General features: G+C 39.5%; 1 protein-coding gene across 3 annotated transcripts; it reads left to right on the top strand.

The window, feature by feature from the left end:
* The first annotated feature begins 43,335 nt into the window (after positions 1–43,335).
* Positions 43,336–71,341, top strand: LOC309656191 (rho GTPase-activating protein 11A-like). 3 transcript variants are annotated; one of them, XM_082452371.1, is made up of 12 exons: positions 43,336–44,204; positions 47,946–48,016; positions 50,156–50,252; positions 50,784–51,037; positions 52,045–52,202; positions 52,369–52,515; positions 60,636–60,710; positions 61,504–61,668; positions 64,873–65,002; positions 65,491–65,599; positions 68,258–68,396; positions 68,799–71,341. In XM_082452371.1, exons 1-12 carry the CDS (start codon positions 44,076–44,078, stop codon positions 70,382–70,384), a joined length of 3,060 nt encoding a protein of 1,019 aa, XP_082308497.1. In that variant the 5' UTR covers positions 43,336–44,075; the 3' UTR covers positions 70,385–71,341. The 3 variants fall into 3 exon arrangements, with proteins under 3 accessions (XP_082308497.1, XP_082308498.1, XP_082308496.1); XM_082452372.1 differs by having other exon boundaries at positions 43,338–44,204; positions 52,039–52,202; positions 61,504–61,632; XM_082452370.1 differs by having other exon boundaries at positions 43,339–44,204; positions 52,039–52,202.
* The last annotated feature ends 748 nt before the right edge of the window (positions 71,342–72,089 follow it).

The following is a 72,089-nucleotide window of genomic DNA, read 5'->3' as shown; positions in this document are numbered from 1 at the left end:
AAATGTCATAGATGACTTCTTTGGTCATGTGTACCTGGCATCCAGTGTTCACGTTTCAAGAGATCATCCTGAAAGGATATGAAGATCTTCCTAAGCTTGGAGGCTTTTCAGATCCTATAGATCTTATGGCAATAATTACACCCCTCCAGAATCTCCATTTCAAGAATTACAGTCCATCGCCGTCACATCCTGTCCTTTGAGTGAGCGCCCGCACAGTGCCCACACCCTTTACTCTGTTGTCTCTGACACAAAAGCATAACTAGCCTATAGAACTGACTATGAGCCTTCCTGCCACAGTATGGTGGCCTCTCAGGTTCTGCTCCTTACTGGATAAATCGCTTGACCTCAATGAGCTTCCACATGGGTATCATAATAGAACCTACATCATAGGTCCGTTGTGTGGGTTAAAGAAATATTTAGCACAATGCCAACCACTAGAAAACACTCATTAAATGATTCTTATCATGAGAAAACTTCAAAAAAATAGTCCATGAGACATGGGGCAACTGGCTTTGGGGAATTATCTGGCCCAGTGCAGAGCCTGTTGTATGTAGGCTTCTAGGAGTCAGTACCAGCTAGATCTGCAGTGAACAGTACCCACTTAAGTGCTACTATCCTGGGGGGCTGAGTTCACATGCATACCCCAGCCTCACACTCTTTTCTTGAAGCACAGCACGTCGGGCACTTCCAGAGGGAGCCCGATGCTGGAACTGAGCACGAAGACCAAGGGTGCAGCAGCTCTGCAGCTCAGGCAGCTGGGGCTGCCTCAGAGTACACAGAGGCTGACCCCAAGCCTGCACTTCCATCCTGACATCTGCTGAAATGAATGGATTGAAGCCTAAGGGTGAATGGAGGCAGCAGGGAAGCATTTGATTTTTCAGTCAGGTTTAGAGAAACCCCAGAGCAGAAGTGGATTTTTTTTTTTTAATTTATTTTTGGCTGTGTTGGGTCTTCGTTTCTGTGCAAGGGCTTTCTCCAATTGCGGTGAACGGGGGCCAGTCTTCATCGCGGTGCGCGGGCCTCTCACTATCGCGGCCTCTCTTGTTGCAGAACACAGGCTCCAGATGCGCAGGCTCAGTAGTTGTGGCACATGGGCTTAGTTGCTCCGTGGCATGTGGGATCTTCCCAGACAGGGGCTTGAACCCATGTCTCCTGCATTGGCAGGCAGATTCTCAACCACTGCGCCACCAGGGAAACCCAGAAGTGGATTTTTTTAAAACTAATTTTGAAATGTCTTGTTGTATCATGAATGAAGTTAATAGGACCTCCATCCCTGCCTCAAAGGGTGTCAGTTTCTCTGTTGACAGACAAACTGCCCCAGGAGGAGCTTGGCACCTCTACATAAGGCCTGACTCAGCCCTGGGAAGCAATCCCAGTGCTTCCCTAGGACTCATGAGGAGACACTACAAGGCAGGGTGGAGTGGGGTGTGATAGCCGTTCTCTAATGTTTGGAAGGCTGTCACATGAGAGACAGAGTAGACTATGTGGTTCTAACAGGCACAAGGACCATGTGTTAAAGTTACAGGACAGACTTTTTTCACTTAACCTAATAAAGATCTTTGTAAATCTACCACAGTCAGACAATTGACAGGCAGTATTGTGATAGAAAGAACACCTGTATAATGGTTTCCAATTCTAATCTTCCGTAAGTCAATATGGACTTGGCTGTCTTGAAGGGATAAGAAAGATTCTGCACACCAAAGGATCAGAAGTCAAATACATGTTTCATGCTTTTTAATGTCCAAAGTGTTCTGCTGTGAGAACAGGGCACACCTCAGGAAGCCAGGATAGCCATAGATGGAAGACCTAGGAAACACAGCCTCTGCTGGAGCCCCATATGAAGTGTCCCCTGATGTGTAACTGCCTTGGCTCAGGCATACTCACTAGCCCTTCTGGCTGTCACCTGTGTGAGCTGCCTACTTCTGCTACATCTGGAACTTATCTGGTGCCTGCCTAGCTCTGCATTCTACAGTTTCTAACCTGACTCTTCAAATAGCCCCTTCCTAGTTCCCTAAGCTCCCAACCTAGTCCAGAATAGTGGCTGGATCCGGTCTAAAATGAGTGGGGACGGGGACACGAGAGGGGATAGCCCTTGACATTCAGAGGTGGCTGGTACTCGCAGATGAGCCGTGTTGCTCTCCTCTTAGATATAAAAATCTCACAGAACTCCAGCTTCAGACAAGGTCGCTCTGAGATCATGATAAACAAGGCCATGTCATAGCTTTGCCTAAGCACAGACAAAAACAAGGTCACCATGCCAACTACAAAATACCAAATACCCCTCTCTCAGCCAAAATGAGCAACTGTTACCTCTTTACCAATTACAACTTTATACTTATTCGAGTCTCCCTTCTCTGTAGATAAGACTTACTGAGATACCCAATTAAAGAATTGCCCCCACTGACAGCATCCAAGCTAGAGCAAATCTTTTACTGGCTTAGACCATCCCCTGAGTAACCCAACAAAAACCCAAATCTCATAACAGGTTATTTCTATACCCTCTTACTGAGATGCCCTAAGGCTCTCTGTGGTGTGTTGCCTCACTGCAATGAGTAATAAGCCCAACTTGTTCAACTGCAAGTGTGTTCCTGGTGTTCTTTGGCTGCAGTGTATTGACAGCCTACCCTTTGTCTAGAGAATGAGCACCAAACCTCCTAACCACCATTATATTTTGTTTTAAATTTAGAGGTAACTTCATTGGACTGCCTCACCACCCAGTGGATTTAAAACCATCATATTCACACTTATGGGTCTCCTGCTGGTGCTCATTTCGACAGCTAGCCTTTCTCTAGTTATGATGCCCGCCAAGCTACCCTACGTACATTTGATGCACCAGATCCCCTAAAGTCCCTCTGCCATCAGGACTTGCAGTAGTTGATGACACTCTCACAGAGTTATCTTTTAGCCATGGTGAAGAGGATCAGAACCAATATTTCCAAATTCTTGACTACTATCTCATTATCCACCACGTTTATCACTTCACCCCCATTGACTCTCCAAGTACTGGTCTGGGGATTTTTTTCTGTTTCCCACAGCTGGTCGGCATGGCTTCTTAGGGTCCTGGGGTAACATAAGGAAGACAAAAACATGTTAAGCTTCCAAATCTTAATCTTACTGATTGCTGTTGGTATGGGGACAAAGCATAAATGTCTCCCTCCTTGCTCAAAGGTGACTGTTTTGACTCAGGTTTATATAAATCACCAAAGCCCTTCTCTGATTGCAAAAATTCCTAATTCCGTCCCAGTTTCAACTCTTTTTCATTACCCTAACTGCCTATTTACCAAGTAGAGCAGCAGGGGAAATAGCAAATGAAAATGAAAGAGTCAGCCTAGCAGTACAGTCTTTGCCACCAATTTGGAGATGTCTGTCTTCACAAATCCTTCTCCTTGGGAACCCTCAGCATCTTATTTTATGGATTTTTCAGCCTAACTCATCTTCTGGCATCAAGGTTATCTATTCTGTCCTCCCCAATGCCCAGCTCCAGCAGATCAGAGAAATGCAAACTTTACCTAAATGCTGGGTATTAACTAGACAATACCTAGAAAACTATTCTAAGGAAAAAGAGACAAAACCAGACAGTTTGCTTTGTTGAGCAGATACGGAAATGCAGGATGATGTACAGATGTGCTTAATGTTGGAGAACAAAAGAGAAGAAAATTTAGTTCTTTTTTAGGACTTAGATTCTTTCTTAGTTTCTGCCATTTTAGTTCCAGTCTTGTCACCTTAATTGAGTCCAGTGTAGACTCCCCACTTCTATTTGAAACACATTCAACATAGGCTAATGCCCACTGTTTGTTATAGATCAGCAATTTGGCCCCAAGTTCCTGCAAACTCATGAAGGCTCCTTTTGTCTAGAACAGAGGAAACTCAAGTGGCTTGTTCCTTGACTCCTTTCCTCTGAGTCTATAGTAAGTCTGTTCTCTTAATCTCTGTGCTTTATGGGCTTCAGGTATAGAAACTAGAGTCTTCTCCTTAAGAACTGACCACAAAGGCTCCCTTTCCCTCGGACCCCACCCTGGCCCTGCTAGGCCTTCCAGGATGGAGGGCAGGACTCCCCCAAAGGGGTACAGTTGAACCTCTGCAACAGTCGACATGGAGTACTTATCATATGCCAGGCACTATTCTTGAGAGCTTTATTTCCTGAATTAATTTAACTCTCTCATCCATTCTATGGGCTAAATGCTATTATAATCCACATTTTACACATTCGCAAGCTGAAACACAAAATTAAGTAACCTGTGCAAAGTAAACTGACCAGTAGGAAAATCAGAACTTAAACCCTGGAATCTGACTTCAGAGGCCACGTTCAGCTGCCCCTCAAGAAAGGAAAAGGAAAGAAGGAAGTGATCCAAAAATGCTTTGCCTGTTAGCGCCACCGTCCATGTGGGTATGGCTGAGTACACCATGGTGTCCACGTCTTGGAGTAAAACTTCTCTTCCCCAAGGTCAGCAGTGGTCTCCACACCTGGGAATGCGTGCCCCTAGGCCTATGCAGAGGCTTTCCAGGGTAATGTGGGTGCAGTCAGTTTTAAGGGGACTGATTTCCATGTCCCCACCTTCCATGTGTTCTTTCCTAAACTGGATCTTCTTCAGAACTTACCAGCATGGACAGGCAGGCCCTCCCTCCCATCTCCCTTCCACAGTAGCCCTTCTCCCAATTAACAGCAGCAGAGCACACCTCTCAACCTTCCCAAATATTGATACGGTTCGTTGTCCCGGGTTGTAAACACCTAGGGCCGCAATTCTGGAGCTGAGAAAGTGAAGAACTCTAATGATTGGGTAACATATTCTTTAGAAAATCAGTGTTTCAGCAAAACTGAAACACTACCTAATAGAGATGATGGATCATTAAAAATAATTGTTGATGCTAGAGTACTACATGACTTTTAGCATATGATTCAGGAGTCTGAGAACTGAATGACATTGCTATAAAAAAAAACTCTTCAGATGTGTATGTGAACAAGGTTATTTAGTGCTTACATCTGTTAAAATGGAACTAGGAATATAATTGTACCTTCATTTGTAATATTCATCCATGGATATATAATACTGTTTACCCACAGATATATGACTAATTGGGGGGCTGGGGTGATACCCACTAGAGATGTATTTCCAAAATTTTTTATTTTTATGTTTTTTTTATTGAGGTATATTTGATTTACAATATCATGTTAGTTTCAGGTGTACAGCACAGTGATTCAGTTATACACACACACACACACACACACACATATATTCTTTTTCAGATTCTTTCCCCATATAAGTTATTACAGTGTATTGAGTAGAGTTCCCTGTGCTGTACAGTAGGTCCTTGTTGTTTATCTATTTTATACATAGTACTGTGTATATGTTAATCCCAATCTCCTAATTTATTCCCCTCTCCCTTCCCCATTTGGTAACCATAAGTTTGTTTTCTATGTCTGTGAGTCTCTTTCTGTTTTGGAAATAAACTCTCGAATCTTTTTTTTTTTAAGTAAGCCAGACAGAGAAAGACAAATATTCATATGATATCGCTTATATGTGGAATCTACTTTTATCTTTAATAATCATCAAAGATTATAATATAGTTATATCATTTTGATATATTACATACCAATAGTCATTTTGATAACATCTCAACCCAGAAGACTGTTTTTAACACATAGGCCAAAGGTTCTCAAACTTTCTTATTTCACAGCACCCTTAATGAGCCAGCAATATTTCCAGTGTCCCCAGACTAAAAGAATTACCTATCGGTTCCATTTATTAACTGCTTAGATCCCAACAATGTAATAAGTATTTATATCCCAACAACGTAGTAGCCATTGGCAACAATAAAACACATAAACTGAAAGAAAAATTAATATTTTTAAATTTCATTTAAATGTGATTCTTAAACAATCACAATTACTTAATGAGATGTGTGCACCTGTTGTACTTTGCACAGCTTCTCAAACCTGGGGATCGGATTGGTTCCCACACCCTCATTTCCTGTCCCACGCCGGCTTTCGCGCTGACATGCTTTTGAATCACAGCAACTGCCGAAAAACCAGCTTTGCAAAAATATAACCTCATCAAAGGAATGTAGTTCAATCTAACGGAGAAGCTATAAACTACTTCTAAACTGGTAATTGACACTGTGTTTCCCTTGCAAATTTAAAATACCCCACAGTTCCCCTGCGGATTCACTGAAGAGCCCCTGGCACACCTGGGTAAATAGTTGGGGAGTAGCAGACTTAGAGTCTCAGGTTCACAGGAAATGATTTTTTAAATTTCAATTTACTTCTTTTGTTGCAGAGAAAATGGTTGTGTCATAAGTCTTATAAGCATAAACTATATTATGTTGCAATAATATTCCACGGAGGAAGTGGAATGGAAATACCCTTTTTTATGTATCTTTTAAAATAGATGATGTTAGATATCAATTTGATATGGTGCTTAAATATCATTAGATACCTTTAAAAGAATGATATAACTTGTAAAATATTTATTTTTAAATATCAGACTTAATGATATACCTGCCATTACAATCCTTTGCCACTGTTTAAACTTATGATGAAATATTTACATGTCAACCTATGTGTAAAAGGGTCATATTTTTCAAAATTCTTTTAGGGCAGAGCTTCTCAACTTTAGCACCATTGGCATTTGTGGCTGTATAGGTCTTTGCTGTGAAGAGCTACCCTATATGGTAAGATGCTTATTAGCAGCAGCCCTGGCCTCTTTCCACTAATGCCAGTACTATTTTCCCCACATTGTGACAACCAGAAGTGTTTCTACATATTGCCAAATGTCTTGAGGGGGCGGTTGGCAAAACACCCCCAGTTGAGAACCATTGTTTACAGGGTATTTAAGCAAAAATTTATAAAAACCACAAGCTAGACTTATATGAGACGCAAGAAAGCATGATCCTTAGGAACTCAGGTTTTAGAACTTCTGGTCCTACTGTTACTCACCTTGGGCAAGTTAGCTAATTTCTCTAAACCCATCTCTTCAACTGTAACTGAGAATAAACTTTATTACCACTCCAGAGAGTTGTTGTGAGCCTTAGATAAGAATATTCATGTGAGAGCCTTAGCAGAACCTGACACACAGTAACCTGTTAATAAGTCTTAGACATTATTAAATAGTTATTCCCAACACCTCTTCAGTATGTACTTCCCTACGGAGGCTCCTTGTCTATAGCATCATCTGCCTGAACTCCTCTGGCTGATATTCATACCTTTTATAATCTGTCCCCACACTATCTAGTTAGCCTTATGCCCTAGTGAGGAAAGCATTGCATATCAGACTCAAAATGATGCCATCTAATTTCTTGTCTGAGTCTAGTTCCCGGTTCTGTCACTAAAGACCTGTGTGAGCCTGTGCGTGTGTGTATGTGTGTGTGTGAGTGTGTGTTGGGAGGTGTGTAGCAAGACTTGGTAATCTCAAATTGTCTCTTTAAACTTCAGAAAGAGGAGGGGGAAAGGAAAAGAAGAGGAAGAAGAAGAAGGAAGGACAATGCTGTAGACTGTGGCATGAAATTCTTATCTTAAGGCAGGACTCTATTCTCTTAACAGGCCAGACTCCCTGCCTTTATTCGTGTTGTCCCTGCTCCTCTCTGCTATTCTGATTCCCTCAGGGCAGCTTACATTCCACCTCTTCTAACCCTGCTCTGCTCACCCAGCTCACACAGCTGTCTCTCACTTCTCTAAACTCCTTTAACACTTATGGTCTGTAGCACTTACGACTGTAAACTAATTAAGTGTAGCACTTAATTATATTCTCAATGGTCTCCCTTTATTTCTTGTGTCTGTCATATGACCCCATTGAGATGACTTCTTTAGGGCAGAGAGTGCCTCACATCCTTTTTAATCTTTTCTTTTTTTAACATCTTTATTGGAGTATAATTGCTTTACATTGTTGTGTTAGTTTCTGCTGTATAAAAAAGTGAATCAGCTATACGTATATACGTATATACTTACATCCCCATATCCCCTCCCTCTTGCGTCTCCCTCCCACCCTCCCTATCCCACCCCTCTAGGTGGTCACAAAGCACCGAGCTGATCTCCCTGTGCTATGCGGCTGCTTCCCACTAGCTATCTATTTTACATTTGGTAGTATATATAAGTCCGTGCCACTCTTGCTTCATCCCAGCTTACCCTTCCCCCTCCCCGTGTACTCAAGTCCATTCTCTACGTCTGCGTCTTTATTCCTGTCCTGCCCCTACGTTCTTCAGAAACTTTCTTTTTTTTTTAGATCCCATATATATGTGTTAGCATACGGTATTTGTTTTCTCTTTCTGACTTACTTCATTCTGTATGACAGACTCTAGGTCCGTCCACCTCACTACAAATAACTCAATTTCGTTTCTATTTATGGCTGAGTAATATTCCATTGTATATATGTGCCACATCTTTATCCATTAGTCTGTTGATGGACACTTCACGTTGCTTCCATGTCCTGGTTATTGTAAATAGTGCTGCAATGAACATTGTGTACATGACTGTTTTTGAATTATGGTTTTCTCAGGCTATATGCCCAGTAGTGGGATTGCTGGGTCGTATGGTAGTTCTATTTTTAGTTTTATAAGGAACCTCCATACTGTTCTCCATAGTGGCTGTATCAATTTACATTCGCACCAACAGTGCAAGAGGGTTCCCTTTTCTCCACACCCTCTCCAGCATTTATTGTTTGTAGATTTTTTGATGATGGCCATTCTGACTGGTGTGAGGTGATACCTCATTGTAGTTCTGATTTGCATTTCTCTAATGATTAGTGATGTTGAGCATCCTTTCATGTGTTTGCTGGCAATCTGTATATCTTCTTTGGAGAAATGTCTATTTAGGTCTTCTGCCCATTTTTGGATTGGGTTGTTTGTTTTTTGGATATTGAGGTGCATGAGATGCTTGTATATTTTGGAGATTAATCCTTTGTCAGTTGCTTCCTTTGAGAATATTTTCTCCCATTCTGAGTGTTGTCTTTTCGTCTTGTTTATGGTTTCCTTTGCTGTGCAAAAGCTTTTAAGTTTCATTAGGTCCCATTTGTTCATTTTTGTTTTTCTTCCCATTTCTCTAGGAGGTGGGTCAAAAAGGATCTTGCTGTGATTTATGTCATAGAGTGTTCTGCCTATGTCTTACTCAAAGAATTGTATACTGTGTGGCCTTACATTTAGGTCTTTAATCCATTTTGAGTTTATTTTAGTGTATGCTTTAGAGAATGTTCTAATTTCATTCTTTTACATGTAGCTGTCCAGTTTCCCCAGCACCACTTATTGAAGTGGCTGTATTTTCTCCATTGTATATTCTCCCCTCCTTTATCAAAGATAAGGTGACCATATGTGTGTGGGTTTATCTCTGTGCTTTCTATCCTGTTCCATTGATCTGTATGTTTTTCTGCCAGTACCATACTGTCTTGATTACTGTAGCTTTGTAGTATAGTCTGAAGTCAGGTAGCCTGATTCCTCCAGCTCCGTTTTTCTTTCTCAAGATTGCTTTGGCTATTCGGGGTCTTTTGTGTTTCCATACAAATTGTGAAATATTTTGTTCTAGTTCTGTGAAAAATGACATTGGTAGTTTGATAGGGATTGCACTGAACTGTAGATTGCTTTGGGTAGTATAGTCATTTGCACAATGTTGATTCTTCCAATCCAAGAACATGATGTATCTCTCCATCTGTTTGTATCATCTTTAATTTCTTTCATCAGTGTCTTAGAGTTTTCTGCATACAGGTCTTTTGTCTCCTTAGGTAGGTTTATTCCTAGGTATTTTATTCTTTTTGTTGCAATGGTAAATGGGAGTGTTTCCTTAATTTTTTGTCATTAGTGTATAGGAATGCAAGAGATTTCTGTGCATTAAGTTTGTATCCTGCTACTTTACCAAATTCATTGATTAGCTCTAGTAGTTTTCTGGTAGCATCTTTAGGATCCCCTATGTATAGTATCATGTCATCTGCAAACAGTGACAGCTTTACTTCTTCTTTTCTGATTTGGATTCCTTTTATTTCTTTTTCTTCTCTGATTGCTGTGGCTAACACTTCCAAAACTATGTTGAATAATAGTGGTGAGAGTGGGCAACCTTGTCTTCTTCCTGATCTTAGTGGAAATGGTTTCAGTTTTTCACCATTGAGGACAATGTTGGCTGTGGGTTTGTCATATATGGCCTTTATTATGTTGAGGAAAGTTCCCTCTACGCCTACTTTCTGCAGGGCTTTTATCATAAATGGGTGTTGAATTTTGTCAAAAGCTTTCTCTGCATCTATTGAGATGATCATATGGTTTTTCTCCTTCAATTTGTTAATATGATGTATCACGTTGATTGATTTGCGTATATTGAAGAATCCTTGCATTCCTGGAATAAACCCCACTTGATCATGGTGTATGATCCTTTTAATGTGCTGTTGGATTCTGTTTGCTAGTATTTTGTTGAGGATTTTTGCATCTATGTTCATCAGTGATATTGGCCTGTAGTTTTCTTTCTTTGTGACATCTTTGTCTGGTTTTGGTATCAGGGTGATGGTGGCCTCGTAGAATGAGTTTGGGAGTGTTCCTCCCTCTGCAATATTTTGGAAGAGTTTGAGAAGGATAGGTGTTAGCTCTTCTCTAAATGTTTGATAGAATTCGCCTGTGAAGCCATTTGGTCCTGGGCTTTTGTTTGTTGGAAGATTTTTAATCACAGTTTCAATTTCAGTGCTTGTGATTGGTCTGTTCATATTTTCTATTTCTTCCTGGTTCAGTCTCGGCAGGTTGTGCATTTCTAAGAATCTGTCCATTTCTTCCAGGTTGTCCATTTTATTGGCATAGAGTTGCTTGTAGTAATCTCTCATGATCGTTTGTATTTCCCCGCTTGGAAGATTTTTAATCACAGTTTCAATTTCAGTGCTTGTGATTGGTCTGTTTATATTTTCTATTTCTTCCTGGTTCAGACTCAGAAGGTTTTGCTTTTCTAAGAATTTGTCCATTTCTTCCAGGTTGTCCATTTTATTGGCATATAGTTGCTTGTAGTAATCTCTTATGATCCTTTGTATTTCTACAGTGTGAGTTGTTACTTCTCCTTTTTCATTTCTAATTCTGTTAATTTGAGTCTTCTCCCTTTTTTTTCTTGATGAATCTGGCTAATGGTTTATCAATTTTGTTTATCTTCTCAAAGAACCAGCTTTTGGTTTTATTGATCTTTGCTATCATTTCCTTCATTTCTTTTTCATTTATTTCTGATCTGATCTTTATGATTTCTTTCCTTCTGCTAACTTTGGGTTTTTTTTTTTTTCTTCTTTCTCTAATTGCTTTAGGTGTAAGGTTAGCTTGTTTATTTGAGTTTTTTCTTGTATCTTGAGGTAGGATTGTATTGCTATAAACTTCCCTCTTAGAACTGCATTTGGGGTATCCCATAGGTTTTGGGTCATTGTGTTTTAATTGTCATTTGGTTCTAGATATTTTTTAATTTCCTCCTTGAGTTCTTCAGTGATCTCTTGGTTATTTATCAGTTTGTTATTTATTATTTAGCCTCCATGTGTTTGTATTTTTTAGTTTTTTTCCTGTAACTGATATCTAGCCTCATAGCGTTGTGTTCAGAAAAGATACTTGATACGATTTCAATGTTCTTAAATGTACCAAGGCTTGCTTTGTGACCCAAGGTGTGATCTATCCTAGAGAATGTTCCATGAGCACTTGAGAAGAAAGTGTATTCCGTTGTTTTTAGATGGAATGTCCTATAAATATCAATTAAGTCCGTCTTGTTTAATGTGTCATTTAAAGCTTGTGTTTCCAGCACTAAAATTGAGACTGTGATTAAAAATCTTCCAACAAACAAAAGCCCAGGACCAGTTGGCTTCCCAGGTGAATTCTATCAAACATTTAGAGAAGAGCTAACACCTATCCTTCTCAAACTCTTCCAAAATATAGCAGAAGGAGGAACACTCCCAAACTCATTCTACGAGGCCACCATCACCCTGATACCAAAACCAGACAAAGATGTCACAAAGAAAGAAAACTACAAGCCAATATCACTGATGAACATAGATGCAAAAATCCTCAACAAAATACTAGCAAACAGAATCCAGCAACACAGTAAAAGGATCATACACCATGATCAAGTGGGGTTTATCCCAGGAATGCAAGAATTCTTCAATATATGCAAATCAATCAATGTGATAAACCATATTAACAAATTGAAGGATAAAAACCATATGATCAGCGGCTTCCCTGGTGGCGCAGTGGTTGAGAATCTGCCTGCCAATGCAGGGGACACGGGTTCGAGCCCTGGTCTGGGAGGATCCCACATACCGCGGAGCAGCTGGGCCCGTGAGCCACAATTACTGAGCCTGCACGTCTGGAGCCTGTGCTCCGCAACAAGAGAGGCCGCGATAGTGAGAGGCCCGCGCACCGCGATGAAGAGTGGCCCCTGCTTGCCACAACTGGAGAAAGCCCTCGTACAGAAATGAAGACCCAACACAGCCATAAATAAATAAATACATTAAAAACAAAAAACAAAAAACCATATGATCATCTCAATAGATGCAGAAAAAGCTTTTGACAAAATTCAACACCCATTTATGTTAAAAACCCTCCAGAAAGTAGGCATAGAGGGAACTTACCTCAACGTAATAAAGTCCATATATGACAAACCCACAGCCAACATCGTTCTCAATGGTGAAAAACTGAAACCATTTCCTCTAAGATCAGGAACAAGACAAGGCTGTCCACTCTCACCACTATTATTCAACATAATTTTGGAAGTTTTAGCCACAGAAATCAGAGAAGAAAAAAAACTGAAAGGAATCCAAATCGGAAAAGAAGTAAAGTTTTCACTGTTTGCAGATGACATCATACTATACATACAGAATCCTAAAGATGCTACTAGAAAACTACTAGAGCAAATCAGTGAATTTGGTAAAGTAGCAGGATACAAAATTAATGCACAGAAATCTCTTGCATTCCTATACACTAATGATGAAAAATCTGAAAGAGAAATGAAGGATACACTCCCATTTACCATTGCAACAAAAAGAATAAAATACCTGGGAATAAACCTACCTAAGGAGACAAAAGACCTGTATGCAGAAAACTCTAAGACACTGATGAAAGAAATTAAAGATGATACAAACAGATGGAGAGATACACCATGTTCTTGGATTGGAAGAATCAACATTGTGCAAATGACTATACTACCCAAAGCAATCTACAGTTCAGTGCAATCCCTATCAAACTACCAATGTCATTTTTCACAGAACTAGAACAAAAAATTTCACAATTTGTATGGAAACACAAAAGACCCTGAATCGCCAAAGCAATCTTGAGAAAGAAAAATGGAGCTGGAGGAATCAGGCTCCCAGACTTCAGATTCTACTACAAAACTACAGTAATCAAGACAGTATGGTACCGGCACAAAAACAGAATTATAGATCAATGGAACAGGATAGAAAGCATGGAGATAAATCCATGCACATATGGTCACCTTATTTTTGATAAAGGAGGCAAGAATATACAATGGAGAAAAGACAGCCTCTTCAATAAGTGATGCTGGGAAACCTGGACAGCTACATGTAAAAGAATGAAATTAGAACACTCCCTAACACCATACACAACAATAAACTCAAAATGGATGAAAGACCTAAATGTAAGGCCAGACACTATGAAATTCTTAGAGGAAAACATAGGCAGAACACTCTATGACATAAATCACAGCAAGATCCTTTTTGACCCACCTCCTAGAGAAATGGAGATAAAAACAAAAATAAACAAATGGGACCTAATGAAACTTAAAGGCTTTTGCACAGCAAAGGAAACCATAAACAAGATGAAAAGACAACCCTCAGAATGGGAGAAAATATTTGCATGTGAAGCAACTGACAAAGGATTAATCACCAAAATTTACAAGCAGCTCATGCAGCTCAATATCCAAAAAACAAACAACCCAATCCACAAATGGAGAAGACCTAAATAGACATTTCTCCAAAGAAGATATACAGATTGCCAGCAAACACATGAAAGGATGCTCAACATCACTAGTCATTAGAGAAATGCAAATCAAAACTACAATGAGGTATCACCTCACACCAGTCAGAATGGCCATCATCAAAAAATCTACAAACAATAAATACTAGTGAGGGTGTGGAGAAGAGGGAACCCTCTTGCACTGTTGGTGGGAATGTAAATTGATACAGCCACTATGGAGAACAGTATGGAGGTTCCTTATAAAACTAAAAATAGAACTACCATACGACCCAGCAGTCCCACTACTGGGCATATACCCTGAGAAAACCATACTTCAGAAAGAGTCATGTACCACAATGTTCTTTGCAGCTCTATTTACAATAGTCAGGACATGGAAGCAACCTAAATGTCCATCAACAGATGAATGGATAAAGAAGATGTGGCACATATATACAATGGAATATTACTCAGCCATAAAAAGAAACAAAATTGGGGCATTCGTAGAGATGTGGATGGACCTAGAGACTGTCATACAGAGTGAAGTAAGAAAGAGAAAAACAAATATCATATATTAACGCATATATGTGGAACCTAGAAAAATGATACAGATGAACCAGTTTGCAGGGCAGGAATAGAGACGCAGATGTAGAGAACAAACGTATGGTCACCAAGGGGGGTAAGTGGCGGGGGGGTGGGGGTGGGGGGGTGATGAATTGGGTGATTGGGATTGACATGTATACACTGATGTGTATAAAATTGATGACTAATAAGAACCTGCTGTGTATAAAAAAATAAATAAAATTAAATTAAAAAATTTTTTAAAAAAAGACAAGAGATAACAAGTGTTGGTAAGGATGTGGAGAAAAGGGAACGCTTGTGGAAAGTTGGTTGAAATGTAAATTTGTATATTTACTGTGGAAAACAGTATGGAGTTTCCTCAAAAAATTAAAAGTAGAACTATCAAATGATCCAGCTATTCTACTTCTGGATATATATCTGAAGGAAACAAAATCACTATCTCAAAGAGATATCTGCACCATCATGTTCACTGCAGAATTACTGACAATAGCCAAGATATGGAAACAACCTAATTGTCTGTCAACAAATTAATGGATAAAGAATCATGGTGTGTATGTATGTGTGTGTGTATAAATATATATATATATATACACACACACACATACATATATATACATACACGAATGACATATGAATTATGTATACATATGTATATATGTGAATGACACATATACAGTGGAATATTATTGAGCCCTGAGAAAGAAGGAAATCCTGCCATTTGCAAGAACATGGATGGACCTTGAGGGCATTATGCTAAGTGAAATAAGTCAGACAGAGAAAGACAAATACTGTATTATTCCTATGATCTCACTTATATGTGGAAACTAAAAAAGCCAAAAAAAAAAAAAAAGATGCAGCACATATATACAATGGAATATTACTCAGCCATAGAAAGAAACGAAATTGAGTTATTTGTAGTGAGGTGGATGGACCTAGAGTCTGTCATACAGAGTGAAGTAAGTCAGAAAGAGAAAAACAAATACCGTATGCTAACACATATATATGGAATCTAAAAAAAAAAAAATGTTTCTGAAGAACCTAGGGGCAGGACAGTAATTAAGATGCAGAGGTAGAGAATGGACTTGAGGACACAGGGAAGGGGAAGGGGAAGCTGGGACGAAGTGAGAGAGTGCCATGGACCTATATATACTACCAAATGTAAAATAGATAGCTAGTGGGAAGCAGCGCATAGCACAGGGAGATCAGCTTGGTGCTTTGTGACCACCTAGAGGGGTGGGATAGGGAGGGTGGGAGGGAGACGCAGGAGGGAGGAGATATGGGGATATATGTATATGTATAGCTGGTTCACTTTGTTATAAAACAGAAACTAACACATTATTGTAAAGCAATTATACTCCAATAAAGATCTTAAAAATATACAAATAAATAAATAAAAAGCTTGTGTTTCCTTATTTATTTTCATTTTGGATGATCTGTCCATTGGTGAAAATGGGGTGTTAAAGTCCCCTACTATTGTGTTTACTGTCGATTTCCTCTTTTATGCCTGTTAGCATTTGCCTTATGTACTGAGGTGCTCCTATGTTGGGTGCATAAATATCTACAATCATTATAGCTTCTTCTTGGAGTGATCCCTTGATCATTATGTAGTTTCCTTCTTTGTCTCTTGTAATAGTCTTTGTTTCAAAGTCTATTTTGTCTGATATGAGAATTGCTACTCCAGCTTTCTTTTGATTTCCATTTGTGTGGAATATCTTTTTCCATCCCCTCACTTTCAGTCTGTATGTGTCCCTAGGTCTGAAGTGGGTCTCTTGTAGATAGCATATATACGGGTCTTGTTTTTGTATCCATTCAGCCAGCCTATGTCTTTTGGTTGGAGCATTTAATCCATTTACATTTAAGGCAGTTATCGATATGTATGTTGCTATTACCATTATCTTAATTGTTTTGGGTTTGTTATTGTAGGTGTTTTCTTTCTCTTTTGTTTCCTGCCTAGAGAAGTTCCTTTAGCATTTGTTGTAAAGCTGGTTTGGTGGTGCTGATTTCTCTGAGCTTTTGTTTGTCTGTACAGGTTTTAATTTCTCCATCGAATCTGAATGAGATCCTTGCTGGGTAGAGTAATCTTGGTTGTAGGTTTTTCCCTTTCATCACTTTAAATATGTCCTGCCACTCCCTTCTGGCTTGGAGAGTTCCACTGAAAGATCAGCTGTTAACCTTATGGGGATTCCCTTGTATGTTATTTGTTGCTTTTCCCTTGCTGCTTTCAATATTTTTTCTTTGAATTTAATTTTTGATAGTTCGATTAATGTGTCTTGGTGTGTTTCTCCTTGGATTTATCCTGTATGGGACTCTCTGCGCTTCCTGGACTTGATTGACTATTTCCTTTCCCATATTAGGGAAGTTCTCAACTATAATCTCTTCAAATATTTTCTCAGTCCCTTTCTTTTTCTCTTCTTCTTCTGGGATCCCTATAATTCGAATGTTGGTGTGTTTAACGTTGTCCCAGAGGTCTCTGAGACTGTCCTCAATTCTTTTCATTCTTTTTTCTTTATTCTGCTCTGTGGTAGTTATTTCTGCTGTTTTATCTTCCAGGTCACTTATCTATTCTTCTGACTCAGTCATTCTGCTATTGATTCCTTCTAAAGAATTTTTAATTTCATTTATTGTGTTGTTCATCACTGTTTGTTTGCTCTTTAGTTCTTTTAGGTCCTTGTTAAATGATTCTTGTATTTTCTCCATTTTAGTTCCAAGATTTTGGATCATCTTTACTATCATTACTCTGAATTGTTTTTCAGGTAGACTGCCTATTTGCTCTTCATTTGTTTGGTCTGGTGGGTTTTTGCCTTGCTCCTTCATGTGCTGCATATTTCTCTGTCTTCTCATTTTGCTTAACTTACTGTGTTTGGCATCTCCTTTTCACAAGCTGCAGGTTCATAGTTCCCGTTGTTTTTGGTGTCTGCCCCCAGTGGCTAAGGTTGGTTCAGTGGGTTGTGTAGGCTTCCTGGTGGAGGGGACTGGTGCCTGTGTTCTGACGGATGAGGCTGGATCTTATCTTTCTGGTGGGCAGGACCGCATCCGGTGGTGTGTTTGGGGGTGTCTGTGAACTTACTGTGATTTTAGGCAGCCTCTCTGCTAATGGGTGGGGTTGTATTCCTGTCTTGTTAGTTGTTTGGCATGGCGTGTCCAGCACTGGAGCTTGCTGGTCGTTGAGTGGAGCTGGGTCTTAGTGCTGAGACGGAGATCACTGGAAGAGCTCTCGCCTATTGATATTACGTGGGGCCGGGTGGTCTCTGGTGGTCCAATGTCCTGAACTCAGCTCTCCCACCTTGGAGGCTCAGGCCTGACACCTGGCCAGAGCACCAAGACCCTCTCAGCCACATGGCTCAGAAGAAAAGGGAGGAAAAAAAAGAAAGAACGAAAAATAAATAAAGTTAGTAAAATAAAAAAAAATTTAAATTATTAAAATATAAAAAGTAATAAAAAAAAGAAGAGAGCAACCAAACCAATAAACAAGTCCGCCAATGATAAGCGCTAAAAACTAAACAAAGATAAACATAAAAATCAGAAACTGGTCAGTCGCATACAGCAAATCCCAAATCTACAGTTGCTCCCAAAGTCCACTGCCTCAATTTTGGGATGATTCGTTGTCTATTCAGGTATTCCACAGATGCAGGCACATCAAGTTGTTTGTGGAGCTTTAACCGGCTGCTTCTGAGGCTGCTGGGAGAGATTTCCCTTTCTCTTCTTTGTTCTCACAGCTCCTGGGGTTCAGCTTTGGATTTGGACCCGCCTCTGCGTGTAGGTCGCCTGTGGGCATCTGTTCTTCGCTCAGACAGAACGGGGTTAAAGGAGCAGCTGCTTCGGGGGCTCTGGCTCACTCAGGCCGGGGGGAGGGAGGGGTAGAGAGGAGGCAGGGCGAGCCTGCGGCGGCAGAGGCCGGCGTGACGTTGCACCAGCCTGAGGGGTGCCATGTGTTCTCCCGGGGAAGTCGTCCCTGGATCACGGGACCCTGGGGGTGGCGGGCTGCATAGGCTCCCGGGAGGGGCGGTGTGGATAGACCTGTGGTTGCACACAGGATTCTTGGTGGCGGCAGCAGCGGCCTTAGCGTCTCATGCCCGTCTCTGGGGTCCGCGCTGATAGCCGCGGCTCACGCCCGTCTCTGGAGCTCGTTTAGGCGGCGCTCTGAATCCCCTTTCCTCGCGCACCACGAAACAAAGAGGCAAGAAAAAGTCTCTTGCCTGTTCGGCAGCTCCAGACCTTTTCCCGGACTCCCTCCCGGTTAGTGGTGGCGCACTAGCCCCCTTCAGGCTGTGTTCACGCTGCCAACCCCAGTCCTCTCTGTGGGATCCGACCGAAGCCCGAGCCTCAGCTCCCAGACCCCACCCGTCCCGGCCGGTGAGCAGACAGGCCTCTCGGGCTGGTGAGTGCTGCTTGGCGCCGAGCCTCTGTGCGGGAGTCTCTCCGCTTTGCCCTCCGCACCCCTGTGGCTGCGCTCTCCTCCGTGGCTCTGAAGCTTCCCCCCTCCGCCACCCGCAGTCTCCTCCCACGAAGGTGCTTCCTAGTGTGTGGAAACCTTTCCTCCTTCACAGCTCCCTCCCACTGGTGCAGGTCCCGTCCCTATTCTTTTGTCTCTGTTTTTTCTTTTTTCTTTTGCCCTACCCTACAGGTACGTGGGTATTTTCTTGCCTTTGGGGAAGTCTGAGGTCTTCTGCCAGCATTCAGTAGGTGTTCTGTAGGAGTTGTTCCACATGTAGATGTATTTTTGATGTATTTGTGGGGAGGAAGGCGATCTCCATGTCTCACTCCTCCGCCATCTTGAAGGTCCCTCCCTCACATCTTTAATATGTGTGTATGACGCTCAAATCGTATCACACAGCAGTGAATCAATACGGGTTAATCAGTTAATTGTCTGTGTCATTATGTTTTGGTGTGTGCTACACATGACGTGTGTGTCCTAGAAAAGTTTATTCAGAAATTATCATGGGGTTTGAAAATAAATAGCCACTCAAAATTGTACAAGCACAATCAGAGAGGGCTATGTTGTGGCAGTTCCCCAGTTGTTTCACATTTAATATGTCCTTCCACGACTGAACGGTGATGGGAAGAACAAGGAACGTTAGACACGCAAGCTACTCTTGTTCATGCACTTTTATAGCCTCTGAGCGCTCTCCCAAGTAATTCCCTCAACTGTGGCTCATTAATGGCCGTTAACAATCCCCTTCTGGCCTCAATTAATTACCTTGCGTTGGAGTTAAAGAGGGAGAATTGTTGTCAAGGGCATTATTTGCTCAATTACCCAAGAGCCATAGATAATGTGTGGTAATGAATTGGAAGATGGAACACCCAGCCCTTCTCAAAACCCACAACTGTAAAACCTTGTTCTGCCCTTTAAGGTGTGTAACATCAGCCCTTAGAAAGAGCTTGTATTCAGGGCCACGCTAAATGGAATTAGAGGATGTAATATCTTCATTTTCCTTCCAGCAGAAACACTAAAATTCCACATTAATGACAAGGCTCAGCTTTTTAGATGATTCATGGACCAATTACCAAGGCTTCTTGCTTTTCTTTCGTTGTCTGCTCCTCCTCGTGGTCTGCTTTTTGGCCCGTTCACGGCTATTTCATAGCTGACTTCATCCCTAGGCTAATTATATCTTGTATGGTATAATTAGACCTCTGCTTGCAGGGGCTTCTGTTATAAAACTACATTTTACTTTTGTTTGCTTTTTAAAAAGCATGTTCTATTAGGGTTGGGTTTTAAACTATAAAAGGAATGCTTTCTTCTTTTTTAAGGAAAGAAGTAATCTTCATCAGACAAGAGGTATATCTGATCCTATTTGAGATAGTTGCTAAGGAAATACTTGGTGTCATGTTGAAAATAACAAAGCTTCAGGGGGTAAAGAGCTAAGGTGAAGAGAAGTAAATCAGAAGCCAAGCACCTCTTCTCTAATAGGAAAGTGAAATCATGGCATTTTCCTTCTCTAATAAGAAAACGATATGCTTTTTTCATGTGCTTGAGATCTTTCTCTTTTCACTTGAACCAAGGGAATTTGAAAGCAAATTTTTCTGATTAAATCATGAGCTGTTTGTGGCTTCCTTCTACCCACCTATAACAGATTTTGAACTGACATCGGCTTAGAGTCCTAAAACTATTACAGTTCTAGGGTAGTGGGAGCAGGTGAGGGGATGGGGTTGTTTAAGCAGTGGTTGCAAACCACTTTGGAATTCACAACACTTGAAATGTTCTTATAGTTTTAAAATATAATTATAAGGAAATTATTGTTTAAAATGTATGATATGTGTAACAACAGGGGTATGTCAACTCGCACTGCTAGCACTGAGGAAAGGGCGTCTAGCTTTGCGATGCTGGCGGGACTGTGTGAGGTGTGTGTGCGTGGGTGTGTGTTTGAGTATGTGATTGGTGCGTGAGTGTGTGGTATGTGTAAGTGTTCACGTGTGTGGTAGGTGTGACGTGTGTTCGTGGGGTGTGTGTGCATATGTGTGTGAAGGCTTCACTCAGAAGGTAACTCCTGGGCTGAGTCTTGAGGGATGAGTGTTCCGGGTGGATAAGAAGGGCGAGGACGTTTAAATCAGAATAAACAGCACTTCAGCAGTAGAGAGGCCCTGAGGAAAAAGAAGCTCGATCCTGCTAAAGCAGAGACTGCAGGCTGGGAGATGAGGCTGGATGAGGGGCCACAGACCAGCTCGCAGATGCCCTGTCTACCCATGCCTGGGCAAAACATGACACCTGAGGAGAAGGCAGCTAGTCTGATCATTGATCAGATAACTATTAAACTGGCAGCATGGAGCTTACCCTTCTGTACTGAGGCTTGGCCTGTCTGTTCCCTGGCCATCTCCTTGGGTTCCCTGGTCCTCTGGAGCTAACCTAAGCCAATTTGTTTAGACTCACTGGATTCAAACTTTGGTCCATTCCCCCAGTCTGCCTGTTACCGCCTATTTGGCAGACACTTTAGGCTTTGTTTCCAGCTTGCCAACTCTGAATCTGCTTCTTTTCAGCTAAAAGGCACATCCAGATCCCTCCTTAAAATTGAGATTTTCAGATGATTCCTTTCGTGCATACCTCATGTCTGTACCTTTCATATCCACTTCTCCAACCAAGCTTTTATTTTGGACATTCTTTTCAGCCCATGACACAAACTACAAATGCCTTTGCTTACCTATTTGAATAAAAGATTTTTTTGTTTTGCTTTGTTGTGTCTTAAAACACAATTGACTGAAAAACTACGTGCCATCCTTTCCCCACTGTGGTACAGTAAGAAATATATTTGGTCTTTGTCCCTAGTTCCTGGCACTCGGGATTTCCTGAGTGATAGGAGTGTCTTTTGTCATTCATAACGAGCCCCTTTTGAGCCCACCTGATTTTATGCTAATGAGGTGACTTAGAGGCCCATAGGGAGCCTCAGGAAGGGACTGGTCACCAGAAAGCCTAAGCGATTAGAGGACTGGAATTTTTAGCCCCACCCACTGACCTCTGGGAAGTAGAAGGGGGTGGCTGCAGATTAAGCCCTATAAAAACTCTTGAACCACAACAGTTGATGGGCTTCCACATTGGTGAACGTATCCACATGCTGGTAGGGTGATGTACCGCAGTTTCATGGGGACAGAAACTCCTGTGCTCAGGGTCCTTCTGAACTTTACCCTATGTACCTCTTCATCTGGCTGTTCATCTTTATCTTTTATCATATCCTTTATAATAAACTGATAAAAGTAAGTAAATGTTTGACTTCTGTAAGCTGCTCTAGTAAAATACTTGAATCTGAGGAGGGATCACAGGAACCACCAATTTATAGCCGGTAGGTCAGAAGCACAGGTAACAACTTGCCCTTGTGAATGCCATCTGAAGTGGGACAGTCTTGTAGGACTGAGACCTCAGCCTGTGGGATCTGACAATCTCCAGGTACATAGTGTCAGAGTTGAGTTAAATTTTCAGGACACCCAGTCAGCGTCCACTGAGAATTGGAGAATTGCTTGGTGATGTTAGAAAACATACATGAAACCCACTCATCAGTCACATTTGGCCATTTAGGCCAAAAGGTCTCATTATCAGCCGTTCCCCCATCCTTCATCAGTCATGGTTTGGTATAGTCCTTCTTGAAGACAGGAAAACAAATTTGGAATCTATCAAAGTTCTTCCAGTTCTCATGACTTCATGGTTTTATCCCTAGATTTAATTATTTGTGGCCCATAAATGCCAACAATGAAAGCTAAACAGTACTTTTTGAATGATTTCTTTACAAATTTCTGATCCCCATAAAATCGCTTTTCTGTGTCAGAGGAAACCATGTTGACAATCTCTCTCACAGAAAGAATGAAATGTCACCAGGAGCTCCCCTGCTGCCACCCCCTGAGGATAATAAATGCTGTTCCACTGACTAGTATCAAGGCATCATCAGCCTGGAATGCTTGCATGGGGCTCCCTCATTCTGGGTTATAATGAAAACAGACAGACTTTCTGATTTCAGTAGGCACTTGACATCCAAGAAACTTGGCTGTAGTATTGTGAGATGATTTTAGTCCCCCAGTTCACACTTTATCACATCGCAGCACCTGGCGCAGTTTTGATGGTGTCACCGCTGTCACTGGAGGCCTGTCACAACACCCTGACACCTCATCCATATTTCTCGGTAAATCCACGTATTTGCAGCTTGCAAAATGATCAGATTGTGTCTTAGCTGTTTGGACTACTATAACAGAAATACTACAGACTTGGGGGCCCTAAACAACCAACATTTATTTCTCACAGTCTGGAGGCTGAGAAGTCCAAGACCAAGGTGCCAGCAGATTGGGGACTGGTGCGTCCTCTTCCTGGTTTGTGAATGAATGCCTTACTGCTGTGTCCTCACATGTTGGAGAGCTAGATTATGGACTGAATTGTGTCCCCCCCTAGATTCATATGTTGAAGCCCTAACCCCTCTGCCCCCGTACCTCAGAATGACTGTGTTTGGAGATAGGGTCTTTAAAGAGTGATTAAGTTAAGTTGAGGACTTTAGGGTCAGCCCTAATCCAATCTGATTGATGTCCTTATAAGAAGAGGAGATTAGGACACACAGAGAGACACTAGGGATGCACGTGGAATGACCATGTGAGGACACAGAACGTAGCCATCTGCAAAAAAACAGGCCTCAGAAGAAACTAATCCTGCCAACATCTTGATTTTGGACTTCTAGCTTCCAGAAATGTGAGGAAATTAATTTCTGTGTTTTAAGCCACCCAGTCTGTGGTATTTTGTTATGGCAGCCTGTATGGTCAGGCCATTCAAGATGGCTGTTCTCTTGCTCTTTGTGCATCCCCTGCTCGACTAGTCCCTTCACTCACATGACTATCCAATCCTCTTAATTATGCAGCTTAATCAGTAACTGCCTACGTGCTTGCTCCCTGCCCCAGCCACTGGTTTCCCTGGTAACTGATGAGCCTACCTGACATTAATTCTCCCTGTAAATGGGAGCCTCCTTCTCCCCTGAGTGGTGAAGATTGCTGACTGTCCTGCCTGCTGTCTGCTGTTCACAGTGGGGTGTTGCTCCAGGACCTTTTGCTTCAGATTTGTAAGATTCCCTATTCAACAAACCATTGATGTCTCCTATTTCTGTCTCTGGGCTCTTTCTTTGGTCTTGCAGCTGGGCAATTGGAAGGCTTGCAGGCCTGTGGGGTGCACCCCAATACAGCCCTAGCAAATTAATACATATATTAATAGACAATTGTTAATAAGCATTTAAACAAATAAAATAAGAGACTTCTTTTTGAGGCTACAGGGTGAAGCAGAAATAAAATGACCCAATGATCCTACAGTTTCACCCTTGTTGCAGGGTGTTTGGAGGAAAACAGTATCACCCACAAGCCCTCTGAGAGACTGAACTGGGCTGATTCTAGATCTGGATTACTGCCACTACCCAGGCGCCTAGTGGTAAACTACTGACCATATGTTTTCACCTATTTTAGATCACTTACTGTCTTTTAATTCTTTTTAGTGCCCACTTTGACTTTGAAATGTGTCCTGACTTATATGAGAAGTGATATAGTCATCTTTATAGATTAAGTTGGGGTAACGTACATCTCTACAAGAAATCTCTTCGAGCTGGGATCAGAAAATCAAGCAACGGTTTCCCTGGATGATTTGCTGAAGGAGAAAAGGAGCCAGGCGTCAGCGGCAGTGTGGCAGGGGCATACCACAAAACAAATGAACACGCTAACAAATGAAAAGCAATATTTAGTACATTGTTACAGGCCTCTGTACCACACACAAACACACACACAACATCAGCCTAGAAAACGTCCACCATCCCCGAGTCCAAGTGCCTGGGGTTGTATCACACCTGACCTCTCTTCCTCCATGTTCTTTCAAAGGGTTTCTAAAGGATTTTAGCTTTGGTGATTTCTCCCATTAAGCCTGGTTTTTAAAGGACTTGCTCCGTCTGCATAAATATATGTGAGCCTATAGAGGAGATCCCACAGTGTAGTGGACCGGTTCTCCCCTCCACTTCCTGCGTCTGCACAGAGAGAGGAAGGATACTTCCCCTTCTCCCAAGTAAATTTACTTACAGGCAGAATTGGATGCAAATGAAATTTTAAAAGAGTAGCTGCAAAGAAAGTAGATCCTAAATGTTCTCAGTGCACACACACACACAATTGTAATTATGTGATGTGATGGATGTGTTAATTAACCTTAGTGTGGTAATCATTTCATAATACATACCTGTATCAAATCATCCCCTTGTACATCTTAAATTTACACAATGTTATATGTCAATTATATCTCAATAAAGCTGGAAAAATAAAAGAGCAGCTATAACAAGGAAGATAGCTAGCAAGCAACAGTAGCTTAAGGAAAAATAAAATCTTTATATGAAATAACAGGAATCTAGGGAAATGGCCTCCTAGATGCTATTTATTTTCAGCATTTCAGGTTAACACAGATTGAGTTAATGATGTTTTCCTATAGCTCCCAGGCAACTCAGAAATGGCAGGGCTCAGACTAGCAGAGATGCACTTCATGCAGATTTGGAAGGGGTGAGAAGCCAGGCCTGGGGGTTGTGCTGAGTCTCCAGTCAGTAGATATAGAGGAAAGTAGTATTATATCAGGGATTTTCTACTGCACCCTAGACACATGGCAATTTTCACAGGTCTTCTCCTTGTCAGTTTAACCAGTTTGAATCAGCTACCCAATTTCAGTGGCTAACAGGCTCTTTTATTAAAGTAACCCCAGAGGTTCAATGACGGAAAATGAGCCATATTAGAGTAGAGGATCATTTAAGAATCCTAAATTCCATTTCACCCCTGGTGTTTATGTTTTCCATGGGAGAGATAAAAATGTGTATATTCAGAAAAAGGAAATTTCTGAAACCCTAATGGGAAAGTTTGAGATGTTTCCTGCTGCTAATGGATTGTTAAAGACTAAACAATCAGCTCAAAGTGAGGTCCACTTTTTGGATGACTGGTGATTGCTACTTAGAGACTTTATGTCAACCTGTTTAAGTCAATGAAGATTGGTAGAGACATTTTGAAGTTCCAGCTCCACTTTCTTCTTTAGAAACATTTTCTCAACATATGCCTTTTATGGAATTATTTAATTATTTTCTCAACATTACTTAATTATTCAAAAACCTGACTCATGAATGCTTCATGAGCTACAGCCAGCAAGTGGTGTGGGGTGTGTGTGTGTGTGTGTGTGTGTGCGCGTGCGCGCATGCGTGCTCACATGCACGCTCACATGCACGTGTGTATATTTTCATGTGCTCTCTTTGGACAACTCTCTAAGTTTTCTAGATAATTGTCGGCATTGGGGTCATATTCTTTGAATCATAAGCTCTAAGAGGACTACTCCTAGGTCTGTGAGTATTGAATTATATTATTATATGATGCTTAAAACATAAGCATAATAGAGATAGTGTAAGACAGAGGACCGTCCCTGAAAAGGGAATTGGATTTTTTTGGTTATTCATATCATATTATAATTCATATTTTCAATGCACATTGTCATATTTTATTATATTAAAATATTATGTTTTTTTAGTATTGCCTTTTTTGCCAAAAAAAAAAATGCATTCAGGATAGATGAGATAAAGACAGTCAGCCTGATGTGACCTATAAAAACAGAAGTCATGAATGTTTGGTCTTCCTATCAAACACTTGGCCTCCAGGCAGCATCTATTTCATGTCAAATGCACTGTCTATTGTGTTTTTATTGATTTGTTTTATTGTGGCAAAAACCACAAAACATAAAATTTACCATGTTAACCATTTTTAAGTGTACAGTTTAGTTGGGTTAAGTATATTCCCATTGTTGTGCAAAGGATCTGAAGAACTTTTTCATCCTGTAGAATTGAAAGTCTATACCCATTAAACAACAATCCCCCTTTCCCCTTTTCCTCAGCCCCTGGTAACTACCATTCTACTTTCTATTTCTAAGAATTTGACTACTTTAGATATCTCATATAAGTGGAATAATACAATATTTGTCTTTTTTGTGGCCGGCTTATTTCATTTAGCATAATGTTCTCAAATGTCATAGCATCTGACAGGATTTCCTTCCTTTTTTAAGGCTGAATAATATTCCATTGAGTGTATATATCACATTTTGTTTATCCATTCATTCATCATGGACATTTGAATGCTTCTACCTCTTGGCTGTTATAAATAGTGCTGCTATGAACATAGACAGGCATGCAGATATCTCTTTGAGATCCTGATATCAATTCTTTTGGATACATACATAGAAGTGAGAATGCTGGATCATACTGTAGTTGTATTTTTAATTTTTTGAGGAACCACCATACTGTTTTCCATAGTGATTGAACCTTTTTACAGTACTACCCAACAGTGCAGAAGGGTTCCAGTTTCTCCACATCCTCATCAACACTTGTTATTTCCTGTTTTTCTGATAGTAGCCATCCTAATGGGTATGAGTCTTATTGACTTTTGACTAACAGGTTCCATAACTTCTATTAGGGTCTGTTTCAGTGTCCTATAATCTTCACTATTGAAATACCTTGGTTTGCAATTGTTCACTCAGCCTTTATTTAGTGCCTACTTTGTGCTAGGGATAGGGGATACAAAGACTTTTTAAAAAGACATCTTGCATGCCATCAGAGAGCTGACAGTCTCATCAGGGACAGATCTGTAGATAATCATGTATTTACATGTGATACAACATGGTACATTTATATCACATAAGCAATGTGGTAAGTGTCAAAATATACTCAGGTACAATGTTTCAAGACATTACTAAGGAGTGAGTACTTAACTACTTGGGAAGAGAACCCCAAGGAAATGATGGTTGAGCTGATTCTTGAATCATTAGACAGAGAAGGAGAAAGGAAAGGCTTAGGGAGTTTGCATTTGCAGAGGTACAAAGGAATGGAAGAACATTCAAGTTTAGGAAACCACCAGTTGTTTCTCTGGATATGGTCAGAGCATAGGATATGTGGTGGAATGTGACAAAGGCACAAAGGAGTGTGACAAAGGAAGTGGCAGAGTTGATGCTAAAATGTAGGCAAGAGCCAGATGTGAAGAGCCTTGTGTGTCATACTCTAGAAGAGGATGTCACTTCCATGAGCAGGGAAGTGACATGGATGCAAAATGTAATGGGGTTGGAGGACCAGTGGGGAGGATAAGACTGAAGATAGGAAGACAATTTAGAAACTTCAATTGTCCTATACAGGTTAAATTAAATAGAGATGTTAATGTTGGACCAGATTCAAAAGATACTTATTGGTTGAATATATGGGCTCTGATGAGTCTATTGATGTGGTACATAATGGAAGGTGAGGAATGCAGGATGGCTCGTATTTCTGATTTGGGTGGATGGTGATGGCATTAACTGAGATGAGAATATAGGAAGAAGGCCAAGCAGGCTGTTTGCTGTTTGTTGGGGTGGGACTCTAGGAGGATGACAAGGAGATAGAGAGGTAAGAAACACTTGTAGGATACAGATAGATGTATAAAGGGGTAATTGGAAAAATGAGCCTGGAGTCCCAGAATGAGGTCTGAGCCAGAATAGCGTAGATTTGGAAGTCACCACTGATAAATTAGTAAAGCCATGGGAAGGGATGCCATTATTCAGGCAGACCACGCAGAACAGGAGAAGGTTGAGTACAAAACTCCAGGGAGCCCAGACTTCACAGGGTGAGAGACATGGGAGGACTTCAGAAGAGCCAGAAGAAAAGGGTTCTCTGGTTGGCCAGAGGAGTGACATAATGACTGAAAATTGTCCAGTGAATTTGGCAACCAGGTTATTGTCACCTTGGCAAGAGCATTTTCAGTGGGTTAATAGCCATAGAACTCAGATTACAGTGACCTGAGGGAGGTGAGGACTGAAAACCATAAATGTAGAATACTCTTTCAAGGTTTTTGTAAAGAGAAGAGGAGAGAGAGTAGGAGGCGTAGTTGGAGAACTGAAAGAAAGTTTTTATTTTTCACTTTTTTTGTTGTTTTTCTGAGATGAATATGTTTTTAGGCTGGGAGAAAGGAACCAGTGGAGAAAGAAAAATTGGCAGTAGAAGAGAAGGGGGAAAACTGATGGAACAAGATGCTAAAGTGAAAAGTTGGATGGGCTCAAAAGTGCAAGTGAAGACATTAGCATTGGACAAAAGAAGGGTCCCTTCTTTACAAGAAGATGAAAACAGATGTTCTGGGGTACACATCTCTATATGTAAGTGAGATCATTCCTTATTCTTTACAGCAAGTCTCTTAATTCTCAGCAAAGATGGAAAATGGATCAATATCTTTCTCCATTATTAAAGCAACAACAGAAATACAAATCCTACTATCTAAATTTCTACTCCTCTCTTAGTCATTTGAACTACAGTTAAATCTTTTGTAAAAATCACCTTTGGTTTGAATGATCCAAAAACAATAGGACTCTCCTAGGCATTACTCTTTAGGAATTCCCAGCAAAGAGGGATCCCAAGTTCATTGATGGCAAGGTTGCTAAGCAACCATGTCACTATCTAATATTATCTACCACAATGGCCTGACACAGAAAATAACCTGAATTTAAGTGCGAACATAACTCCCTACTGCATTTTGCTCTCTCCCCCTCCCCCATAAATTTGGTGGTCTTTATTGAAATGAAAGGGAATATTTGCCATAAAACACAAAGGGTATTTGTTTCTTTAACTGGAATTTCAGCATTCATTTAGCCCACGATGCAAAAATAGTGCCTATGTCCATTCCAGAACAGAAACCAGGGAAATCCTTAAGAGTTGTTAGTGACTTCATTTAGAAACACTCCCATGCATTGTACAGTTGCATCATGTTTCCTGCTAGGGAAAAATAGAAAAGATCTGCCATAAAGAATTATAGATAGGATTTAAGTATGAACATTTTTTATGAGCTTCAAGGTACTATTTTCTTGAGCATAGAGCACAAGAAGGTGGTAGAGAAATACAATATTTCTTATTTATGCTTATATTTATTATTAAAATTCTTGCTAATAATGTATTTTGTGTAATACTGAGATAACATTTAATGCTTACCAACTGTCATTTTTTGAGGAGAATTGTATTTCTAAGATGAATTATGATGACTGGGAGAATGGAAAGGGAGCTAATATTGATTAGGTCCCACTCGTAGGCTGGGAACCTTGGGCACACAATCTCATTTATCTCCCAAACCTGTGAAATAGTTATTATCCTTATCTACTTAACCTACTGGAGTTGCTCCCAGGTGTATGTGTTAGATCCAGGACAGTCTCCTCTCTTTTTTCCAGGTAGGGCATCTCTTAAACTCCAGAAGATTAAGTGATCTCTACTACTTGAACCCTCTCATACTCATTTTTTATAACTCACCTGATATATAACTGCTTTCTTACTTACCAAGCACTCTCCTCCCTGGACTGAGTTTTTTACTCCTTTAATGCTCTTATTCTTACCTTATCTTTGAAGCCTGCTATCATTCCATTTTCTTATCAGGACCTCCCCAACAGTCCCAGAATTCTTTGATTGTCTGGTGTGCTGACTAAGGCCCTCACTAAGGCCACTAACAAATCAAGCCTATCTTATCAACTGACAACACATGCTGGAACCATGATGGATCATTAGATATCAAGTCTTCTATCAAGACTTGATGTTCTGGGACTGGAAAATATCAATATGAATAGAAGAACTTCAAAGCTGCTAAACAGGTAAATAACAATGTGTACTGTATACTCATTAAAGGAAAGAGGATGGTATTACTTCTAGATCCTGTATAAAAAAATAACCAGTGAAGATGAAACTGGTGAGTGGACATTTCTTGAGATGAAATCTAAAGCTATCACTTTCCTTCTCTCACCTACCAGATTAGAACTCTCTGGTAAGAGCACAAAACTCTGGTTACCACTGTTAAATTAATTGAACAAGGAGACCATGAGGCCGAGGTGGCTGTACTGCTGTTGTGGCCCACATAAGCACACTGCAGTCTTAGCCTATAAATGCCTCCAGGTTACAAAATTGAAGCCTAAGGACAACTAGTCACAGACAGCCAACTAGGTTTAAACTATACCTGATCAATAATTTCCTTGCTTTGCTCCGCCCTTTCTCTATAGAAGTCTTTCCCTGAGCTCCTGTTAGTGGAGCACTCCTAACCACTTCTGGTTTGGCACTGTCTGATTCAAATATATTTTTGCTCAGATAAACTCTTAAGTTTTTTTTAATACGCCTCAGTTCATCTGTTAACACCACTCTATGAAAACTATGGACTGAATGAACGTGAGGGGAAAACTTGGTGAATAATACCTTGGTTTGCTTTTGCAATTCTCACCTATTGGTGATTGGTCTTCTCTTTCCTTCAAGGGATATCTCACTGCAAAATATACTCTGGTCTGCCTCCTCAACTAGATGTTCCCTCTCAAGGTAATGGCCTCTTCAATATTGCTGTGTCTCTAATGCCTAGCACGGGAATCGCTCAATGTATATGTCGGGTTGCTGACGGTGATCCCTGAGATCTCTTCCCTCTAGGAAAGGGTTCAGACCTTGTAATCTATAGTCACCTTCCTTCAAGATCTAGAGAACAAGATTTTGGAACATTAACTACCACCCATCTGGAGGTAAATAACTGGCTTCTCAAAGGTGTGTCTGCATATGTGCTTCTGGTACACTTTGAACAGGCATCAGATTGTGTTCCCACATCCCCTCCTCATCTGAATAAAGACTGTATATGTCTGAGATACAGTCTGTGAGAGTCAGATTAACACCCACAATAACAAAGAGCTGCCTTGAAAAGTGCATTTCACTGGAATTTCATTCTAAATGAGTATTCAAAACTAGGCATGCAAAATTAAGAAAAGAAATTGATTTTAATACAGTAAAATCTATTTTACCACAGTTCTAAGAAACTTGGTAGTTCATTCTTCTCATCATCCATAACATTTTATCAAAAGTCAATGCCTTTGTGCCCTACAGATCTGTTTGTCTGCCTCTGTCAGAGACTGGGCTGTTCATAAAATTTAATGTGTTCATGTGGATCCACTGGCTAATAAAAAAAAAAAGCATGGATTTGAGGACTTTCTGCCCTGTTTATGCACAAAAATTAGCCTAAAACTGAAAGGTGTTTTGTGTTCCTTTACTCCCCTCTGCTGGTAAGTTCTAATATAGTGCTTAATTTTTAAAAAGTTGATGGAAACATTAATTGTGTTTTTAAAACTATAAGAGAAAATAATGTTGAAAATCATGAAAAGATTTTCTACAATGCAATTCTTTCAGTTTGAATTATTAAACATTATTTTCTAGAATAAACCATTGGTCTATATCATTTGTTTCTAGTGTCCAAATATGGCTTTTCCTCCCACTTATATCTGATGCATGGTCAAGAGAATGGACCACATGGAACAGGAAGAGGGCATTTAGCCATGACTGAGTTCATTCACAAGTTGAAATAGTACCACACCTTGTTTGTATAAGCCATTTACTTTACAAAACATTCTCGTGTCTGTCTCATTTATTTCTCACAATGGCATGAGATAGATATGCACATTCTAAAATATAGAACTTACTTTTCCTAAAAAGCAAAAAGGATCACTGGGGTCAGCCACAGGTAAACTTCTGAAGTAGACTCAAGTACTTGGCACCTCCAACTGCTCCCTTTTTTGCCATTTCCTTTATAAAGCCCTCTGTTTCTTCCCCAGGTGACCCATGGTCTAATACTATCAAGGTCTTCCTTTGGGAAATAAAGTATCTGAAACATTTATTCACAGTAAGTGTCTTGTCTCTCAGCATAATTTGAGTTTTAAAAGAAAGTCAGAAGGAAAGCCACAGCAACTAGCCACTAACAGGAAATTACAGAGACTAGATATTGGGTTGGCCAAAAGGTTCGTTCAGTTTTTTCCATAAGATGGCTCTAGTAGCACTCAGTTGTCTTTAACTTCATTAGAAACAATTTTGTTAGATTGTATGTGACAGCTGTCATATCAGCATGCATTTAAAAAAAAGGCTTATCAAAATTGGTGAATTTTTGTGTAGCCATTTTAATATTGAAGATGGAAGGAAAAAAGCGACGTTTTCAGCATATTATGCTTTATTATTTCAAGAAAGGTAAAAACAAAACTGAAACGCAAAAAAAGATTTGTGCAGTGTATGGAGAAGGTGCTGTGACTGATCGCACATGTCAAAAGTGGTTTGTGAAGTTTCATGCTGGAGATTTCTCACTGGACAATGCTCCACGGTCGGGTAGACCAGTTGAAGTTCATGGCGATCAAATTGAGACATTAATTGAGAACAATCAACGTTACACCACGCGGGAGATAGCGGGCATACTCAAAATATCCAAATGAAGCATTGAAAATCATTTGCACCAGCTTGGTTATGTAAATCGCTTTGATGTTTGGGTTCCACATAAGTTAAGTGAAAAAAACCTTCTTGACCGTATTTCCACGTGCGATTCTCACTTAAACATAACGAAAATGTTCCGTTTTTAAAACAAATTGTGATGGGCGATGAAAAGTGGATACTGTACAATAATGTGGAAAGGAAGAGATCGTGGGGCAAGCAAATGATCCACGACCAACCACACCAAAGGCCAGTCTTCATCCAAAGAAGGTGATGTTGTGTATATGGTGGGATTGGAAAGGAGTTCTCTATTATGAGCTCCTTCCGGAAAACCAAACGATTAATTCCAACAAGTACTGCTCCCAATTAGACCAACTGAAAGCAGCGATCAATGAAAAGCGCCCAGAATTAGTCAACAGAAAACGCATCATCTTCCATCAGGAAAACGCAAGACCGCATGTTTCTTAAATGACCAGGCAAAAACTGTTAACAGCTTGGCTGGGAAGTTCTGATTCATCCGCCGTATTCACCAGACATTGCACCTTCGGATTTCCATTTATTTCAGTCTTTAATGGAAAAAATTTCAATTACCTGGAAGACTGTAAAAGGCACCTGGAACAGTTCTTTGCTCAAAAAGATAAAAAGTTTTGGGAAGATAGAATTATGAAGTTGCCTGAAAAATGGCAGAAGGTAGTGGAACAAAAGGATGAATACATTGTTCAATAAAGTTCTTGGTGAAAATGAAAAATGTGTCTTTCATTTTTATTTAAAAACCGAAGGCACTGGCTTCCTTGGTGGTGCAGTGGTTAGGAATCCACCTGCCAGTGCAGGGGACAGGGGTTTGAGCCCTGGTCCAGGAAAATCCCACATGCTGTGGAGCAACTAAACCCATGTGCCACAGCTACTGAGCCTGTGAGCCACAACTACTGAAGCCCACGTGCCTAGAGCTCGTGCTCCGCAACAAGAGAAGCCACGGTCATGAGAAGCCCGTGCACCGCAACGAAGAGTAGCCCCCACTCGCCCAACTAGGGAAAGCACGCGCACAGCAACGAAGACCCAACGCAGCCAAAAATAAATAAATAAAATAAATTTATTAAAAAACAACAAAAAACCAAAGGCACTTTTTGGCCAACCCAACAGAAAGGTTTTCAGTTGCTGCTCAAATCAAATGTGTGGTGGTTTTTGAATCAAGGCTGCTCCCAAGTTCACTGGCATCCCCACAGGAAAGGTGTTGCAATCGAGTTGTGTGTGTATTAGACTGAGCATGGATTTTGGAGCCAGGCAGATCCAGATTGGAATCTCAGCTCCGCCATTTAACAGTTTAGGACCTCGTACAATTTTCTTAACCTCTCTAAGCCTCATTTTTCTCATTCGTAAAACAGGGATAATACCTACTTCTTAGGGTGGCCCTGAGGATTAACGCCTGGCATGTTGTATACAATAAATGCTAGTTCCTTCTGCCTCTTCCCTTGGTGGAGCTTTTCAGATGGCAGAGTAATTTAAGTTTTGCAAAAGGTTAGACAGTAACACCACTAATAATTTCGGTTATGAGGTTGTGCAGGTGGATAAGCTCTTTCCCAGGAACTTTTCATAGGAAATATTTCCTAGAAATATTTACTAATCAGGCCCCATAGCTGCTTCACCCAGAATTTCTATAGGTATCAAGGACTCTCTTCTGGATATGAGATATCCACAAGCTTCATGTTTCTTTCTGTACATTCTTTCTGGTCTGTGAAGCTACTGTCTTTAGTTATCAACCACTTCTGTTTGGTGTGGTGCAGAGGGGCAGCATGCAGAGCTGACCCTACTGCCTGGTCAATGGAAGAATCGGTCATGAATTTAGGCTGGTCAGCATCATAGACACAGGGGGGTCAGGTGCCCAGCACCCTTGAGAAACCATCAGCATCCCCTTAACCATCATCCTGGTTTCAAATGTGTGAACATGTCTCACCAGCTGGTCCTATTATCACCTATCACTTATCTCACCTTTCACCTTCAGGGAAAGTTCCAAAGCAATAACAGTTCCCCATCACACCAGGTTCCATAGAGACAGAATTCTATGAACACAGAAGGTGGTTCAGTGAATTTAAGACTGCTGTCAGGGGTTAAGTGAATCCACCCCTGTTTTAATTTTGGCCGTAAAAATGCACTGAGGTAGTTTGTTCTTCCCATCTCCAATAAATTCTGATCAAGAGTCAAGGCATTAGGATTTTAATGCCTCATATATTCTGTGGATTATAGTAATGTACTTTACTGCCATGACTTTTTCAATATTCTGTAATTTGCTTAACTGAACCTGGAGCTCTTCTCTGTTTACAGCATTATTGACCTCTGCATGAGGCAGACAGAATAAATAGATAAACACACTAAACTCTTCAAGGGAATCTTGCAAAGGGGGAGCCTCACACCAGCCATGTCAGTCTAGCAGGGAAATGGGGATGCTGTCCTTCTCCCGTATTTTCAGCATTTGGAAGTGAATGCCTTTGTTCTAAGGAGCAGAGAGAAAGGATCACATTCGAAAGATCCTGGAGAAGAATTCTACACACAGTATGGCACACAGGGTAGAGACTTCTCCTGCCTTTCAGCATTTCCTCCAGCTGTCAGAATTCCCTGAGGGCTGAGAGTTCTGAGTTTGTATCAGCTACAAGTACCTGTAATAATAATAGTTAACATTTATTGAGGTCTTCAATGCACTGGGCAAAATACCAAGAATTTCATGAGTAATGTAAATGTCTCATAAGAACCCAATGACGTGGATACTCTAATAATTTACATTTTACAGATGAGGAATTTGGAGTTCAGACAAGTTAGGTAACTTTCCCATAATTAAGTGGTAGAGCTGGAATTCAGACTCTGGTCATCTGACTTCACTCTCCCTGGTGGACATAAAAATTCAGCCCTCAGATTTCCTGCTGGGAGGAGGATAGCTGAGGGACAGCCCCTGCCCCCGGCCCTCTGGATCCAACACAGCATTAGCACCACGGGCTGCTCCCAGCCAATGACTGAGGGTTACAAGTGCTGGCCCATTCCTGTGGGACACAGGACTCCTCTAACATGTGACTTTAAGGGAAGAACTCCCCATCAGCCTGGCCAAAATTTCTTAGAACTGTGCTGTGGTTGGAGGTGGTTCTTACCCAATCCTCCTCCTTTCCCCTTCCACATGCATGGGTGTCAGAACTGCCTCAGGATCTAAAGGCTCTCCCTGTCTGCTCCTGCTTCCTCTCCTTTATCCTTCACAAGCACTTCCCCCAATAATTCTCTTGCACATCTAATCATGTCTTGGCATCAGTTTCTTAGAGGACCCAAAGAATACGTTACCCGGGTCTTACTCTGAAGAGTAGCATCAACCTCCCTATCCTTGTCTGCTTACTCCAAGGGTCAAGCAAGAATTGCCAGGGATATTTAGATTGATGGAACGTCTGTCTTTGAAAGGCTTTTGATGATTTCAAACTGTTACTTTCCTCATACCCACTCTATTTTCTCCTTCCTTTAATGGGAAACATATATGATCTACAACTATGTCCAAACTTCTTAGATCTGAGAGACCACATAAACATTTGACTAAAGCTTGCAGACCCAGTGTGGGTATAGAGATAGGAAAGCCCACCAATAATGAGAAGAGCATTGCTGAAGGGTGTCTCAATGGGTTTACATGAACATGGTGCACAGGGCACCAAACCTCACTCCTCAAACACTAACCACCAAGCACTTTGAAATAATGAGTAAAGGAATAATTTAACAGTAAAATACTAGGAAGTGCAGTCCAACTCCCTCCTCTTATTGGAAAGTCCCAATGCACAATGGTGTATTAAAGGCCCCTAGAGACCCTATGGTAAGGAAACTGGTTTAAATCCCCACATTTATTTGACAGGAGATCTTTTTAACATTCCACACAACTAGGAATCTGGAGTCTGTGCCCATAGACATGTTGGTTCCCCTGCCTTCCTCTCTTCCCAAATCTAGAGTCTTTCAATTTTCATCCTTTAGGTGTTTTGTTGCTTTTGTTTGTTTGTTTATCCTACTCTGTAAGAGTGGGAGGGAAAGCTTTTCTTGCTAATAGGAATTCCTCATTCAGTAATTCAAAGAGCATTCATTGAGATCTTTATTCAAAATTCAGGGCTACACTTCATGGGAAGTGAATGTGAACCTGGCCCCTGCCCACCTGTGGGACTTAGACCTGGAGGAGAAAATGTAAGGCGTGCAAATAGCTGCTCCAGACAAGGACTCTGGTGTTGCCCTCTGAACTGTCAGGTAAGGTTCTGTGAGAGAAGTCACCTTTGTGCTGGCTGACAAGTGTCACCTTCCTTCACCTCAATTATAGCTCCATTTAATTCTCAAAATGGCAATGACTTTACTTTTTAATGATTATCAAGTAACATGTGTATTAGTCACTTAGGGCTACCTTAACAAAGTACCACAAGCTGGGTGCCTTCAAACAACAGAAATTTATTTTCTCACAATTCTGGAAACTAGAAGTCAAGGTTGGTAGGGCAGTGCTCCCTCTGAAACTCGTAGGGGAGAACCCTTCTTCGCCTCCTCCTGGCTTCTGGCGGTGGCCACCAATCTTTGGTGTTTCTTGGTGTGCAGATGCAGCACTTCAGTCTGTCTCTTCATCATCAAATGCGTTCTCACCTCACATGGCTGTGTCTCTTCTCTTCTTACAAGGATATTAGTTATATTGGATTAACGGGTCACCCTACTCTGGTATGACCTCATCTTAACTAAGTACATCTGCTAATAAGGTCCCATTTTTAGATACTGGGGGTTAAGAAATCAACACATCTTTTGGGGGGGGACACAATTCAACCCCTAACAATAAACCCATTATGAAATATTCAAATGATAATAGCAGAAAAGCACAAAGAAGAATGCAAAAGTCACTTGCAAAGTTACCACTCAGACATAACTACTGTTAATATCTTTCCATTTTTCTTTGCATATACACATATAAAGCACAACAATCATATTATACACACAACTTTGTGACTTCCTTTTCTCAAATTATATCCTGGACACCCTCCAAATCAATCAATATAAATATATCATCTATGTAATTGGTGCACAATAACTTATCTAATCAAGCCTGTACTGTGGTTGATGGCACTATTAAACTGTCCATTTCGTAGTTTTGTCAAAGACAGGAAAATTCTTAAGCTTTTCTGTACTTACAGTTTTTATTTTATCATTTTGGCTTACCTATCATTATCTTTTTCCATCTCATTTTTCCTACCTTCCCCCACGCTCCCCCTTCCCCCCCAAAAAAGCAGCTTGAATTTCTTGCTCTAGAACAGAACAGAAATTTGTATGTGTCTCTTCCACTCACAAGTCTCAGAAGGCTATTATTCTCTGTTTGACATTTTTTGTTAGTCGTTTCAGGGTTGGCACAAGTCCTGGACTATTCTTTTGGATATCGGAACACCACACAAGGCAACCTTAAAGGCAAGAGAAAACCCTGTGACCTGAGACTAAAAGACCTAAAACTGACTAGTCAGATGATGACATTTACTCTCTGGATGCCCCCCTCTTTTATTTAATTTGTGTAATATAAGATACAACAAAACATTTTGTTTGGTTTTCCCACCTAATAACCCAGAGGAAGAAGCATTTCTGAACTTAGACCATTGTCCTTTGAACCTAGTCCACAGGTTCGTAAACTTTAGTGTACAGACAGATCATCTGGGAAGCTTACAAAAAGGCAGGTTCTGATTCAGTAGGTCTGAGTGAGACCCGAGTTCCTCCTTTTCTAACTTCTCCGTGTTGACAACAGTGCTGCTGGTCCACGGGCCACATTTTGGTAGCAAGACTCTAGTTGAGAGCACTGGTTAGGGAGAACCTTCCACCCTGTATCTTAAGTTGGGCTGCCTGAACAACAGACACTGAGGTGGAGATTTGTGAGCAGGAGTCTTACTGGGTCAAACTCTTGGAATAACAAGAGTAAAGGTGTGAAGAGAGTAGGGCTGGACAGATGGGAAGGCTGAGCTGCGATACGGTTGCCACATAGGCCTCAGCCCGTCCCACAGGAAGCTCCGGAGCTGGGAGGCCCTTCAGTTGTCCTGGATTGAGGCAAGGGGCCAGGCCAACGGACCCCCCACGTAAACCAGACACGTAAACCAGACATCATCTGGGGTGGGGCAGCTCCCTTGTGTGAGAGCAGCTCACTTCTCACAGGGGACTCGGCTGTGAGCCATCTGTAGCCAACATTCCTGCGAGCAGGGAAAGCAAGCACCTCAGCCCTGGAGGGGGATCCAGGTGAAGCATCGCTGTGTCCATTATTCTGGTGAGAGCTCCGGTGACCTGAGAAAATCACTGTATTATTTTCTATTTTAGTCAAGTCTGAACTTTAGACATTTCCCCAAATGTTTTGGTTTTATTCATCAATGAAATTGTGTCTGCGCGATGTGCCAGGCCTTGGAGGCAGTGATTTCAAGGACAATCACTTTAGCTTTACAGAGAAACGCTCTGTATCTGACTTGAAAAGCTACCCGAGTCACCTTTTCCCAAGCAGGGGTGCAAGAAGAAAATTTAGGGAGGCCCCCTGGCAGATACGTGATTGATTTCATGGAAAAGAGAGCTAAGTGAGATATCTAAAGAAAAAGATGTGTGCCATCTAGTGGCACTAACTAAAAGCAAAGTCTAGGTAATTCCCTGGCGGTCCGGTAGTTAGGCCTCCATGCTGCCACTGCTGAGGGCCCAGGTTCGATCCCTGGTAGGGGAACTAAGATCCCGTAAGCCACGCAGCACAGCCAAAAATAAAAATGAAAATAAAATAATAAAAGCATAATCTAATGTTCAAGTAAAAGCGATTTCCCCTTACCCAGTCAAGGTACTCTGTGGGCATTCAGTAGTAGTGTTTTGCTACCTTCAGAGGCAGGTGTGGGGGGTTGCTGAAGTGAGATAAAATTAAAATGTCTAGGACTGGGTAGCCATATGGAAAATGATAAAATTTGACCCATTCTTTATTCTACACTGGATAAATTCCAAATGGATCAGAGATCTAAATATTTTAAAAGAAAAAGAAACAAACAAACCTGGCATTTAAAAACTGGCATTTTTTAAAACAGAATAAATGAATTATTTTGTAACTTGGGAGTGGAGAAAACATTCCTATCATTCAGAGTCTCAGTGAGGGACGAGGTTGATTATTTTAACTATAATTTAAACAAGCAAAGCAAAAAGTCCAATAAAGGTTAGTTTTTAAAAGTGCAAGCCATATCACATAGGGCTAATATATAAAAAGTTTCTAAATTTTTTTAAAAAAAGAAGGCCATCTTGATGGAAAATAGGTAATCGATGGACAAGTCAAATAAAAAGAAATAAAATTCAAATAGAAACAGATGAAAAGGTTGATTCACTTATTTCAGTTTGTTTTCCACTCAGTGGTTGCTTTTAAACTTTATTTTATATTCTAAACATGGTAACCATTTACATGACTCCAAGGTCAAACTATAAGACAAGATATATTCAGAAATCTAGCTTCCATTCCTGCTCTCTCCCTCCCCTTGCTCTTCCCCTATTGGTTCCCATTTTTATTAGATTTTGATTTACGTTTCCATTTTTTTAATCTTTTTTTTTTTTTTTTTTTTTTTTGGCTGCACCATGCAGCATGTGGGATCACGCGGGACCTTAGTTCCCTGACCAGGGATCGAACCTGTGGCCCCTGCAGTGGAAGTGTGGAATCTTAATCACTGGACTGCCAGGGAAGTCCCCTCCATTGTTTATTTTTAAAAATATAATCAAGTTTACATTTGTGTATGTATTTCTACCCCTTCTTACGTACATACTGCACATGGTCTTCTGTGCCTTGCTTTTTCCACTTCATAGCTGTGTATCTTCCATATTCCTTAACAGATTCATCCTCACATTTCATTATATGCATTCATTTTATTCATTCAAAAAGATGCTCCATCTCATTCATAAAAAGATAAATGCAAAACTATACTGAGATACCATTTCTCACCTGTCATATTAGCAAAAATCTAGGAGTTTGACAATCCATTCTATGGGGGAGGATGTGGGAGAATAGGAACTCATGTATTATTAGTATGAATACAAAATCACACCACTTCTATGAAGGTGAATTTGGGAATAATAAAGAAAATAACATTCTTTTACTTTCTAACCTAGTAATCCCATTTGTCCCAATCTATGCTAAAGATCCATTAGCAAGTAACTTTTTGTGATAGCAAAGACTGGCAATAGCCCATGTATCCATCAGTATAGGTCTGGTTGATTAAACTACGGTACATTCATAATAACCAAAGAGAAGATGTATGTCCAGTTCATTTAAAACACAATATTTTGTCTGTACATTTCCAATGGGATATAATGTGAAGAAAAAAAAAATACAAATTTAAACTTCTTTCAGCAGTCTTATGTTAGCAATATTACTATTCCTATTCTGTTTTATATATATATATGTATATGTGTGTATATATTTATATACATGGATAAAGCAAATAAGTAATTATGTTAATATCATTAAGAACTAATATTTTCATCTTAAGAGAAAGGACAAAACACAAAATCAAAGAGCTCAGCTTTAAAAAAGCATTAAGACATAGTTAGAAAAATTAATATTAAGAGACATAGGGGGTCCTAAAGCCCAAAACAATGTGAAGTTTGGGGACGGGAGGAGGCTAAAGATAACATAAGTAATTTTTTATAGTTATGTCTGAAGCAAGAAGAGGAGAAATGGGTTCAGCATAGCCTCTGATGCACTGGTTCCTGTTAAAACTGATGGCTTTTTCTGCAGTGCCTTTGTCTCCTAAATGCTGGTCCCATTCCACCATCCCACCTTCACTTTTTACTAAGTTAATTTCTGCTGATTCTTCAGATCAGTCAATTGGAACACTGCCCCTACCCCATCAAGGATCTTTCATTGTACCCTGTCATGGAATAATATTCCTTTCCTAGTGCACGCCTCTCAGTTAATAATTATGCCCCCATTCATATAGTTACTTGGTTGATATTCTTCCCCGCTCCCTTCGAGGGCCAAAATTGTGTCTGGTTTTGCTCATCATCCTATACCAAACTGCATAATAGGGGCTCAATAAACAACTGTTAAAATAAAGCAAAATGTTTAACTTCCATTTTGTTCCCACTTCTTCAGAGAATCCTCTTTAGATTGAGAAGGGTAGCACACCTAAGGACCTGAACTCCAAAAGGAGCAAAATGGTTCTAAGAAAACTGTTTCCCACTTAAATCCGTTCATGTCCTTAAATAGGCATTTGGCCCCTGGCACAGTTAGGTAATAGGCACACAAGTGGATAATGCAGATAAAGTTCTGTTGCTACTCTTACCAAGTTTACATGGGCGTGAGGCAAGGGTGGTAGTAAATGTATGCTGTATTGTCTGTAGTATTTGAGTCCAAGTCTCCAGCCCTAAACAAATTACAACCCCAAAAAACAGAAAACACCCTGATGGGATTGCTGATGTTTGAGAATGGAAAAGCAGCCCGGGAACTAGGGCCGAGTATGTGCAATCTTGTCTGTCAACAAGACAAGCAAGGTTTCTGCACTGTGTGGGCCTGGAGCCAGGCTCCTCCCTGGTGTCCTAAATCCATATCCCACCAAATGAAGCTTCTGCAGCTGCCGCCCTCCGCGGACTTCGCATTCCTCCCGCACTCTATACTCTCTCATGACAGGTTTTCTTTGTTGTATTTAACTACCTAAGAGCTAAGATTTGGGCGTCACATCAGCCCCCCGCCAAGTATGGACCAGTTGCCATAGCAGAAGTTCCCACCAAACGCCCCGACTGAGGGTTACTAAAATCAGCGTTTGTGAATTCTGACCCAAATTGTCTCCCCTCCGGTTCCGTAGAACAGGTTTCCCCGTAAAAGGGCCTTCAGCCTCAGCCAAGTTCTGAAAAAAATGAGAATGAGGTGTCTATTACATATCCCCGAATATATTGTCTCAGACGCAGGCCGGGTGTTTTAAAATACACGATAAACAGTATTTTCCTCCAACATATGGCTAAGAAGGAGCAAGTGTAACTCGTCTTTTCGTGTTTCTTAGTTTTGCCCGCCACACCCTTCGTGGTCCCGCCCCTTTGCCCGTAACTCACTAGACAGGCAGTTCCTGGCCACCTTCCGGGGGTCCTGATTTTGAAAAGAGGAGCGGGCCAATCAGAGTGTGGAACGTTTTTTGGCGCTGCCGTTTGAGGCTGGACTGGAACTGAAGGTGGGCCGGCCGCGGTGGCTCCGGTTGTCTGTCGAGGCGGTGGGGCGGAGGCATGAGGAGGGACACTTGACTTCAGTGAGCGCACCCGGATGTGCTGGCCGGGGGCGGCAGTCAGGTTGATGGAGGAGGGAAGGAGCAGCCTGTGAAACGGGGTGACGGCGGCCACCAGCCCGGGCGGGGACCGGGACTGGAAGAGGCCCCTGAACAGCCGGCTGGTCCGGCGACTGGGCTAGGGTGGGGGACTCGGGGCCGCAGGGACTAACGCCCAGCTGAGTCTGCGGGGGGGGGGGGGCTGGAGGGGCGAGGAGAAGGGTTGTCTTTACAGTTCGGAGAGAGACGAGGGCGAAGGGAGGTTTGGAGGAAGGTGGCCTGAAATAGTGAGAAGCTGGTAACGGGCGTGGTACAAGGAACCGAAAGGATCTGGAAGAAAGGGAGGTCTGTGTAAGTAGCTGAAAGGATTAAGTGATAAGAAAGAATGCCGGTGTAAGTGAAGGAAACGTGAGGTGTGGCTAGGTCAAAGGGCTAAGAGAAGACGGTTTGGTGGAGCAAGGAAAAAGCCGTGGAGGTGGCTGGGGTCCGGGGCCGGAAGAGTGCCAGACGTGGCCAGAAGGCAGCGGAGCTGAGCGCAAAACTGAGAGTGTTCGGAAATTGGAAGACTTGGTGGCGAAAGAGGGTCAGGACTCAGATCCCACCTCGGAGAGTGGGCGACGTGTCCGGGATGTGGGATCAGAGGCTGGTGCGGTTGGCCGTTGTACAGCAGCTTCGGGCTGTTTATGGCATTAAGGTCAAGGGTGGCCGTGGGCAGTGCGATCGCAGGAGACAGGAGACAGCAGCCACGGAACTCGTGGTAAGTTCTGGGGAAAGAGGTTTAGGTTAAAAAAGGGGGGAGGCGGGCGTATTCCCTACCATCACTTATTACCAGGTCATGCTAAAATGTTCATTCTGTATGGATCCAAAAGAGAATATGTTTAAGTGTGTCAACTTCAGCAACACTGACATTTTGAACTAGATAATTCTTTGGGGGACACTGGGGTTAGCTGTTCTGTGCATTATAGGATGTTTAGCAGCATCTCTGGCTTCTAGGCACTAGATGCCCGTAGCGTGTTCCAATTGTGACGATTAAAAATGTCTCCAGATACTGCTAAGTTATTGTAAATATTTTGAACAAGTTGCACGTGGGAAGGGAGACAAACACTACCCCACCACCACTGTTTGAGTAACATTTGGAGAGGGACAAAGGGTACCAGTACATTTTCTAAACGAATCAGTAGATGAGGTGTGACAGTATTAGAAATAGGCTTTAGATAATAACTTTATATTCACCGATTTGAAAAGAACATGCTTGCTGCTTGGCTGTATCATATTTTTGAGACATAAAGGTTTTTTTTTAAACGAGTAAATTGAGAAACCACAGTGGAATGATTCAGAAGCTGTTGATTTTTGGGTGGTTGAGATTAGGGGATTTCGAATGAGATTTTAATATCTCTACAGAATCATCAAGAATTTCATTGTGAAAAATAAGTTGAATATAAAGCATTTTGTTTTAGATTTACTTGCCTAATTATATGGTGCTTTCTAAATACTTACAGATGAAAACTAAAAATTAATTTTCATAACTCTTATAGTTTATAGTGTCTGAAAGAAAATAAGTACTTGGAGAAGAAAACTGACAAATAATTTATATTCCTCTTAACAGCTTATAAATTCTGGAGAAATTATTTTTGTTGTTTGCAACTTATTGGCAACACACTTGTTTATATTTAAAAACTAAGTGGTTTCTTCTGATTGTAAAACTGGCTTTCCAAGATCTCAAATATAGTAGGTTTTGTAAGTATATGAAAGAATTTGTATGCAGATTTTTTTCTTACCCCTCAAGAAAAACTGACACTTGGCCTTTAGAGTCAGATAGACCTGAGTTTGATTCCTGCTCTACCCCTACTTGGGTTGTGATCTTGGGCTGCTTGTCCTAAACTTTAGTTTCCTACTCTATAAAATGGGAATGGTATCTCTCGTTGAGTTGTTTAGGGGATTTAAAAAAATTATAAGATCTGTAGATGAGACTAGCACACAATGCCTGTCACATGCCACTTATTCAGCGAGTTGTTATGATAATCAGAGGTCCTCATCCTAATTGGTAGTCATGCTAGAAACCCTAATAAAAATATTCTAATAGAGAAATACAGAAGATCACTGTGTTAACACGAACGAGATCTAACATGTTAGGTAATTATTTGAATAGTAGATTTCTTTGCCTCTTTGGTGTTTGTTATCTAATGATAATTTTGAGCTCTTTAAGAAACGTGCTAGACAGACATCTTTTTAAAGATGATATTGTAAGTGATGTTCTAATACATAAAATTTTAAAAGCATGTTATTAGTTTTATTTTATGAGATTAAATTATAGCACTAACTTGTGAAGCCAGTTATTGAGCGTAATGAGACTTGAAAAAAAAAAAAACCAACCCTGAATTCTGGTTATGTAAGACATTTGTAAACTTACAGTCAGCTTCAGCATCTGATTTATTTTTGCATTTTGTTTGGTTGCACAGTATCAAGAAAATTCTGATTTACCCAAATAAGGGGTTGCCCATACTAACTTTTTTTTTTCAATTTAATTTTTTTTTTGGCTGCACCATGCGGCATGCGGGATCTTAGTTCCCCAACCTGGGATCGAACCCGTGCCCCCCTGCAGTGAAAGCACGGAGTCTTAACTACTGGACCACCAGGGAAGTCCCCCTAACTTTTTTTTTTTTTAATAGCTCACCTTGAAATGATAATTGTAACAACAACAAACATTCTTTGAATGTTTGCTTTGTCAGACACTGATGTTTTACATCTTTTAATTCATTTAATTCTCTCTGCAACTCTATGACTTAGGACCTATATAAGGATACTGAGGCACAGAGAATGATCATTTAATCCAGGTCACTCAGCTAATAAGTGGAAGAGCCAGGATTTAAAACTTGGCAGTCCTGCCTCTAGGAGCCTGCTCACTTAAGCACTGTGCTACACAGTCTTTTCTATATTCGTCAATTAAATTGAGCCAGCTACTTGAAAAAGGACTAGTAAGATTTTGTCAAATCATTAAGAATGCTGAATGATTTTGGCTGCACCGTGGTTTGCGGGATCTTAGTTCCCCGACCAGGGATGGAACCCAGGCTCACAGCAGTGAAAGCGTGGAGTCCTAACCACTGGACCGCCAGGGAATTCCCTGAATGATTTCTTATTATAAATAACAGGTTAAATAAGGTGCTCTTACAACACAAGTGCTTCAAGAGCATTCATGGAGAGCAGATGTATCTAAACGAAATTAACATATGAGTGATTAGGTATGCCCACTTAATCTAATTTCATATAAGCAGACATATACAGGCTTGAATTTTATTTATTTATTTATTTATTTATTTATTTATTTATTTTTGGCTGCGTTGGGTCTTTGTTGCTGGGTGCGGGCTTTCTCTAGTTGCGGCAAGAAGGGGCTACTCTTCGCTGTGGTGCGCGGACTTCTCATTTGGGGTGGCTTCTCTTGTTGCAGAGCACGGGCTCTAGGCACTCGGGCTTCAGTAGTTGTGGCACACGGGCTCAGTAGTTTTGGCTCACGGGCTCTAGAGCACAGGCTCAGTAGCTGTGGCGCACAGGCTTAGTTGCTCCACTCGCGGGCATGTGGGATCTTCCCGGACCAGGGCTCGAACCCGTGTCCCCTGCATTGGCAGGCGGATTCTTAACCACTGAGCCACCAAGGAAATCCCTTGAATTTACTTTTAAGTCCAAGGCAAAGCTACAACCTTCTTAATCAGTGACTCGTTTTTTAAGAATGAATATATGCCCAAAGATAGTGGCAGATTCTTTATTCAGAGGTGTACACAAACACTCAAGTTAACCAACATACACTTGTACTCTTGGGATCTTCAAATGTATTAAAATTTGAATGCGAGTAATACATTCGACTCTGACTTTTTAAAATTGGTTTTGAAAGTACGACATGAAATTTAAATTGTTTGCAGAATCCCTTCCTTGGATACCTCAGAACAGTTTGATTAGTACTCTCCCATAGAGTGTGGAAAAGATAATCAGGTCTAAAAGTAACCACCCTGATATAATTTTAGGAAGTACTCACTGAGTGACAGGAATTACTGTTATCGGCCAATTTGGCCTTTTGTTCAAGTTAGTATTTATAAGGTGACCAACAGAAAGTTTAAGGTCGGTATTTATATAGTTACTAAAGGAGCTTGTAGTATTTTCCAGAAATGTTAGCATATTGGGCCAAATTCTGTTTAAGAATTTCCTTACTGAACACTAAATGGATTGATTTTCTGTTGTGGGATTGGAAACTGAGGGAATTTGCTGCGTTGCTTAAGGGCAGTGACTCTATCTTGACCATTTTTGTGCTCCCAGCACCTAGCATAATATCTAGTATAAAGTAGTTACTTTTTAACAAATATACTTGATGTAATTGTTTTTTGTCTTGACCAGTAGTTTATTTCTGCTATCTTGTTTTATTTTGTGAGGTTTTTAATTTGCCTAATGTTTAAGAAAACTTATATTGAGCCTAATATTTGTGTTAGAGTAACTGACCTTGTCATTTTAGGGTAAAATATTTGGAGTACCTTTTAATGCATTGCCCCAGTCTGTTGTTCCAGAATATGGACATATTCCAAGGTGAGCAAACTTTGAAATGAAGAGTAAATATTTCAAACTGGTATTGGAATGTTTAAAAATAAATAGTTGAATGACACACACAATTAGTTGGAACTAGCAAATGATTTTATTTCTCAACATTAACTAATGTTAAAAGTTGTTTTTTAAACTTTTGCATATTTTAACTTTTTAATTTGTACTCATTTTCAGGATTGAATTTTAAGGTTTAGTGATGAATAAATGTTAGAAAGCAAATTATTTTTGTTCTATTAAGGCAGAGTTTTCCATTCTGTACCAATTTTTTCATTGCTGTTTTGATGATACTCAGTAATATACTAAACTACCAATTCATTTATAATTTTAATATTTTTTGTCTTAGAAATGTTGGACAAAAGAATATTTAACTATTGGAGTATTTGTGAATATAAATTATTTAACACTTGAGCTTTTCTGTGTCACTATTTGTAAATAACCTTTTGGACTAACTGCATCAGAAGTTGCTAGGGAAGTTTACGGCTTAAGAAAATAGTTTAAAAATGCGTAGTAGAAAGATACTACCTTAGCTCTTACTAATTCATTTCCCCTCTATCCAAAGTAAGGTTCATTCTGGCTACTCTAGTCTAATAACTTAGGTGTTTTTTTTTTGTTTTTTTTTTTTTTCAAAGTTTAGGGCTGCTCTGTTTATTTATTTATGGCTGTGTTGGGTCTTCGTTTCTGTGCGAGGGCTTTCTCTAGTTGTGGCAAGCGAGGGCCACTCTTCATCGCCGTGCGCGGGCCTCTCACTATCGCAGCCTCTCTTGTTGCGGAGCACAGGCTCCAGACGCGTAGGCTCAGTAATTGTGGCTCACGGGCCTAGCTGCTCTGCGGCATGTGGGATCTTCCCAGACCAGGGCTCGAACCCGTGTCCCCTGCATTAGCAGGCAGATTCACAACCGCTGCACCACCAGGGAAGGCCCTAACTTAGGTTTTTAATTGGTGCATTGTCCAAAAGTATTTGTTGAACACCTTGCTGCCTTAGAACAGTTTTCCCTCACTCACCCTATAGATACAGATTCACAATCTTCATGAGGTAACCACTTACTATTTTGCTTTTTAAATGGCCTATGAAAGGTTTTTTTTTAATGATGATTTTCAACGTTTGGAATTGCAGTCATATCTCTAGTAATAATGACTAAATTTTTGTTGTCGTTTCTTTGTCTGCTTTTTTAAAAAGAAAATTTTTCTGTCAGTTACTCTGCAACATTCAGCCACTATGCACCAGTACAATGCTTTCATTTGCTTGCAGCTGACATCCATTCAAATTTTTTGTTACCAGCTGTTACCTAAGCATCTAAAGCCAGTATTGATTGTTAAAAATTATTCAGTATAAAGAAATTGAGCACACACCTCTAGATGTGAGAAGGATTGTAAGGAATGGGATGGATGTATCTGACTTTCTGACCGGTAATGTTGGTGAGAAAAAAAATAAGCCTTGCCTTATTTTTGGGCAGATGTAGTTGATGGTAGGTTTTTTAAGCTATGTGTGCTGTGCAAGATCACCTGTGGAGAGAGAATAGGTAAAGAAATGGAGAAGGCCTTAGAGCCCTGGGTGATCCTAGGATGGAGAAGTCTGGCAGAAAAAGAGGAGCCAGAAAAGAAGTTTGAGAAAGAGCAGTCAGGGAGACAGCAGAAATTCCAGAAGTGTAGTGAAGAAGAGTATTTTCAAGATCATCACGGAGTGGTCGAGTGTATCAACTGCTGGTAGGACAAGCAAGATAAAGACAGTGAATTGACAGTGGATTTGGCAAGGCAGAGGCCATTAGTGATCTTGATGGAGTAATGGGGAAGAGTCTGATTGCAGAGGGTTGAGCAAAGACTGGGATATGAAGAAGTGAAGGCAGTAAAAAAAAAAGACAAATCTTGTGCTCTGAGCAGAAGCAGAGAAATGGATTAAGATTGGCAAGTATCAAGGATTGAGCGGGCTCACTGAAGTTGTTATGGGTAAAAAGATGGGCTTTAGAGAAGAATTTAGGAAGCAAGAAGGAAAACTAAAAGTAACCTTCTATCACAGAGATTAAAGGGATTTGTAGCATCAGAGCTGAAAGGGGTGTAGTCTCGGGCAGGAGAATAGGATTTAGTGAGATGTGTGTCTTACCACCTGAAAAGAGTTCTCTCTTTCAGTTTTCTTGTTGATGCTTGCACATCTTTAGAAGAACATATTCATACAGAAGGGCTTTTTAGGAAATCAGGATCTGTTATTCGTCTAAAAGCACTAAAGGTAAGCATATTCTTGAACTATAATTTTTCATTTGTACCACTTTTTAATTTGGTTTTTAGGATTGAAATATTTAGAACTATTACATGAATTATGGACAGAAATTGAGTTTGCAGATAGCTTTTTTTCATGGCAGAAGAACCCTTTTTCTTTTTTCCAAAATGTATATCATTTATATAATGCTTTTTTAAAAAAATTGAGGTATAATTGACAAATATATTTAAGGTGTACAACCTGATGTTTTGATATATGTATATGTTGTGAAATGATTGTCACAATCAAGCTATTTATATAATGCTTTAAAAGTTTACAGAGTACTTCCAAATTCATGTTCCTTGTTCCTGTAATGTACTATATGAAATGAAATTTTTTTAATTTTGTTTTTAGCCTTCTAAAGAGAAGTGATAAATACTAAAACAAGAGTTAAGAGAAATTTATTAAAGAAAGCTCTTTAGAGTATAAGAAAGGATAGATACTTTATTTGCATTCAACCCTTAAACCCCCGAACGCTCAAGATTGTTGTATTTATTTCAGAATAAACTGGATCATGGTGAAAGATGCCTGTCTTCTGCACCTCCTTGTGATATTGCAGGGCTTCTTAAGCAGTTTTTTAGGGAATTGCCAGAGCCCATTCTCCCAGCTGATTTGCATGAAGCACTTTTCAAAGCTCAACAATTAAGAACGGAGGAGAAGAATAAAGCTACATTGTTGCTTTCCTGTCTTATGGCTGACCACACAATTGATATATTAAGATACTTCTTTAATTTTCTCAGGAAAGTTTCTCTTAGGTGAGTAGTAAGTAAAAGTTTTGGGAGATGGTAGTTTAATTTCTCAACTAGCTAGATTTACCCTTATGATAAGAAATTAAATTTCATTTGGCATGGAAATTTTTCTTAAAAATATTATATTTTTCCTTACTATAAGAGGTGTACCCTGTATAATTTTAAAAAACGATATACCAAATATAATATTTCCTTGCTGTCTTAGGGTTGTCCTGCTGAATGCCTTAATGGCTTAATGGTGTTTATAGGCTTCTTAGTCCATTGAATGGCTTCAGATTATTGTGTTTCTAAAATATTTGCGATTTGCTTTTCAAATTTGTCCCTTCTCCCTGCTGTCATTGAGCCTGCTTGTTTTAGACATACTTGCTGCCTTCAGTACTTTGAATTTTCTGTGTGTGGGTTTGAAAAATCAAAGAAATGTGTTCAATTTGTGTGGAAAAACAAAGCGTGAACTCTATGGGTAGCAATGTTTTTTTTTTTTTTTTTTTTTAGAAATTCACGTTCTTTTATTTATTTATTTATGACTGTGTTGAGTCTTCGTTTCTGTGCGAGGGCCTTCCCCAGTTGTGGCAAGCGGGGACCACTCTTCATCGCGGTGCGCGGGCCTCTCACCACCGCGGCCTCTCTTGCTGCGGAGCACAGGCTCCAGACGCGCAGGCTCAGCAACTGTGGCTCACGGGCCCAGTTGCTCCGCGGCATGTGGGATCCTCCCAGACCAGGGCCCAAACCCGCGTCCCCTGCATCGGCAGGCAGACTCTCAACCACTGCGCCACCAGGGAAGCCCGGTAGCAATGTTTTTATGACATATATTTAAGCATAGAGAGGCTGTGTATTTCTGGTTCTGTCTTATTTCAAGCCAGTCATGTACATGGGTAGATGAAGGGTAACTGTATCTTGATTTGTGTTTAATTGATAAAATAAGAGGTCTTCAAAATGTGCCCAATAAGTTATTTTAACTCTGTATTTTTATCTTTAGCTCCATCTCATAAAACCTTTTTTCCTTTAAGGTGCAGTGAGAATAAGATGGATAGCAGCAATCTAGCTGTGATATTTGCACCAAATCTTCTTCAGACAAGTGAAGGGCATGAGAAAATGTCTGCTAACACAGAAAAGAAGCTACGATTACAGGCTGCAGTAGTACAAACTCTTATTGATTATGCATCAGATATTGGTAAGATGTAGTTGCATTATTAAATAATGGGATTTGTTTAAATGAGGGAGATCCCAGCTTTTTCTAAGTGAACTATGAAGACAACTGTTAGAAAGTGGCTATATACTATTGAAATGTTCTGAGGGGGAGTAGAGGAAAAATCTTAATTGTGAACATTTTCGTTTAGGGCATGTTCCAGATTTTATCCTAGGAAAGATACCAGCTATGTTGGGTATTGATGATCTCTGTGCTACTCCATCACTAGAAGGCTTTGAAGAAGGTGATTATGAAACTCCTGGTGACTATAAGAGAAAGCGAAGACAAAGTGTAGGAGGTAAGTGGTCGTGGCAGTCCTGTTTGTGGACGTACAGCAATTTGCTTTTGCCTGAAATGTGTTTGAACATAAAAAAGCATAAGCTATGGTGTATGCCTTTTTGGTGCTTACAGCATAGTTGGAGAAGCATGACATAATGCATATGAAAAATAAAAATGACAATATAATCTAATATTATGTGCTAGATGTTTAGCACAAACATAAACTGCATTCCAGGGAGAAAAGTTCCCTGGTTGTAATGACCAGGGACACTATAAAAAGAAAGTTAAACTGAACCTTTTTGAAGAATGGGTAGAATCTAGGAGAACTGGGTGGAGGGTCAGAATATTTGTATCCTATTCGAGGATGCTATGAAGAAAGATTTTTGTAAGCTAGAAGTAATCTATGTCTGTGTCTGTAAGCTAGAAGTAATCTATGTCTGCATGACTTGAGTGGCTCATCCTAGGGATTAGGATGGTATTATGATAAGCTTGAACTCACACTAAAGAATTAGAACATTAAACTGGGTATTGGAGAACCATTGAAGGTTTGGAGAGAGGCATAACATGATTACACTATTTTAGAAAATCATCTGGTTTGGAGAATTGAGACTTGGAGGTACGGAGAATAGTCAGAAATGTGTGGCAATAGTCCATGTGTGAGATCATGATTTGAAACAATAATATGAATTAGCAGTATGAACTAAATAATGAAGGAAATGTTACCAAGGAAGAATCAGAAAGAACCAAAGTTTCCTCATGGTGGAATTAATCATGAGACTTCTTAATCTTCTTGATCCGGAAGACAGGCTATTCCTCCAGTTGCCTTAGGAAATTTCTTATCTTTTGAGTATCAGAACCAATTGCTATTAACTGTCCGATGCCTTTTTGAATCTTTTGGCTTGTATGGATTTGCCTCCTTCTGGTTTTTTTTGCCTCCTTTGTAGATTTCCCTTATACCTTCTTTGTTCTGTAACAAAGTACTGTACAGTACAGTACGGTACTGTAACAAAGTACCACAAAGTGCCACAAACTGGGTGGCTTAAAACAATCAAAATTTATTGTCTCACAGTTCTGGAAGCTAGAAGTCTGAAATCAAGGTGTTGCCTGGGCCATGCTCCCTCTGAAACCTTTAAGGCAGAATCTTTTCATGCCTCTTCGGGCTTCTGGTGGTGGCTATCGGTTCTTGCCATTCTTTGATTTGCAGCTGCATCACTCCAGTCTCTGCCTGTGTTGTCATATGGCGAACTCCCTAGGTGTCTCTCTGTCCAACTTTTCCTGTAGTGACACCAATCACATTGAATTAGGGCCTACCCTAATGACCTCATCTTTTTTTTTTTTTTTTTTTTTAAGTGAAAGCAGGTTTATTTTAGAGATACACACTCCACAGACAGAGTGTGGGCCATCTCAGAAGGCAATAGGTAGACTGTCTCCAAGGGCGAGCGCGGCAGCCCTGAGGTGTGAGGGTCGTTAGTTTTTATGGGCTGGGTAATTTCATAGGCTAACAAGTGAGAGGAATATTCTGTCTTGGAGGAGGGGTGGGGATTTCCAGGAGTTGGAGTACCACCCACTTTTTGGCCTCTTATGATCGGCCTCTGAACTGTCATGGCACCAGTGGGTGTACTAATGACCTCATCTTAACTTGAGTTCATCTGCATAGACCCTAATTCTAAATGAAGTCACATTCACAAGTACTGGGAGTTAGGACTTAAACATATCTTTTTGGAGCATACAATTCAACCCATAAAACTACCTACCCCAAATTCAGATATTCTTGGATACAGATCATCTTTATTACCCTTTTCCCTTTGTGATTTCATTCACTCCTGTAAGTTTCACTTATTGCATCTAAATAGATGAACACTTAAATCTCTACCACTGTTATCTCACAAATGTCAAACCACTTTAGTAAAAGTCTGTACTAGGCAGACATCACACTTCTGCTTTTCCTTGGTGCTTGAGCTCAGCATTTTGAAATGATCATCTTCACCTTCTTTTTTTTAAACAGCTAAGGGTCTGGCTTTTTTTTTTTAATTATTAGCACCTTTAATTATTATTTATTTATTTATTTATTTGTCTGTGTTGGGTCTTCGTTTCTGTGCGAGGGCTTCTTCTAGTTGCAGCAAGCGGGGGCCAGTCTTCATCGCGGTGCGCGGGCCTCTCACTATCGCGGCCTCTCTTGTTGCGGAGCACAGGCTCCAGACGCGCAGGCTCAGTAATTGTGGCTCACGGGCCTAGTTGCTCCACGGCACGTGGGATCCTCCCAGACCAGGGCTCGAACCCGTGTCCCCTGCATTGGCAGGCAGATTCTCAACCACTGCGCCACCAGGGAAGCCCTCTTCACCTTCTTTAAACTGGTTCTTCTTGAATTCTTTTTTCTATTAATGGTACCACCATTGTCTAGTCACAGCTTTAAGCCATAGTTGCCTAACTCTTACTTTACCATCTATATTCATACAGTTTTCAGGTTCTGTAAGATTCTATCTGCAGTGTTTACTGTAAGAATTTCCTTCTTGGTCTTTGTGCCTCCTCCTTGAATCTGCCCTGCTTATTGCTGTAAAGGCTGATATTCTTAATATATAACTCTAATCATGTATCTCACATGCATACCCTTCAGAAACTTTCATTAATACTGATATTTGTAGCCTGACATTAAAGATCTTTCACAGGATTGCTTTACCATGCCTTTCTACTGTATCCTGTCTCTCCTTTATGCAGTCTACACTTTAGTCAAACTGCTTTCTTTATTCATTGTTTTTTAGACACTTTGTTCTTTTGCTTATACTTTTTATTGATATAATTTTTTACTTCCATCTACCTCTACTGTTCAAATAATATCCACTTGTCAAAACCCAGCCTAAATGTCTTATCCAGCAAGCTTCCCCCCTCCCTTTTAAAAATTTACTGTTTATGTATTTTTATTGATCTGACATTGGTCTATAACATTATTGTGAGTTTCATGTGGACATTAAATTTCGACTTATGTATACACTATGGTGTGCTCACCACCAAAAGTTTCATTTCCCTCCATCACCACACAGTTGACCCCCTTTACCCGTTTCGCCCTTCCCACACCTCTCTTTCCCTCTGGTAACCATAACTCAGTTCTCTGTATCTATGTGTTTGTTTTGGTTTATTTGATTTGTTCATTTATTTTGATTGTTTTAGTTTGTTTGGGATTTTTATTCCACATATGAGTGGAAGCATACGGTGTTTGTCTGTCTTTGTCTGACTTATTTCAGTTAGCATAATACCCTCAAGGTCCACCCATATTGTCACAAATGGCAAGATTTTGTCCTTTTTTATGGCTGAGTAGTATTCATTGTGTATATATATACCACATCTTCTTTATCTATTCATCCATTGATGGACACTTAGGTTGTTTCCCTATCGTGGCTATTGAAAATAATTCTGCGATGAACATAGGGGTGCATGTGTCTTCTCGAATTAGTGTTTTCATATTCTTTGGATAAATACCCTCATATGGAATGGTTGGATCATAAGGTGGTTCTAGTCTTAATTTTTTGAGGAATCTCCATAATGTTTTCCACAGTGGCTGCACCAATTTACACTCCCACCAACAGTGTGCGGGGGTTCCCTTTTCTCCACACCCTGTCCAACACTTGTTATTTCTTGCCTTTTTGATAATAGCCATTCTAACAGGTGTAAGATGGTATCTCATTGTGGTTTTGATTTGCATTTCCCTAATGATTAGTAATGTTGGACATCTTTTCATGTGGCCTGTTGGCCATCTTTGTCATAATTAATTGTTCATATATGTATGAATTTATTTCTGGGCTTTGAATTTTGTTCCATTGATATGTGTCTGTTTTTCTGCCAATGCCAGGCTGTTCTGAATACTATATAGCTTTGTAATATAATTTGAAATCTGGGAGTGCGATACCTTCAGCTTTGTTCTTTTTTCTGAGGATTGCTTTGGCTTTTCAGGAATTTTTGTTTCCATATAAAGTTTAGGATTTTTAATTCTGTTGACATGAAAAATGTCATTAGGATTTTGACAGGGATTGCATTGAGTCTTTCGGTTGCTTTAGGTACTATGGACATTTTAATAGTGTTAATTCTTCTAATGTATGAACACAGAGTATCTTTCCATTTCTTTGTGTCTTCTTCAGTTTCTTTCAACAGTGTCTTAGCATTTTCAATGTACAGGTCTTCCTTGGTTAAATTTGCTCCTAGGTACTTTATTCCTTTTGTTGTGATTGTAAAATGGGATTGTTTTCTTATTATTTCAAATAGGTTTTTAGTGGAGTCTTCAGGGTTTTATATATATATATATAAAATATGTCCTCTGCAAATAGTTACAGTTTTACTTCTTCCTTTCAATTTGGATATCTTTTATGTATTTATTTTTTCCTTTCCTATTTGCTCTGGTTAGGACTTTCCATACTATATTGAATAAGAGGGGTGACAGTGGGCATCCTTATCTTGTTCCTGATATTAGAGGGAAAGCTTTCACCTTTTTACTATTGAGTATAAGGTTGATTGTGGGTTTATCATATATGGCCTTTATTATGTTGAGGTACTTCCCTTTTATAACCATTTTATTGAAAGTTTTTGTCACAGATGGATGTTGAATCTTGTCAAATGCTTTTTACATCTATTGAGATGATCATATGATTTTTATCTTTCATTTTATTAATGTGGTGTATCATGTTGATTGATTTGCGGGTGTTTGATCCTTTTAATGTAGTGTTGTATTCAGTTTGCCAATATTTTGTTGAGGATTTTTGCATCTATGTTCATCAGAGATACTGGCCTATAATTTTCTTTTTTTTGCATTGTCTTGCCTGGTTTTGGTGTCAGGGAAATTTGGCCTTATAAAATGAGTTAGCACGTGCTCCCTCCTCTTCAGTCTTTTGGAAGCATTCGAGAAGGATAGGTGTTAAATCTGTTTTGAATGTTTGGTAGGATTCACCTGTTTTGTTTTGGTTTTTGCCTTTGATTTCTTGATTGACCTAGTAGTTCAGTAACATGTTGTTTAGTCTTCACATATTTCTGATTTTTCAAGCTTTCTTCTTGTAGTTGATTTCTAGTTTCATACCATTATGATCAGAAAAGATGCTTGATATGATATCAGTCTTCTTAAACTTATTGAGACTTGTGTCGCAAATTATGGTCGATCCACGAGAATGTCCCATGTGCTCTTGAGAAGAATGTGTCTGCTGCTGTATTTGGATGGGATGTTCTTTATAAATCTATTGAGTTCATCTGGTCTGATGTTTCATTTAAAACTGCTACTTTCTTTCTCGATGAACTATCCATTGATGTAAGTGGGGTGTTAAAGTCCCTACCGTTATTGTGTTGTCAGTTTCTCCCTTTAGGTCTGTTAATACTTGCTTTATATATTTGGGCACTCATATGTTAGGTGCATATATATTAACTGTTGTTTCTTCTTGGTGAATTGCCCCCTTTATCTTTATATAATGTCCACCTTTGTCTCTTGTTAACTTTTTTAGCTTGAAGTCATTTTTGTCTAATATGAGTGTGGCTATACCTGCTTTCTTTTGGCTGCCATTTGCTTGGAGTATCATCTTCCATCCCTTCACTTGGAGCCTATGTTTGTCTTTAGAGCTGAACTAAGTCTCCTGGAGGCAACATATAGTTGGGTCTTGTTTTTTAATCCATCCAGCCACTCTGTCTTTCTATTGGTGAATTCAATCCATTTACATTTAGGATGATTATTGATAGATGAAGACTTAGTACTGCCATTTTATCTTTTGTTTTCTGGTTGTTCTGTATCTCCATTGTTTCTTTTTCTTTGTGTTTCTGTCTGCCATTTTGGTTCGGTGGTTTTCTATGATGTTTTTCTCAGTTTTCTCTTTTATGTTCTGTGTCTCTGCTCTAGATTTATATATATATATATATATTTTTTTTAATAAATTTATTTATTTTGTTTGTTTATTTTTGGCTGTGTTGGGTCTTCATTGTTGCACGAGGGCTTTCTCTAATTGCAGCAAGCAGGGGCTACTCTTCGTTATGTGTGGGCTTCTCATTGCGGTGGCTTTTCTTGTTGCAGAGCACAGGCTCTAGGCATGCGGGCTTCAGTAGTGTGGCATGTGGGCTCTAGAGCGCAGCCTCAATAGTTGTGGCGCACAGGCTTTGTTACTCCGTAGCATGTGGGATCTTCCCAGACCAGGGCTCGAACCCATGTCCCCTTCATTAGCAGGTGGATTCTTAACCACTGCACCACCAGGGAAGTCCCTCTAGATTTATATTTTGTGATTACTATGAGGTTTGTATAAATTGTCTTATAGATAAAAGTCCTTTTTCTGCCAATAGCATCTTACTACCTTCATTTGCCTATATGAGTTTCATCCTTTTCCTTTTACCTTTTATGTTTTTGTTGTCTCAAATTGTCTCTTTATGTTTTGTGTTCTCTACCAAATTGAAGTAGCTATAGTTTTACTGCTTTTTTCCCTTTAACCTTTATTATAGAATTGTTTGACAACTTATTTTGATATAGAGTTGCAATTTTCTGATTCTGTTTATCATCTTAGTCAAAATTTTGTTTACTTTTGCCTTTTTGTTTCTGGTAGAAGAGCTCCTTCCAGCATTTCTTGTAAGGCAGGTCTATCACTGATGAAGTCCCTCAGCTTCTGTTCATCTGGGAAACCCTTTATTTCTCCTTCATATCTGAATGATATAGCTGACAGTTTTTATCTTTAAATATTTTGAGTATGTCATTCCATTCTTTCCTGGCCTGTTGAGTTTCTTTGGATGGCACCATTGTCTACTCAGTCATCAGAATCAGAATTCTAGACGTCCTTATCTGCTCTTTCCTCATTTGCACATCCCACTGTCTACCAAGTTTTATCACTTTGATCTCTTAAATACCTTCAATACTGCCTCCATTTCCACAGCTCCTACCTCAGTTCAGACCTTCTTCTCTTGCCTGGCTAATTCCCACTCTTCCTTCAGGTCTCACCTTAAATACCAGTTCCTCAAGGATACCTCCTCTAACTCCACAATCTAAATCCGTTGTTATATTTGTACTTCACACTATTTACCCATTTGTCAATAGGTATTTATTTCCTTAGTATATTTAATGTTTGTTGCCTCCAATAGAATAAGTTTTGTAAAGGTCACTGTTTCATATTTTGGCCACTGTTGTATCTTCATTGGGTCTGACACATAATAGGTACAAAATAGATATTTGTTGAATGACTGAATAGCATACTTAGAAGAACCTTTAGCTAGTTTGCCTGTCTCCATCCAAGGAGGCTTACCCCCCAATAAATCTGTCATACTGCTGCCAAAGTGATTTTCCTAAAGTGCAGAAATGATGACTTTGTTCCTTTTTGCCTTTGGAGAAGTTCAAGTTCTTCAAAATGATACACAGCCCTGTTCTGCCTAATACACAAGACTTATCTCTTACCATAGCCACTGTTCACTATTTCCTCTAGCGGTATCAAACTCCTGGTTTCTAGTATACATAAATTCTGTTTTTTCTTACATACCTTTGCATATACTAGTCACCTTGCCTGAATTCTACCTTCCACCCTAATCAACACCTACAAATCCTTCAGAACACTGTCCAGGTTTTATTTCCTTTGCAAAGCTTCCTCTCTTAATGCCATTTCTTTCCTTCCTCAAAAAGTAATGATTTCCTCTTCCATACTCTTTCTATACATTATAGATACTTGTTTTACAATTCATTCTGTATTTATTTATTTGTATGTTTTTTTGTTTTGTTTTTGTTTTTTGATGTGGACCATTTTTAAAGTTATGTTTTAGTTTTTTGACTGTGAGACATGTGGGATCTTAGCTCCCTGACCTGGGATCGAACCCACACCCCATGCATTGGAAGACAAAGTCTTAACCACTGGACCACCAGGGAAGTCCCTCATTCTGTATTTAATGTCTTCCTATTTATTTATTTATTTATTTATTTTTTGAGAGATATGGGAGTATAAGAGGGGAATGGAATACAAATATATCCTTTAGTTCTTTCCCCTATTTTGAAATAATTCCTTTTAAATGACCTTAAGTGACTTTAAAACATATAAGCTGATATAAACTTAGATGCTAAAAGACCACAAATAGCAATACGAATTATTGATGAAAGTTAGGTAAATGTTGTTATAATTGATTATATGATTATAAATATGCCTTGCATTTCAGATTTTGTTAGTGGAGCATTAAATAAACTTAAATCTAACAGGACACCCTCTATTACACCTCAACAGGAAAGAACTGGTAGGTATTATATATATTTATTTAAGTGGACATTTATATATATTATACAAAAATTACGATAATGATTACCTAACTTATTTTGTTTAATCAATTCCAAATGTAATTTTCAGTGGAGATATTGTACTATAATATTATGACATTGGATATATATATGTAATACATAATATATAATTACATTGGATATAATGAACCTAAAATTGTAGGTATGAATTTATTTTAGTCTATCGTTATATCTTTGATCTTCTGAATCACGTTCTTCCATTTGTAAGTTGGATGATATTGAACGTGTGAAAATAACTCAATCTCATTTTTATTTTAGAACCAGAAGTTTATTAGTATTTGTTCCAATTTTTTTTTTTTTGGTTTGCTTGTGGCTGAAATTATTCAACCCAGCAATAGAAAATTTGATTACTTGTTTTGTTTTCTAGATTGAAGACATTAACTGGTTAATACTCAGTTATGATGAAAAGCAAAAATATTTAGATCGGTTTTTGTTTCAACACCTTGATTATAATTTTTCATGCCTATTTAATACTCTTTAATGTGAATTATATGCATCTTTTAGTCTATTTGGTGTTGAAGTTACTAAGAATCTTGCCTCTTTGCAACTTCACTTTTTATTTTAAGTAATTGCATAGTGTTAATTTAGTTTTATAATATATATTTGATAATGTTAATGTAAACATATCCCCCCATTTTTGGTTCTAAGAAATAGCTTTATAAGAAGAAATTATATAAAGTGTTTGTATTTTATCAACTTTGTGGGAGAAAAAACAAGTTTTCTTTTTTTCAGCCCAGCTATCCATTTCACCAATGATTTTTACACCAAATGCTAAGCGTAAACTACCGGTAGAGTCCCATGGTTTCTCAAGTAAGAAAAGGAAGTCCATCAAGCACAATTTTAACTTTGAATTGTTGCCAGGTAATCTCTTCAGTAGCACTTCTACACCAGTATCAGGTAACAAATAGAATTTATATAATTGGGTTATAAACATTAACATGAGTGCCTATTCTGGGCAAAGTGCTATTTCATATTAATATGACCCTTTAGGAGCCAGAGTTTTATTCTCTGTTTTATCAAATCTCTGAATTTTATAAAGTCCCCTAACTTTTAAAATAGACAGTGGTTCAGTATAATTAGCGTGTGTGTGTGTTTTACTGCCATGCCTATTGAAAGTTATGGGTCACTGTGGATAGGATAGCACTTGTGCTCAGGTTTTTTTTTTTTTTTTTAATTAATTTATTTATTTATTTATTTTTGGCTGTGTTGGGTCTTCGTTTCTGTGCGAGGGCTTTCTCCAGTTGCGGCGAGCGGGGGCCACTCTTCATCTCAGTGCGCAGGCCTCTCACTATCGCAGCCTCTCTTGTTGCGGAGCACAGGCTCCAGACGCGCAGGCTCAGTAGTTGTGGCTCACGGGCACAGTTGCTCTGCGGCATGTGGGATCTTCCCAGACCACGGCTCGAACCCGTGTCCCCTGCATTGGCAGGCAGATTCTCAACCACTGCGCCGCCAGGGAAGCCCCTGTGCTCAGGTTTTACGTGATTGAACATCCTAAATTCTACTTTAGTTACTTCTGGATCTGTAGCTGTGGCTGGATTGCTGTCTTTTGTTGAGTTGAGGTCACCAGCGTTTGAGCATCTCTGAATCCAGAGTAGGGGTGTTACCATTGAAGTACCATTGTGGGTTAATTTGAGGGGTGATATTTTTTTTTAATTAATTTATTTATTTTATTTATTTTTGGCTGTGTTGGGTCTTCGTTTCTGTGTGAGGGCTTTCTCTAGTTGTGGCAAGCAGGGGCCACTCTTCATCGCGGTGCGCGGGCCTCTCACTGTCGCGGCCTCTCTTGTTGCGGAGCACAGGCTCCAGACTCGCAGCCTCAGTAGTTGTGGCTCACGGGCCTAGTTGCTCCGCGGCATGTGGGATCTTCCCAGACCAGGGCTCAAACCCGTGTCCCCTGCATTGGCAGGTAGACTCTCAACCACTGCGCCACTAGGGAAGCCCCAAGGAGGGGCAGTATTTTTAAAGTTTTATACTCAAGTGGCTTTTATAAAAAGCCATCCTTATGGCATGGTTTCCACATCCCTTACCCGCCCAGCCATTTTATTCCAAATGAAATATAAGTTCCTAGTGTGGCCAACCAGAGCCTCCAGAGAAAAATATAATCGTGCTAATTTGAATACCAAATTTTTGTTAGTGTGATCTTGGATTGAGTTGGCTCCTTTAGCATGTGTAGAATACAAGTTGGCTCGTATTAACCTATGGTCAACCCAAAATGAATTGAAACTCTAAGCCCAGAGTCTTCCATCTCATATTTGTGTCACATTTAGACAAAATGTGAGTAGCCTCTGATTCTTTTAGATTTTCTTTGGTTTCAGACAATGTTAAGAGTTTCAATTTGAATTTGTTAGCTGGGTTATGAGGTTTTCTTCCCAAAAGCCTCTCTTTCGCTTTTGGTATCCGAAAGGTTTACATTTTCCTTGTTTGTTTTATTAAAAAGGTGAACAGAATAGCAACTTGTTCTCTATGGTCCTTCAGGTTCTCTGTGGTTCATTAAAGTGTAATGATAAGAACTCTGAAGCTATGTCTGTAGTTCTATCAGTATTCACAGGCTGGAGACTTAAACTCCTTTAAAGTAACTTAGTGTGTTTTTAGTATTTAAAGGTTTTTGCTTTGGAGGACTACTTCCAAATGACAGTTGTGAATCATAGTTCTACCTGCCTTTGTTTATTAGCAATACATCATCTTCCCCAAGAAATGAACCTGCTGGTTCCTTCTCTCCAAGCTCCCAAAAAATAGATTAAACATTATGTTACTGTACCATGAGTATGAGCCTGCTTAACCAGCGAAACTTTTTTTATAAAAAAATTAACAAGTTCAGCATCAGTAATTCTATTATTTTTACTCACCATTTTTCTTTGACCCTACTTTCTCAGCCACAATTCAATAAATTGCATCTGCAAAATTGAAAATGAGTTGGTTTCTAAGTTTGGATTATAACAGATATGATGCTTTTCTTTAATATATGTAGGCAACAATATTAATCTACAGTACATAGTGTACTTATTTTTAATTTTTTTCTAATATGTGTTGTAACTGTGTGTTATTCCATCTATTCTGACTGTGCCTCCTTGTCACCACTGATACATTTTCAAGATAACTAGACTGCAGCCCTAGAATAAAGCTACCTGTGTCACATTGGATATATCATATTGCCTCCAAGCTTTTTTTTAGCCAAATGCACCCCAAAAGTCACTGTAATGGTTGTATTATTTTCTGTTTTTATAATTGAAAAAACATGAATATCTCTGTTTGGGGACCTTTGTGAATTCTTTATCGATACCAATGATAAGTTGAGAGGGTTCATGTTTGTTGAGTGTATCCTGGGCAATATTCAAATACAAGTCAAATGTATATGGAGCCTTTGCTCATAACTATACTTTTCCCTAATTTTTTATTATAGTTGGTTTCATGGTATAGTGTTAAATAACTTAATCAAAATGAGCTGTTGTAACCTCCAGTTGTTATCATGGAACATGGCAGTAGCCAAGTGGTTAGGTGTATGTTATAGATCATCAGTTTTTGTTTGTTTGCCAAAAATTTTGGACAAATTGCACTCCAGAGTCAGGTAGACCGCAAGTTGGCTAGCAGGTGCATACTGGATACTCAGATACTAAATTGTTTTTCAGTAGTTTATTTTTGATAACAGCATTAATTAATCTTATGTACCAGATACTGTGCTAGACATCTTATATACGTTACAGTAATATTTATATTCAGCATAGAAGTCCAATTTTAGAGCCTAAAGCCATTTAGTAAGTGGTGGACAAACTCAAGTCTGTCTCGAAAGCTTGCTCTTTCTCCAATCTGCAACAGTGCCCACCTCTCCCTTGTAGTATTAAAAGAGTTTAAAGCAAAACTCTAATATAAAAATAATGTTTAATCTGACCTTTAATTGGTAACTAAAAAGTAAGAAATTGATTTTTTTTTTTTTTTTTAGTTGACTTGGGTTATTTGACCCCTGAAGATTCTAACCAGAAATTATGTGATTTTGCGGTTGTTTAGGGGTGGAAATTAAGACTTTAAATCTAGTTGCTATTAATATTTTATACTTTGAAAAGAAAATGAGTATGTGTGGTCTATCACGTGTGGTTATTTTTGTAGTTCACTTTGATACAAGCCCAGAAGGGTCATCTCAGAGTTCACTCTCTCCTGTCGCCGTCAATGGAAACCATTTGATCAGTACAGGTGTGCTAAGGCGAAGTAAAAGGCTTGCAAGCAAAAAAGTTTGCAGGTAATTTATCCAGGTTGGATAAAAATTTGGTATATACGGTTAATAAAATACTTTGTGTCTTTCTACTGAGAATCATAATTGAATCATAATTTTTCAAAATACCTTTAGCCTTTATAGTCTTATGAATCAAGTGCATATCCTCTAGAGAAAGATTCCTAATTTGAATCCATTTTGCTTGCTTAAAATCCTATTTTATGTTGATGTGTGTAATTTTTAAATTTCCTGTTAATATAAAAAGCTAGTCTACCCTAATGATTCTGGTTTATAAGTGACTAAACTCTTGTGATAAACAGGAAAGTTTATTTTATAAAATATTTGTATTTTTTATGCAAATACAATGTGTTCATATATGGTATCTTAAACCTAAAAAATTATTACTCTATTCAGTTACTAACAATGTGTGATTTGCTCTGGACTTTCAAACTTTATTTTGTAGGAATTCCAGTTCTTATGCTATAAACTGATGTTTTTAATTTGACTCTTTCTAGGGTGGAATCAGGAAAAGCAGACTGCTTCTCTCCTAAAATCAGCCGTAAAGAAAAGGTTCGAAGATCTCTTCGTTTGAAATTTAATCTAGGGAAAAGTAGCAAAGATGGAGTAAGTGTCTTTCACCATTTCATTGAAGTTTATATTAGGATAAAGCTGAAGACTTGATGCTAAAAGACTCTCTCAACCCTGCCTCTCTTCCATCTACTGTCCCATTCTCTGCTCTTCTTTATACCAGCCCTTACACTTGGGTTGTTATCTCCAGTTCCTCCTTTTCTATTCTGCTGAAATCAATTCCAGTGAAGCTTTCATCCCCAACACTCACTGAAACAGCTCTCATAAGATCACTCATGAATTCAGCATTGCTCAAACAGGTGGACAAATACCAGTCCTTGTTAGCCCTGATATGTCAGCAGCACGTAACCTGGCTGATGACTCGCTCCTCTCTGGCATACTTTCTTTCCTTGCTTCAGGGACATATAGTCTCATGATTTTCTGCCTTCTTTGTCAGTTAATTTTCTAATTCCTTTACATTGGAGTGCCCAAAGCTTTGCCCTTGGGTTTCTCTTTTCTCACTCTACTCACTCAGGGTGATCATCAGCTCTAGACATCATGTATATACTTACGACTTCAAGTTTATACCTCTAGCCCAAAATGCTCTCCTGAACAACTTGACTGTTTAACACCTACCTACTTGACCTCCCTACTTGGGTGTTGATCCCAAGTAGGGAGGTGTTGACATCTCAAGTGTAACCTGCCCCAAATAGAGCTCCCAAGATGCATTTCTCCACTGTTGCTATTTCTCCACTCCTCCCCGTCTCCTCCACCCACACTTCTGCCTGCAGTCTTCACCATCTCACTTATGGCAACTCATTCTTCTAATCACTTAGGCCAAAAACCATGCAGGCATTCTTTTTTTTTTTTAACATCTTTATTGGAGTATAATTGCTTTACATTGTTGTGTTAGTTGCTGCTGTATAACAAAGTGAATCAGCTATACATATACATATATCCCCACATCCCCTCCCTCTTGCGTCTCCCTCCCATCCTCCCTATCCCACCCCTCTAGGTGGTCACAAAGCACCGAGCTGATCTCCCTGTGCAGTGCGGCTGCTTCCCACTAGCTATCTGTTTTACATTTGGTAGTGTGTATATGTCCATGCCACTCTCTCACTTCGTCCCAGCTTACCCTTCCCCCTCCCCATGTCCTCAAGTCCATTCTCTATGTTTGTGTCTTTATTCCTGTTCTGCCCCTAGGTTCTTCAGAACCATTTTTTTAAAGTTTAGATTCCATATATATGTGTTAGCATACAGTATTTGTTTTTCTCTTTCTGACTTACTTCACTCTGTATGACAGACTCTAGGTCCATCCACCTCACTACAAATAACTCAATTTCGTTTCTTTTTATGGCTGAGTAATATTCCATTGTATATATGTGCCACATCTTCTTTATCCATTCATCTGTCGATGGACATTGAGGTAGCTTCCACGTCCTGGCTATTGTAAATAGTGCTGCAATGAACACTGTGGTACATGACTCTTTTTGAATTATGGTTTTCTCAGGGTATATGACCAGTAGTGGGATTGCTGGGTCATTTGGTAGTTCTGTATTTAGTTTTTTAAGGAACCTCCATACTGTTCTCCATAGTGGCTCTATCAATTTACATTCCCACCAACAGCATGCAGACATTCTTGACCCTTCACTTTCTCTCACATGTACCGTCGAAACCATTAGGGAATCCTGTCTAACTTCTGCTTTCAGTCTATCCAGGCTGACCATTTCTCACCAGTACTACATTTCTAACCTTCTCTAAGTTATGTCATCTGGAACTTGGATTACTACAAGTTCCTACTAGTAGGTCTACCTGCTTCTACCTTGCTGCAGTACTAGAGCCAAAATTATCCTCTAAAAACCAGAGTTAAATCATGTCACTCATGTCACTCCTCTGCTCAGAACCCTTCAGTGACTCCTTGCTTCACTCTGAGGGGAAAAAAAGAAAAGCCAAAGTTCTTACACTGATCTGCAGTGCCCCGCATGATCTGTTCCTGGCCTCCCTCTTGGAGCTCTCCTCCTGCCACCCTCCCTTGCTCACTTGGCTTCATTCACTTTTGCCTCCTGCAGTTTCTCAAATGTGCCAGACCTTGCTTCAGCCTTAGAGACTGCACTGGCATTTTCCTCTCCTGGAATGTTCTTCCCCCTCATACCTTCATGATTGTCACTCTCATTTTTCTTTACTCACAAATCATCTTCTGTTCACTGTGTTTAAAATTATACCCCCTACCCTTCACCACTCCGTATCCTCCTTACCCTGCTTTGCTTTTGTCCTTGGCACTTTTCACCTTATGTATTGTATATTATACTTTATAGTTTATTGTCTCTCTTCTTCTGGTCTAAATCTGCCCATCAAGAATGTACATTCCATGAGGTAAGATTTTGTTCTGTGTTTTTGTGTTTTTTTGTTTTCTGTTTTCTTTCACTGTGTGAACAGGCACTGGCACAGAGTCATCACACACAAAAAAATTTTTTTAAGTTAATGTGTGAGGCTGTTTTTATTTTAGATCATAAAATATCCACTAATAGCCAAGTCAAATGCTTATAATTTTCATCAGCATGCATGCAAGTATATTGTGTTTGCTATAAAATTGTTCCTCAATTATATACACACCTTTTAAAATCAGCTGTAGAGGATTCTGATAACTACAAAGTAATATTTTGAATTAACTAGGTTTATTTCTTAACCAAAACTTCTTCAATTTGTTCTGTACAGAATGTGTGTTCTGGTGTCGATAGATCTGAAAATGTTGGTCGACGACTTGCAAATCAACAAAGTTTAAAAAATAGGATTGAATCTGTAAAAACAGGTCTGCTTTTTAGCCCATATATTGATGAAAGATTAACAAAAAAAGGTACATTTACATGATATTGTTGGAGTTTACCCCAAAAGCCTACTTTAGTTGTTTTTTTAAAAATTTTCTTCCCATTTTAGTGAGATATAATTGACATATAACCTTTAGTTGTTTTTAATGATAAAATATATTAAGTAATTTACTGTTCTAGAAATTGAAAATTCGTGTTTGAATAGTGAAAATATTGGAATTGCAATGTATTTTTCTATGACTAATTGGAGGATCTTTACAAATGTAAATATAAAGATGTTTGACATATTTATAGATAAAAAGTATCTCTTTTAACACAAATCTAGTTTATCAGAATTAAATGCTTAGTATTTAATTTGTCATGTATTTGAATAACATTTCAAAACTAGGTCAGATATAAATGATTAAAAACACTGAACTGCTTTATTTTAGGTTCAAAAAAGATCAGTAAGTCTGAGGAAAACTTATTAACTCCAGAGCAACTAGGTGGAAGAAATTACCGGATGTCTTGGACAGGACCTAGTAATTCAAGTTTTCAAGAAATAGATGGAAATGAAGCTTCTCCAATAGATGCAATTCTTGAGGTGGAAAACTCTTCCTTGGAGCCCAATATGATGGTTGAAAAGTCACCTGTTATGTCATATGAGTTTGCCCCTTCTAATGTACACAGTAGGCATAATAACAACGTAACTGGCAGCTCTCTTAGTGGGGATGAAAATAACCTGACCACAGAGACTGTGGTGAAAATTCAGAAAGCATTTTCTGAATCTGGAAGTAATCTTCATGCATTGATAAATCACAGGCAGTCATCATTAACTAATGTAGGGAAAGTAAAATTTAATGAAACATCTTCTATCAAATGTAGCCCAGAAGAAAATCTATTTGAAACTAATAATTTCACTGTGATAGAATCCAATGAACACCACACTAGTAAAGATGAAAATAGTTTTTCAGAAAGAGACTTCTCACTACATCAAACTCAAAAATTGGGTAGAGAAGCCACTATAAAATGTTACTCAACTCAGATGAAGATAGAACTAGAAGACAACATTCATTCGAATATACCAAAAGATTATTTAAGCAAGCAGGAATTGCCCAGTGATGAACAAATAAAGAAACAAGAGTCCCCAAGGGATACACTAAATACTAAATTAAAGGAGAATGAAAATATGATTGAAGAGAACTTACTGAAATGTGCAGCTTCTAGAGAGGACGTGGCTAGCGCCTCTTCCTCAGAGCAGATTACGTGTAATAGCGCAAACCTGTCAAAACCTAGGCCTGTGAGAATTGTTAAGCAGCAGTCACTGGTGGAAACATGTGATAAAACGGTTTCTGAACATTTACAAATGACAGAGCATGGAAAGGTTTCAGACCACATACAGTGGTTTAACAATCTTTCTTTAAATGAACCAAATAGGACAAAAGTTAAGTCACCTCTTAAGTTTCAGCGTATGCCTGTCCGTCAGTCTGTCAGAAGAATTAATTCTTTGTTGTTGTATGGTGGACAACCTCCAAGACATAAATTAGCAAGTCTTGGTGAAGCTGCTTCTCCTCTGGTTAAATCAGTGAGCTGTGATAGTGCTCTTCCCTCGCGTGTAGAGTGTGCGCCAAAAGATTCCTCTATTCCATGTACCAGATCAAGTTCTAAAGAACAGAAGTCTACGTCATGCAAACAGTCGAATGTTGATACGATTTCAAAATCAAGCATGGAGGTAACTTCTACATCTGTCTCACAAATGAAGAGGCACCCAAACTCTGGGAATGCTTCTCTTGGGTCCACCAGAGTTTGTAAGCAGGAAGTGATATCTAATGGCCAAATTAAGGTTCCCTTGGATGATCTGACAAATCATGATATAGTAAAATCTGTTGTAAATAATGATATGGGCTTTTCTTGTGGCATAAATAACAGGGTCCTTAGAAGACCATCAGAAAAAGAGAGGGTCTGGTATAAAGGTTCTCCAAAAAATCCTATTGGAAAAGCTCAACTACTACCAACAAGTAGACCTGTAGACTTGTAATTGGTAAATGTTATACTACTTGTCATTAATGTAAATAAAATTAGCAATTGGTGATATGACTTGCAAGGTAATCTACGTGTTAGTTTGTAGCTCAGAATGATTGGTATGTGATAAATTTTAATTTCATTGCACAAGCAACTTGAATTCTTAAGCTTGTATAAATGATGACTGTGTTTTTCTTAATTACAGCAATATTTAAGCTTATTAATTTTATTGTCATCTCTCAAAGCAGAGGTTACACTTTACTTTTTTAAAGAAATTGTTGACTGGGTTTATAAGAAATTAATTTTTGAAAATTGCTTGAATTTTATTTTTTAACGTGCGATAGGAAGAATGGAATGAGTTGTGCCTATTTCCTGTTACTCCTAAGTCAGATGAGGTTTCTCTAAGAAATGTCTAACACACAGAGAAGAGAGAGAGATAAGCCCTGCAAATCTTAATTCCCAAATTCCATTAATGTTTATTGTCTTTATCAAAGTCCCCAGACATTAATTTGTTTCAATAGCATCTTAATCCTTTATTCCTTTTGGGTGCAGAGTAATTAGACGTACATTGTCTATAGATGTGACAGTGTGTTCACTTGAACTAAGAATAATGGCTAATGCAGAATGACGACTCAAGTGTGCTCATATAGTATGATGCTGCAGAAGTAACTGTGACTTTAAAGCCATACTGTGTTTTTTAAAGTTAATTTGCACAAGTACATTTATATCTGTTTTGTCCAGTATAGAATTTAAAATGTTTTAAGAGGGAGTAATTAAGCTTGGAAAATTTTAATCACAGTGATTGCTTATATACAGATGCTTGATTTTAGACTTTGAAATAGTTGATGCACCTCTGTACATTTACCTTGGATTCTTACACTTTGGATTCCTACAGGAGCCTGTGATGGTTTTGTCGTGTGTGTAAATGTTATTTATTTAGCAAAGACATTAAAGATAACTTTCTGGAAAATGACTTGCCTGAGACGCTAATGAAATTCAAAATAACCTTTTAGAATTTGACCCAAATTGTCAAGCAAATCTATCTAAATTTATATTTTAAATTACTAGAAATAACAAATCTTTAAGGAAAGAATAATATCAACATTAGAGGGTATTCTCTGAGTTTTGGAGGAAGGAATATGCGGGCAGACTCAAGCACTGAAGACAGTTTTGCGGGTCAGTTGTTAGGGTGCCACATTCAAGCTTGGGGCAGAATAGACCCACACTGCACCCCATTCAGAGCGACCAGGCAGCGTGAATTTGTGTGAGGAATTTAAAGTCGTCAGAGGTTTGCTCTACCAAGGTCTCCCTGATAGCAGTACATCTGTTTTATTTCAAAGCTATTTCCTGCTTCTATATTCACTACCTAGGAATCAACCCTTTCTCAGAATTAGTAAGTATTTACTTACATAAAGACTAAAAATCTGTAGATATAAACATCATGTTTATCTGACATCAAAACAGGTTTTTACTATAGACTGGGTATGCATTTCAGATGTTTATGGTATTTCTAAGAGTAAGTGGATATAGAAAATATTTATAAATTCTGAGATATTTGTTGTCTGGTTCAAAGAGTTTTTTTAAACTTTACTTTTAAACTTTTAAAAATGCATCAGTGTCCTTTTATATCCACGGGGGTAGGTGAAATGTTGAACTGGAAGACTAATTCAGTAAGAAGTCATAGGAAATTAACTGTACAAATTACCTGAATTAGTGGATTT

This window comes from Balaenoptera physalus, assembly GCF_965194825.1.
Source record: "Balaenoptera physalus genome assembly, chromosome: 2".
NCBI classification, from domain to species: domain Eukaryota; kingdom Metazoa; phylum Chordata; class Mammalia; order Artiodactyla; family Balaenopteridae; genus Balaenoptera; species Balaenoptera physalus.
The sequence above is the reverse complement of the archived record's forward strand: the minus strand, read 5'-3'. Positions and strand labels throughout refer to the sequence as shown.

Coding starts and splice junctions, on each gene's coding strand:
- LOC309656191 (XM_082452370.1), top strand. CDS start 44,076: ATGTGGGATCAGAGGCTGGTGCGGTTGGCCGTTGTACAGCAGCTTCGG. Junction 52,516..60,635: donor GCGAAGACAAAGTGTAGGAG/GTAAGTGGTCGT, acceptor CTTGCATTTCAG/ATTTTGTTAGTGGAGCATTA. Junction 65,003..65,490: donor GCAAGCAAAAAAGTTTGCAG/GTAATTTATCCA, acceptor GACTCTTTCTAG/GGTGGAATCAGGAAAAGCAG.